At 42.4% G+C, this 72,089-nt stretch overlaps 1 protein-coding gene across 1 annotated transcript; it reads right to left on the bottom strand.

The window, feature by feature from the left end:
- Window positions 1-29,755: 29,755 nt before the first annotated feature.
- On the bottom strand, window positions 29,756-62,066 carry LOC124282064 (fibropellin-1-like). The gene is made up of 14 exons (XM_046718033.1): window positions 61,638-62,066; window positions 55,006-55,160; window positions 53,882-54,012; window positions 51,033-51,081; window positions 50,092-50,224; window positions 46,194-46,345; window positions 44,363-44,493; window positions 43,223-43,345; window positions 40,018-41,496; window positions 36,240-36,680; window positions 35,466-35,619; window positions 34,460-34,640; window positions 33,325-33,416; window positions 29,756-31,894 (listed from the first exon to the last, which is right to left on the bottom strand). The coding sequence occupies exons 1-14, from the start codon at window positions 61,677-61,679 to the stop codon at window positions 31,768-31,770; spliced, it is 3,390 nt and encodes a 1,129-aa protein (XP_046573989.1). The 5' UTR covers window positions 61,680-62,066; the 3' UTR covers window positions 29,756-31,767.
- Window positions 62,067-72,089: the final 10,023 nt, after the last annotated feature.

The following is a 72,089-nucleotide window of genomic DNA, read 5'->3' as shown; positions in this document are numbered from 1 at the left end:
GATGTTATAAGCATGAAAGATATATTTACACAAATTTCTTAAAAGTGTTTCATTATTTGTTGATAACAGGGACTTAAATTTATAGTAGTTTGGTTGTTTCTGATATACATATGGCAAGTATTTTAATCTAAGATTCCTTACATGGGTACTATGTGTACCCCTGGTGTACCCCTGCCGTGGTTTTGCTGGAATATGGCTAAATGCCGATCACTCACTCACTCCTGCGTATATGTTGAATGTTAACTACTCACCGGTGGTGGGTGGTCCGGGGGTGGTACGGGGCAAGGGTGTAGCACACTGGGCACCGGTCCAGTTCGGGGGGCACTCACACTGGAAGCCCACGGACGCCAAGTCTTCAAAACACGTTCCACCATTGAGACAGGGTTGGCTTGTACAACTTGCCGCACGATTCTCACAAAATCTGCCTGGGAGAGTAGTGTAAGATAATGATTATAATTATTATGTTGGTTTGTTTGCATATTGTTCAGCGCCGCACTCCGCAATATTCCAGTTTATGACGGTGACCAATAAATTATAGATTTGAGCGATACAAACCGGTGACCGATGAGCAGTGTCTAAAGGGGTGTGGGTACATGGACACCCATCAACCAAGTGAACAAGCTTGACCAGTGGCTTCATTAAGAAGCCCTGTTCGACAAACAAAGGCTGCTTCGTATTTGTTCAAACTCCTAATACCTTTGTAGGATCATATTTATAGAAATGACCTTTGTGTATTTTCAAATCATTGACCCCATATTAGTGTTGGGAATTGGTTGAAATCTCACAATTACCAACGAGCAAGCATCGAAATAAATTGGTTAGCGTAATATTTCAGATTTTCATGTTCAGATTGTTATGCAGATATGTATAAAGAAAAAAATGTGGTTTTCTGTTGTTTTTAGTTTCATTTAGAAATTGTGCAAATTTCACATCCAATGTAAAATGATGCAACTTACATTGCTCCATTCAAGTTATGACTAATGTACATGAACATAAACCTCCCACAGTATTCAAGAAATATTCAGTCATGACTCTTCAGTAAGAGAAGTGATTTTTCTAAGAATTAAACACGTTTTCAGGCCCTGACAACTTCTAAGATATGTTCAATCGTCAAGTGTTTCAAACACTAAACCAGTATTTCCAAAATTGTTTGTGGTCGATTATGAGAAAATGTGACCGATAGCTTGGTCGTTTGGTCACTGCGACCAATCTTCGATTATTTCAATTAATTGGAACACCACTACCCCACATTAGTTTTCATATGGTTCAATTATTTTACAATTGGGTTGCCTTATTCCTCTTTCGTGTGAACCAACATTCTGGTGTCAAACGCCATGATATTACTGGAATATGGCAAGTGGCGTAAAACTCTCTTTCGTATATTGTTCTCGTTCCTTTCCTTCAAGGACTGACTGACTGACTGAGTTTGGTTTTACGCCGCTTTTAGCAATATTCAAGCAACATAACGGTGGGGGACACCAGAAATGGGCTTCACACATTGTACCCATGTGGGGATTCGAACCCGGGTCTTCGGCGTGACGAGCCAACGCTTTAACCACTAGGCTACCCCACCGCCCCCTTTCTTTCAAGGAAGATTAGAAAGATCGTAATGTTGAGTTATCTAACAGGGTCGTCTCTGTGTTTATCGGGATTAGGCTTGGGATTGGGGTCAATGTGAGGTGAGATTAGATGAGGTTTAACGTCGTTTTCAAGATGCATGCACTTATATATGAATGCACGCGGGTGTGCGTTCGTGCTTGTGTGTGACTACTAATACCTCTTTCGAAGTGCTAGCCCACAGTTCAACGTGGCTACCCCACTCAGGCAAAGTCCCCGTTTTAGTAGGCAGGCAGAGTAACAACAATTACCATCTTTTAACGTCTTTAGGTTTGACTCAGCCGGGGATCGAACCTCACTATCTGGTCTGTGGTACATGCTTGTAATGGGATGTGATGCTGGTTTCAGTGACACGTGGTTGCTGGTAAAGGTTAAGTGTTTGTGGCTTACCTGAACTTCCTCTGAGGCAGTGGCATGTGAAGGTACCCAGCAAGTTGTTACAGCCGGCGCCGTGACGACAGACACCGAGGTCACACTCGTTGACGTCCTCGTTACAGTTTATGCCTCCCCAACCTGTCGCATGCAACTTTAGTATGAGATGATATGCACAGAATACACTGAGACCGTATACCAGAAAAGGGAATACTATTTTCGGACTGCATTCTGTATACGTTTGTAGTCTTTCATAGAGGTAGATTAAGGTAGACATCTGACAGACAGACAAGTACAATCTCGTTATGAACATTATTAGGTACACGGTAATTTGTCGGGTAGTATGGGGTGACTCGGTCCCATCCGTTACCAATCGCCCCTTTCCGTAATCTACAAGAAGAATCGGGAAATTCTGCTTTTCCCGGAATAACACATGTGGGTCACGAATCCGAATCCCATACTACCTGGCAAATGGCCTTGTAACGAATTTATTACCCTTTAGATATTTGAGGATCCAAATTCAAAATCCGTTTCTCTCTTAAATCTACCGTGATCTCATTGGTGACCAACTCGTGTTATTCCGGGACAAGCCGAATAGCGACTCGTGCCCCTCTGGAAGGATTTCATATTGGCGCATGAACATCAGAACTACTTTAAACAGGAACGATAACTCTATTCTTGTTTGATTCCAGTGGTACTTAATTCCACCGAAGTAATCACATAGTGTATCGCTGTTTATGTTTTTAAAGAGGAACCTTTTTGATACAACTAAAAGAAGGAGAAGAACCTATTTGTTACAGACTTATTCTGACGTAATTATTACCAGAGGTTCACCTAATACTTCCAAGTATATTTATAAATAGGGTTTGATAATCACAAATGGGATTTGTCTTATTAAATATGTAAATGAAATTTATAAAAGCTACATTAAATCCCAAAGCAGAAACTCAAAAATAACTTAATATTTTCTCAGACTGAACATTCGTGTAACCTTGCTGTCATACCCCAAGTTGAATTTTAAATGAATTCGCCGAAAAATATATGAATGACCCCCAAAAAATATTCCCAGATATGTGAAATATATGCCAAATGTTAAAGATTAAAGTTGATTAGTTACATGCAGATATATGTCTAATATTATTGTTTTGAAATTCGTAGCGATTTATAATTACATTTCCTAAAATTGCTGGAAGCGCACGTACAATCTCCATAGCAAGCCCGCAAGATCGTCAGAAACACCCTCAGTTGGACCCATGAGAGCCGTTATGTCAATAAACGCACGTGCGTGTATTTGAATCTCTCACCGTCAATCGCATGATTCATATAAAAAAACACCATAATAGGCAGCAAAATTCTGTTAGCTATGTTCTTTGTGCTTTCAATATGACGATATATATTTTGCATGATTTTTTAAACAATGACATAATGCCATAAACGATTTAAGTACGTGGGATTATTTTTACCAAAGCACCGCAGTCATTTACGCGCGTTCTGATTGGTTTGTCGTATTTTCGCACATACCAAGCATCGATAGTGGGACGAGTCATCTTGGACGTTACGGAAAGAGGCGAATGGTGACGAATGCCGTGATTTGGGACGCAAAGCGTTTCGCCATGATTGTTGGCGCAGACGAAGGTTATATATCTATGTTCGAAGGGGCATAACTTTTGTAGGCCTAAAACTATGTTTTTTTCAGACTTGGTATTTCATATAATACCACTGTTTAAGATATATCTCGAGTGTCAGTATATTTCCATTTCATCGATAAAAATAGCATATCCTCAAAATTAATTGCTAAGGAGGGCTGTTCGTGACAATAATAGTTAAATTCTCCAGAACAATTTGGATTTCAGTGTCAAAGTTTGCAAACTGTCAAAGTCGTCCACAGTACCTTTTGGAACAGGGTAGGATGGATTTATACCACCCGTGAAACTATAGAGTACGGTTTCATATGCACTGACTCTTAACCAATCAAAATATCTTCCCATTTATCTAAAGGGTATAGCGGAATTGAAAACTAATGAACATATAATACTCAATGAAACGCTGATCATAATCAAAACATCACACCAACTCTGTGAGTTTTTTGCAGAACACCTGGCTGTCCCTTTCTCTGCACTCATCCCTCGTAACAAAAAGTGAACTGTGTCAATATTTTAATGATAGTTTGTTAAAAAACTTTTTCATTTTTAGGACATAAATTCTGCAAAAAACTGTTTTAAATTAGTGACAAATATTAGGTTAATGTGTGTGTCCGGTTTTGCAGAATTTCTGTCTTAAGATCTATGCACAATTTCCAATGGTTTCAGTCAGCACACACTTCATACGTTATTTTACCTACCAAGATGTTGCCTAGATGAATGACCTATTGGTGTTGGAAATTAATGACATATATAAGGCTAATATGTATGTCCGGTTTTTGCAGAAATTCTATCTCAAGAACTGCACACAATTTCCAATGGTTTTATAGAGATAGAACGCGAATATTGATCTCTTCATTAGATTGCAGTAGAATATACCAATGAAGTCGATAGTACAGCAATATTGAACAGTTACTATTAGAACAGGTTGTTGCTGTTGTATCTGATTACCCAGTCTAAGTCGCAGCCACAGGCCCTCGTGTAATTGCGAGCATTAAAGATGTTAAGAAAAATATTTAAAAATTGAGATGAGGCCCGACTCGAAATGCTTTACAGTACAATACATTATGTCATTATGCATTGTACTATGTAGAATTTCGAGTCGGGGGTTATCTCAAAACTATATTTTATCAATCTTTAATCTTCGCAAAGACACGAGGGCCAGTGGTCGCAGCCAATTTGTAGCTAATCTGTGTTAGGTGGACTCCAACTGTGCTTTAGTTGTAGCTGACCAGTGTTAGTTAACCCATAACTTCAACCGTATGTTGGTTGCAGCTGACCACAGTAAGATGTGTGTCCGGCTAGATCAAACTGTTGCCAACCAGAGTAAGATGTGTTCCACCGCACCACAGCTGTAGACAACCAGTGTAAGATGTGTTCCACCGCACCACAGCTGTAGACAACCAGTGTAAATTGCCGTACCTGGACTGCAAACAAGCTGGCCTGTAGTCGGGTGGCAGACACGATTGTCCACTTGGTTGTCGTCGCGGCAGAACGTGGAGCAGTTGACGCCGTAGTAGTTGGGGGAACAGAAGATCGTCACAGCCAGGGACAAGCTGAAGTGTACAAAAGTGATGAATTAACGCAGGACCGAACTATTTAAACCCAACAACGAGGAAGAATGCTTGATTCAAGTCAAATTACATCTTTGCCACTACGGCTTTCAAAATTTGTCGAGACCAAGAGTATGTCCCGTAACTGTCAGACAGTTATGTTATGTAGGCGGTTTTACCCTATCACGGACAAAAGGGGGTTGGAAATCCCCTTGAATGTTTGGAAAAGCATTTGAATCCCATAAATACTTGAGTGAGTGAGTTGGGTTTTACGCCGCTTTTAGCAATATTCCAGCAATATCACAGCGGGGGACAGCAAAATTTGGGGTACTCTATGTGCCCATGTGGGGAATCGAACCCAGGTCTTCGGCGTGACGACTGAACGCTTTAACCACTAGGCTACCCCACCGCCCCCATAAATACATGAAATCCAGGGTCTAGATTAAGAAGTCAGTGGATGTTCAGACGAGGGTTTTTTCCAAGATTTGTCAGTTCCATATATGAAAATATCGAGTCTGGGCGAGACAATCTACTAATTGACATCATGTGTATCGATCTACGCTTGAAGGATACGACAATCATCAAACAAGTCAACAAGCCTGAACACACGAAATGAAATCACAACCACCTTCAGTTTTACTACACTTTTACACTGTACACTAACCCGGAACTAATAGCATTTCCTTTTGAATGGAACAGGCTCGTGGAAGCATGAAAGAAGATAATTCTCGTTGTTAATTACCTCCCCTTGTTTGTAAGATTTACAATGGTTGGTACAGCAGTTCTCTGGTTCTCAGACGGAGTGACAGTCATTCTACCAGATAGCTTCTCCTCACAGCGACGTGTTTCTGGAACTCCACAGCACTGCACATATGCGGTCACACTTATGGAACCCTACAAGGCACAGACAAAACAAATGGTTGGTGGTACTGACGGGGTCAGCTTGCGGGTTGGATATGGGTCAACTTGCGAAAAGCTATCTTAGCGCGAGGGTGATCGTAACTCCCATACTAACATAGGCTTACGATCATCGTAGCACTAAGGTAATCATAACTCCCATACTTTAACATAGACTTACGACAGTCATAGCGCTAAGGTGATCGTAACTCCCATACTTAACCATAGACTTACGACAGTTGTAGCGCTAAGGTGATCGTAACCCGTTGCGCTAAGGGGATCGGAATCCCCATACTTGAACATAGGCTTACGACAGTCGTAGCGCTAAGGTGATCGCAACTCCCATACTTTAACATAGCCTTACGACAGTCGTAGCGCTAAGGTGATCGTAACTCCCATACTTTAACATAGACTTACGACAGTCATAGCGCTAAGGTGATCGTAACTCCCATACTTTAACATAGACGCACTAACATTATCTGCCAAAGGGGTATTTGAGTCTTACCGGCCAAGTAGGGAAGTTGTATCGAAGAGGGTTGACCTGTGGGTTGGGCATGCCTCGGAGGTTGTTCCCAAAAATGACGATATCGCTGCTCTCTCCCGTGGGTGTGACCGTGCCTTGTGTGATCTGCAACATATCCGTCTCCTCCCGTCCCAGACTGCATCGCTCCGGTTGCCTGTAAAAGGTTAACCTCCCCGGTATAACGCGCTCTTACTCATGCATGGGACAGCACTCCAGATACTGCTTGTTATTACTCACAGTTGTGAGTGAGTGAGTGAGTGTAGTTTTATGCCACACTCAGCAATATTCCAGCTATATGGCGGCGGTCTGTAAATAATTGAATCTGGACCAGACAGTCTAGTGATCAACAGCATGAACATCGATCTAAGCAATTGGGATGCGATGACATGTGTCAACCAAGTCAGTGTGCCTGACCACCTGATCCCGTTAGTCTCCTCTTACGACGAACATGGGCTACTGAAGATCAATTCTTACCCGGATCTTCACGGGTCGCGGCAGGACAGGGAAGCGTTTTGTATATATGACATTGTTAATTCGAACATCAACGATATTTTATGGACAGACAGCTTCTTTATTGCAATGGATGCGACGTTTCGGTGAAGATACTTTCTTGCTTGATACCGGTGTTATCATCTACACCGAGTGTGTTATCATCTAGATCTGTTAGAATATAGAAGTTGTCAAACCATAAAAGATCATTCCTGTTCGTCATACCAGCTTCTAAATGCCACTCAAAGAACTGACTGACTGACTGAGTTTGGTTTTACGCCGCTTTTAGCAATATTCCAGCAACATCACGGCGGGGGACACCAGAAACGGGCTTCACACATTGTACCCATGTGGGGATTCGAACGCGGGTCTTCGGCGTGCCACTCAAAGTAGGTCATGTTCATGAAATACACCATGCCATTTTAGAAAGTGGTCAAATGTAACGTATGTTATATTTGGGATTACACTTTCTTAGTAAAGTACAGATTCTAGTACTTTTGGGGTTGAGTCCCATCCGGGATTCGAACCCACACCCTCAGAGTCAGGCACCTAATCGCCAGCACACAAAGTCAGACGGCTCAGCCACCGCGGCTAGTGGAAGCTTAGCGGTCTAGGCGTCTGACTTTGTGTGCTGGCACTGTGAGGGTGCGGGTTCGAATCCCGGATGGGACTCAACCAAAAAAGTACTAGAATCTGTACTTTACTAAGAAAGTGTAATCCCAAATATAACATACGTTACATAAGGTAATGTTCATTCGGTCGGTTTGAAAGTGCGCCGAAACTGCAAGTAGGGGACTAAAATTATTAAAATTATTCCAGTTTTCCGATAGAACGATAGTGTCGAGATTGAAACGTTAAATCGTGTTTACGTTTAGAAAAACCGCTTAAGGACTGGAAGCATGTACACGACTGGAGGCCAGCCTCTTGGGGAACCCGATTGATAGCCTTGGGAGAAAAGTCACGTCTAAACGTCATAAATTTAGTCCTTAGAATACACAGTTTGTTCCATTTGTAAATCCAGTCTTTACAGATTTTAATAGTGTAGTAACTGCTTTGTAAGCCCTGCTTCCGGCATATGTATCCAAAATACAGGGAGGTAAATCTGTTTACAAAATATAAATACGTGACAACATATCCCGTTACTCTAACAGATTCACGCAGAACATGGCATGACACCTTATTTTAACATATCTATGCAGAACATGACACGATACTCGAATATATCCATACAAAGCATGACACCTTATTTTAACATATCCATGGAGAACATGACAACATCACGCGTTACTCTATCATCCTTTTAGAACATGATATGACACCTTACTTTAACATATCTATGCAGAACACGACAACATGACACGTTACTCGAACACCTGACAGAACATGATATGACACCTTACTTTAACATATCTGGGCAGTACATGACAACATGACACGTTACTCTATCATCCTTACAGAACATGACACGTTACTCGAACACCTGACAGAATATGATATGACACCTTACTTTAACATATCTGGGCAGTACATGACAACATGACACGTTACTCTCTCATCCTTACAGAACATGATATGACACCTTACTTTAACATATCTGGGCAGTACATGACAACATGACACGTTACTCTCTCATCCTTACAGAACATGATATGACACCTTACTTTAACATACTCATGCAGAACATGACAACATGGCACGTTACTCTAACACCTGACAGAACATGATATAACACCTTACTTTAACATCCCGGCGCAGAACATGACAACATCACGCGTGACTCTCACATCCTTACAGAACATGACTCGTTACTCGAACACATCCTTACAGAACATGATATGACACCTTACTTTTACTCATGCAGAACATGACATGACACGTTACTCTGACATCCTGACAGAACATGACATGACACCTTACTGTAACATATCCATTCAGAGCATGACAACATGACACGTTACTATGCAGAGCATGACAACACGGCGTTTCACCCAAACATGACCGTGCAGAGGGTGACAACGTGGCACGTAACTCTAACATATCTATGCACAACATGACAACATGACACGTTACCCTATCATGTCCATGCACATCAGGATCCGGTATCTGGCGGGTGGCTGACAGGCTGGTGGGTCCTCCCAGGAGGGGGTGACGGGGGTGATAGGGGTCGTGGTGAAATTGGATGACGGGTTCTCCAAAGACTGTGTTGTTGCCATGGATACGGTGGTGGAACTAACTCCGGCATTTGGGTCCGCTATGTTTTGACCGGTGTACACTGCTTGAAACCGGTCAAACCGTATCTGCAGGATCCCCGTGGAACCAACTAACTGGAACATAAAATAATCTTTATAGATCAGATGGGATTCAAACTGGACATCGTTGATCGTCGAAAGTTCATAAACGGATAGAGCTAGTGGTTAAAGTGTTCGCTCGTCACGCCGAAGACCCGGGTTCGATTCCCCACATGGGTCGACTGCGTGAAGACCATTTCTGGTGTCCCTCGTAATATTGGTGGAATATTGCTAAAACGGCGTAAAACCAAACTTCCTCACTCACTGGAGCGTATTAAACATATCATCTATTGTATTATTACTCTTGGAATGAGTACACTGGAGAGTATTCTCATTCATGTTTCAGGAGGGGAACACAGCGATGAAGCTGTCCCCTTTATATATATAACAATGTACACATATTTCACCAGTTTACTTTAAAATGTATGCATAGTACTTAGTGTTACATTTCGTTTATAGTGCAAATTGTCATGACTGTATGTTTTGAGAGAGTGAGTTCAGTTTTACGCCGCTTTTAGTTATATTCACGCAACATCACCAGAAATTGGCTTTACACATTGTTTCCATGTGGGGAATCGAACCCGGGTTATCGGCGTGATGAGCGAACGCTTTAACCACAAGGCTATCCCACCGCTCCAGAATATTTTGAAATGATGATATAAACAAATGAAAATACAAAGTTATAGAAATCTCAAATTGTTGTTTTTTGTTTGTTTATTGTTAACGCGTCATTCAGCAATGTTCCAGCTATATGGTAATTGCTGTAAATAATCGAGTTTGGCCTATATAATCCAGTGACTGACATGATGAGCATCAATCTACGCAATTGAGATACGATGACATGTGTCAACCAAGTCAGCGAGCCTGACCACCCGATCCCGTTAGTCGTCTCCTACAAGCATGGGCTGGTGGAGACCAATTCTAAATCGGATCTTCAAGGATTCTCAAATTGTTGAGCTAAGTAAAGTGAAATTTTTCTGGGCATGTTATATAAATATTGCCTGCTAAAGCGATAAATAATTTAATTTCCAGACAATGTAAACAACGCAATTATAAACATGAATTATCATCCATGAAATGAGAAATCATTACTTACTGTTATTACATTGTACAAATATATCCAACATTTGAGAATCCGTCCGCCCTTGCACCCAAACATGGCGTTGATCACGTGACAACAACATCCCGGCATGCAGTGCGGGTTGAGCAGCACCCCTGCCGTCGGCCATATTTCGTTTCCAACTTTCTCACGTCATCCCATCAATCACCCAGGAGATCACGTGATTCTTCCGGTCCCGCCATGCCTTGGGCTTTATTACAGAACCCAAGTGCTTCCTTTCTCATTTCCTAGGGCATGTTTTATGTACAAATTTCGTATGCATGTAAACATATAATATGACGCGAGAACATGGTTGAAATGGTGACCCAGCAACAGGAAATGAAGCGACAAAATATACAATTCATTTTCGGCTTGTAGCGAATTAGCTTTTTCAAAACTAACCATATTTGGAGATATGTGAAGTGTAATTCAGTACACAATTATTAGGGACTGTAAAAAGCTTTGTAATAGCTGTGAAAAACGACGCCTTAAAAACATCGCTCACTTTCTCTCGGCAACTCTCTTGCTGGGTAGTGAGTCTTATTGCAGTGCTTCTTAGAGAGGAGCTTGTTCACTAAACGTTATCTTATAATATCTTGTCCACGATTGACTATTTTCTAACGAACGGATGGCGAAACACATTCGTTGCTTATACCCTGTTTCATGGTTCAATAAAATATTCCAGCTTTTTGACGGCGGCTGTAATTTATCATGGCTGGACCAGAGTGAGTGAGGGAGTGTGGTTTTACGCCGCTTGTAGCAATATTCCAGCAATAGAACGGCTGGGGACACCAGAAATGGTCTTCACGCAAATGTACCCATGTGGGGAATCGAACCCGGGCCTTCGACGTGACGAGCGGACGTTTTAACCACTGGGCTACCTCACCGCTCCTTAGGCTGGACCAGACAAATCGGTGATTGATATTAAGAACAACGACCCTCGCTGTAATACAATGACATGCAATCAGCCATTACATCGGGGGTAACAGTCAGATCCATGATTCGCCTCTTATGACCAGCATAATGGCCGGAAACTGGTTCTTACATACAGCTGACTGACTGACTGACTGAGTTTAGTTTTACGCCGCTTTTAGCAATATTCCAGCAATATCACGGCGGGGGACACCAGAAATGGGCTTAACACTCTTACATACAGGCTGATGCTGTGCATGACCGTGTTCCTACCCAGCTAATAAACACATGCTCTTGTCGTATACCGTGCCACTGCCCCCATGAAGATCCGGGTGGGAATTGGTCTTCAGCAACCCATGCTTGTCGTAACAGGCGACTAACGGGATCGGGTGGTCAGGCTCACTGACTTGGCTGTCATCGTATCCCAGTTGCGTAGATCGATGCTCATGTTGTTGATCACTGGATTGTCTGGTCCAGACTCGATTATTTACAGACCGCCGCCATATAGCTGGGATATTGCTGAGTGCGGCGTTAAACAACAAACAAACAATCAAGGTGGTTAAAAAGTCTTCTATGGAGACAATGGGTGCTGTCAAACTTAGAATCAGGGTCAGGTATCCGAGTTTTTACAGTGACGTTATAAATGTGCCAGTAACTGAACTGACATACAATAGATAATTTACAGACCGCCGTAATATAGCTGGAATACTGCTGAGTGCGAGTTAAACACCAGACAATCAAGCAATGCCACTGGCATCGTACAAGTGCTTAGCGTGATGAGTGAGTGAGTGAATATGGTTTTACGCCGCTTTTGTCAATATTTCAGCAATGTCAGAAGTGGACACCACAAATGGGCTTCACACATTGTACCCATGTGGGGAATCGAACCGGGTCTTCGGCGTGACGAGCGAACGCTTTAACCACTAGGCTACCCCACCGCCCCTAGCATGATGATAGAAAGGCTTTTGTTAATATATATTTCGTGGCAATAAGGTAGCACGCAAAACTGTTTACATCAGTTTCAGATTATAAAACTGGCAAGGTGTCCAGACTTTTGTGGGGGGTGTTTTAACCACATTTTTTCTTTTATGCACGATCATAATTACAAACATTAGGAAGAAAACAACCAGAAACACTAAAATATGAGTGATTATTTATTTCACCAGAAATCCTTACAGCTCTTATGTTTCTCTTTCTCTTGGCGTGAAGTATGAACCTCGTCCAAAACGTAGTAATGCCGTGTTTCGATTGGGCTTTTTTAATGTCCAGGGTGCCGTTGTACGTACTAGAGAGTGAGTTTAGTTTTACGCCGCTTATAGCAATATTCCAGCAACATCACAGCGTATTTCACAAGAAATGGACTTCACACTTAGCACCCATGAGGGGAGTCGAACCCGGGTCTTGGGCGTGACGAGCGAACGCTTTCACCACTAGGCAACCCCACCGCCCCTTTTGTTCTTGGAGCAATCAAGGGTTTGTAGGGTGCAGCAGCTGTTCGGCCGAGGTACAGTGGACTCTGTATAATCCGACACTCACTGGGACCGTGAAAAAAATTCAGATTACACAGAGTGTCGGATAATTCAATGTCTCCTTGCTTGAATACTTTTCAAACAGTACCATACATTGTAACTGGCTTATATCATGAAATTAATGGTTAACAGCTATTTTCTTGGTAAATAAAGGGGAAAACAAATTCTGTATTTACATGACTTTATTGTGCATGTACACCCAGCGGCAAAAGAAACGATACCATATTATTGAGGCTAATTAATGAAAGATGACAAAAGATAAACAGAAAATCAATGTTGTAAGTAGAAGACAAATAGGTGAAGAGCATGGAAAATCAAATTCATTAATCGAGGACAATAATTGTTTGAGATAATTGCAAAAAAACAAATAATATTCATATGTCCTGTATTCGATCACTCCAGTATGATGAGATAAGTCAATGTCAGTGACACAGGGACACTCCTGTGAGTCAATATCGAGTGTGGTCGCCACAGGCATCGATGCAGGCTCTAACACGACGTCGAACAGATGAGGTCAGACGTCTGATCACGTCAGGAGGTATCCTGTTCCACTCCTCCCTCAAAGCCTGGATGAGGGTTTGTCTGTTCACTGGGGCGACCTGTCTGGCACGAATCTGTCTCCCAAGATGGTCCCACAAATGCTCAATGAGTGAAAGGTCCGGAGAGCGTGATGGTCATGGCAGGACAACAACGTTGTTGGCGTTGAGAAAGCCTTGAACACGTTGACCTGTGTGGCATGGGGCGTTGTGCTGTTGAAATACGGTTCTTGGATTCTGTTGTAGGAAGGGTAGAACAACTGGCCGAAGGACTTGGTCGACATTACGCTGCCCATTCAAATTCCCATCGACAACGGGTAAGGACGAATCCCATCCGTTCTATGAAGATTATTTTATGTTCCAGTTAGCTGGCTCCAAGTAGATCCTGCAGATACGGTTTGACCGGTTTCAAGCAGTATACACCGGTCACAATATAGCGGACCCATATGTGGAGGTAGTTCTACCACCATACGAACGCTTTAACCACTAGGCTACCCAGCCGCCCCCGTTGTACTAAGAGCTCTTAACGCAAACGTATGAGTTCTTCTGTACATGAACATAGGCCAACGACAGTCGTGGCACTAAGGTTGATTTGTACGACCGCACTTAGTGTAGAAACATTAGTATCAGGAGACTCAAGCAGAAGAAAGATGGGGTGGGAAAGCTACCGATGCTCGTTGGGGGACCGACCGCCACCTCACATCTGTTGCCGGTCCAGGCGGTGTCACAGGAGCATCTGAAACCGGAAGTGGCAGCCGCGTCTGCGACACAGGTGCCGTTGTTCAAACACGGAACATTACGACAGGGCAGTAGATCAGCATTGCATAGATGCCCCGTCCATTCGGGACCGCAGATGCAACTGAAACCAGTAGAGGATTCTGCATCTGCGGCGCAGGTACCGTTATTCAGGCAAGGGTCACTACGGCAGGGTATCATATCAAATTGACACCTCTGACCTGTCCATTCAGGACCGCAGATGCAACTGAAACCGGTAGAGGATTCAGCATCTGTGGCGCAGGTACCGTTATTCAGGCAAGGGTCACTACGACAGGGCATCATATCAACTTGACACCTCTGACCTGTCCATTCAGGACCGCAGATGCAACTGAAACCGGTTGAGGATTCAGCATCTATGGCGCAGGTACCGTTATTTTGACAGGGATTGTCACGACAGGGCAGTATATCAATATCACACAGATGCCCTGTCGACTCGGGTTCACATGAGCATCTGAACTGACCTGGATTGAAGTAGTCAGGAATACAGTATCCATTCAGACAGGGGTTTTCCCAACACGGCATCAGATCAGTCTCACACCTCTCACCTTCATATCGACCACCACAGTCACACGAAATCCTACCGAACTTAAGAGAGCAATGTCCATAATGTAAGCACGGGGACCCATGGCAGGCGTCTAGAGCGATCTCACACCTGTCACCCGTTGAATGGCTGTCACACGTACAGGTGAATCCATTAGGTGAAGTGGTATCTAGGTTGCAACTGCTGCCGTTAAAACAAGGGGAACTGAGACACGGGTTGACGTCTTCGCATCTGTCCCCAACCATGTCGTCTCCACAACTGCACCGAAATCCAGCCTCAGTCCATTGTGACGTGTAGCAAGTGCCGTTGTTAAGACAGGGAGAACTGAAACAGGCACTGGCCTCTTCACACCTGTCCCCGGTCCAGATTTCGTCACAGCGGCACCTAAATCCAGCGTCCGTCCAGCTTGTGGTGTAGCAAGTACCGCTGTTAAGACAGGGGGAATTGAGACAGGGGCTGGCCTCTTCACACCTGTCCCCAATCCAGTCTTGCCCGCAACTGCACTCAAATCTATCTGTTCCCCATCTGCCGCTCTTGCAAGTACCGTTGTTGAGACATGGGGTACTTAGACATGGATTTGAAATCTGACATCGCGACCCTGTCCAGTCTGAACTGCACTTACAACTGATGTTTCCACCATACTCATCTTCTTTGCATGCACCACCGTTAAGGCATGGGGATCCAAGGCAAGGGTCCGGCGCATCTTCGCACCTGTTACCCGCCCAGCCACCAGAACATCGACAGGCATAATTGTTTGGTAACAGCCAGTTTATGATGCACTTTCCATCGTTTAGACAAGGTGAACTCAAACAGGGATCTTCCTTCCCACATGCATCGCTTTCCTTGCCCTTTCCACAGTTGCATTGTAACGACGAGTCGTAGCTTTCGACAGGGACGCAGGTGTTGTTCCTACAAGGGTAATTGGCGCAAGGGTTCATCTCTTCGCACGTTCTGCCCATCCACTGCGGACCACACGCGCATAAGAACTGCCCTGGTGTTCGGAGGTCCGGGATGCATTTTCCGCCGTTTAAACAAGGGGAACTTGTGCAGGGATTGATTTGGTCACAGGTCTGCCCGGACCAGCCTGGGGCACAGGCGCACAGAAAGTGATTTGGTGCCGTGCTGGGGATGCAGATGCCGTCGTTGTGACAGGGTGTGTTGTGGCAGTAGTCAACATCCTCACACGTAGCACCGGTCCATCCGTCTGGGCATGCGCACGTTGGCCTGCTAAGGTCACTAAGATTGGGGTAGCAAGTCCCGGCGTTCTTACATTGTAGGGAGCATAGTGGCCTTTGTATTGGTGCACCTACAACAGATATCATGAGCATTATACAGGTGCATCTATAACAGATATCATCGGCATTATACATTATGAATCTACAGTTTCCACGGATATCACAGTCCAAAAAGGGACTTTATCACAGAGTCTCTATTACAAAATAACGAAATAGTGACACAATTAATAAAAATACCAGTTAGAATAACGGTCTTGATTATTATCAAAGGGCGGCAAATCATTGTAGCGCTTAGGCTAATTTGGTCAATGTGTTCTCTTGCATTTGTTAGGGCGAGGGCGTAACAAGGTCACATCCTGGACATTCTTGGGTATTCCAATCCTTATTGTTGGTAATATGTGTTTTATAGAATAGTGAATTATCCCATGTTTCGTAACAGGATATTTTGGGCCCGTTTCTTTTCTGTTTGGTTTTTAGTTATTTGAGTTTTGGGATTCTTAATATTAATACGTTATGCATTTTTACAAGAATATTGAACATCATTTTTACAAGAACAGTAAATCATCATTTGGACAAGAATAGTAAACCATCCTTTTTACATGAATAGTAAACCATCCTTTCTACAAGAATAGTAACACCATCCTTTCTACATGAATAGTAAACCATCCTTTTTCACAAGAATAGTAAACCATCCATTATACAAGAATAGTACATCCTTTATACAGGAATAGTAAACTATCATTTTTACAAGAATAGTACATCATCCTTTTGACAAAAATAGTACATCCTTTTAAAATAATGATAACCACACTCAAAGAAGAAATATATCTGATAACTTTACTTTGTCTGGTCTTTAAATGAACGCAGTACCTACCTGTTAGAGGATCTACAGCTACAGAGCTTGGATCCCTGATGGGCGAGGTGGTTACTGTCACAGCTGATGTAGATGATGTAGAATCCTCCTCAAAGCAGTTGTCTCCCTTCCAACCTAAGTGGAATATGTTGTGTGTTTACGCTTGACATAACTGAGTGAGTGAGTGAGTTTAGTTTTACGCCGCTTTTAGCAATATTCCAGCAATATCCCGGCGGGGAACACCAGAAATGGGCTTCACACATGTTCCCCATGTGGGGATTCGAACCCGGGTCTTCAGTGGGACGAGCGGACGCTTTGACCACTAAGCTAGGCTACACCACCGCCCCCACCCACCAACTACTCCAACAAAATACATTCATTTGCCAAGTGTGAGAATTAAAATTAAACATACTACTTGTGTCCCGATTACGCGAAGTGACTTACCCTCCATACAAACAATGTCCCCCGTGAGTGGGTGACAGGTGTAGTGTCCGCTGATGTCGTCATCGTACGCCTTACAGTACGTCTCGCATGTTGACCGATACCAATCAGAGTCGCAATACGCCCGTATTTGTAGAACCAGTCTAAATATAAGACACGTTCGTCTGTATTTTCGTCTGAGTTTTCAAAAAGCCAAGTCTGTTAAAATTGTTTTAACTATTGTCTTATTTTGTTTTCATGGTACCATACACATGTAGAAATATTTAGGCAACTGCGTTGAAAAGGAACTCAATCAAGTAGTGAGAGAGTGTGAGTGTTTATGGTTTTACGACGCATTTAGCAATATTCCAGCAATATCGCGGCGGGGGACACAAGAAATAGGCTTCACACAATGTACCCATATGGGGAATCGAACCCGGGTCTTCGGCGTGACAAGCGGACGCATAAACCATAGGCTACCCCACCGCCCCACTTAATCAAGTAACCAGCAATATCGAAAGTATGAGAGTGTGTTTCAAATTCTCGGTCTTGGAATCCCAGAATCATTTAAAACAAAGGAACCTTACCTTTCCACATTGTCAGGTTGTTTACCTTACTCGTTACTTATGTGAGTCAGGAATATTAAAACCCGGTTTGTTCATATCACCTGTCCAGATTTGCCACTCAGCACAGTACCCGGGCTATAGCTGTGTGTTTGTGTGTTTGTTTGTTTGTTTGTTCTTTAACGCCGCACACAGCAATATTCAAGCTAATCCAGTCTAGACCAGACATTCCAGTGATTGACATCATGATCTACGCAATTTGAATAGGATGGCATGCGTCTATGCAAATGGGATAAGGCATTCAGCAATTTTCCAACCATGTGGCGGCGGTCTGTAAATAATCGAGTCTGGACCAGACAATCCAGTGATCAACAACATGAGCATCGATCTACGCAATTGGGATGCGATGACATGTGTCAACCAACTCAGCGAGCCTGACCACCCGATCCCGTTAGTCACCTCTTACGACAAGTATGGGTTGCTAAAGATCAATTCTAACCCGGATCTTGACGAATAAGTATAAACCTGACATTGTGGAAATACTGTTCGAAGTAGTGTAAAATCAAAACACCCACTTTTTCACATTCAAGAACGGGACAATGATTTGTATGGTAAACACAAAAAAACTATTTGTTTGTTTTGTTTGTTTTGTTTTGTTATTTGTTTGTTTTCTTTTGTCGTTCTGTTTTTGTTTTGTTTTTTTTTGTTGTTTTTTTTTTTTTCTTGTTATTGTTATTTTGTTCTGTTTTTTTTTTTCTTTGTTGTTTTCTTGGGTTCGGGGTTTTTGTGTGTTTTTTTGTTTGTTGTTTTGCTGTTGTTGTTTTGGTTTTGTTTTTTTGTTTGTTTTTGTGTGTGTGTGTTGCTTTTGTGTGTGTTTTTTGGGGGTATGGGGTTGGGGGGTGGGGGTGTTTTGTTTGTGTTTGTGGGGGTTTTGGGGGTTGGTTGTTGTTTTTGTTTGGGGTAAGGGTATACCGAGACGACGTTTACATATTATCTATCATAGAGGCAGAACTCACGTTGTCACATTTTGTAACACGTTGACCGCATACACTGCAGCTTCATCTGTCGGGAACACGTGCAGTGATGGCCATCGTATTTCAAAACTGTCCATGTGCTGCCCGGGGTAGATCCAGTCGAGTCGATCGTACACGTCTATGTTTATGTTCACCGACGTCTGGAACAGTAATGTAGAAGTTAGTGAGGATGACATGTATACGATATTGGATTTGTGTCATTCCGTTTTAGAATGAGCGAGTGAGTGAGTCACTCACACTGCACTAGTACATACAAGGCCCATATCACCATTGCATACATAAGAGACATCAGCATTTCATACACTGAGGATATTTTGACTGATAAATCCAGTTTTTGTTTTCTAGAACAATGTAATCTTCTCAGGAGCTGCCCTTCAAAATTAAGTGGTCAAATATAAATGGTGGAAAGGGGTTGCCCATAGTCAAATGTGTAAGAATTTACCCGTATTTCCATGTCTCATTTCTATCAGCATGTAATGAATAAACAATGCTGAGACAAAGGTTGCTCGCAGTACCAAACTGTTCTGTCAACTTCTCAGGATGTTTAAACTTAGCATAAATCTGTTTGTAATGATATCATGAAGTATGGCTCAAAACTAGAAATATAAGTAAATATCACTTTACATTAGTCACTGTATATTACCTGTATCTAGTATACAACAGCATACCAACAAATAAACTCTAGTCTACTTTCATGACAAACATAAACACCATGTTTAGGACCGCCTCCGTGGTGTAGTGGTTAGAGCATCCGCCCGGAGAGCGGAAGGTCGCGGGTTCGATCCCCGACCGCGTCATACCAAAAGACGTTAAAATATGGTACTTGTTGGTCCCTGCCTGGCGCTCGGCATTAATGGGTACAACAAGGACTGGTCGGCTCGCAGTCAGTATAATGTGTCTGAGTGGGGTATTCATGCTTCACTGCGGCATGGTATCTCAGTGGGCTAGCACTATAAAACCAGCTTCAGTCTGGGCTAGTACAAGCAGCCACACATACATACGCATGCACGTCGTCATATGAGCGAAATATTCTCAAGCACGACGTTAAACCCAATTTCACCTCACCTCACCTCACCTCACCATGTTTAGGACCACCTCACCTCACCTCACCATGTTTAGGACCACCTCACCTCACCATGTTTAGGACCACCTCACCTCACCTCACCATGTTTAGGACCACCTCACCTCACCATGTTTAGGACCACCTCACCTCACCTCACCATGTTTAGGACCACCTCACCTCACCACACCATGTTTAGTTACCTATTTGTTACTACTTACCGGCATAGCGTCGTACAGGAAGATCATTGGGTTAAGGGTCCAGCCAATATAGGGTCCAAAGTCAATGCGGTGGTACGATTGCCATTCAAGCCTTTCCTGAATGACACCTGTTAGTTTCTCGTCGACGGTAACAACATTCCTGACAAATATAATTAACAGTAGTGTTAAATGGGTTTGTTGGTGGAAAGAAAGTTTCGAGGAAAATGTGTTAGCGGTACTGCAAACAAGAAATAAATCGTTTATTCTTTGGCATATCATTTTAAGCCGGGTCTTTGGCGTGACGAGCGAACGCTTTAACCACTAGGCTACCCCACTAGGCTACCCCTACTTGGAGTAATCAAGGGTTTGTAGGGTGCAGCAGCTGTTCGGCCTAGGTGCATACGTTAAGGTCAAGGTGTGATATGATTGTCTTGGTCTTCGTGAAATGAGTGTTGACGGTGCGGGGAAAGTACGCTCTGGTCTGAATATGTATTCTTCTGAATGTGAAAAGGTTTGTTCTGTGAAAGGGGTCTGAGTTTGGAGAGTTTGGTTGGTTGAAAGAGCTGTTTGGTCTGAATGCAGACAATGTTGGATAGGATGAAGCTGTCCTGGTCTGAATGTGGACAGTTGGTCTCTGGTTAGAATGTGGACGGTTGGTTAGGTTCAAAGAGCTGTTTTGTCTGAATGCAGACAAAGTTGGATAGGATGAAGCTGTCCTGGTCTGAATGTGGACAGTTGGTCTCTGGTTTGAATGTGGATGGTTGGTTAGGTTCAAAGAGCTGTTTTGTCTGAATGCAGACAAAGTAGGATAGGATGAAGCTGTCCTGGTCTGAATGTGGACAGTTGGTCTCTGGTTTGAATGTGGATGGTTGGTTAGGTGGAACGGGGTGTTTGGTCTGAATGCAGACAAAGTTGGATATGATGAAGCTGTCCTGGTCTGAATGTGGACAATTGGTCTCTGGTTTGAATGTGGATGGTTGGTCAGGTGGAAAGAGGTGTTTGGTCTGAATGCAGACAAAGTTGGATATGATGAAGCTGTCCTGGTCTGAATGTGGACAATTGGTCTCTGGTTTGAATGTGGATGGTTGGCTAGGTTCAAAGAGGTGTTTGGTCTGAATGCAGACAAAGTTGGATATGATGAAGCTGTCCTGGTCTGAATGTGGACAATTGGTCTCTGGTTTGAATGTGGACGGTTGGTTAGGTGGAAAGAGCTGTTTGGTCTGAATGCAGATCTAGACAATGTTGGGTAGTTGGGATGAATGGCCAGGTGTTTTGCAAATAATGGAATCTGCTCCAGAATGACCAGTGTCTGGCAGCACAAACTCCGATCTACGAAATTGGGATTCGTAGACATGCATCAGCTGATCCCAAGTGTCGTCTCTTACGACAAGCATGACTGTTACACTTCCAATGCCAATTCAAATAAGCATATTAAGTTACGAAGTTATTACCTTAATTCAACCAAACTCGATCTGGATGCATTTACAGTGACCTTGTGATACATACCCGCTTGAGTTCAAGTACTCCACGTTCAGATGAAACTGAAGAAAGCTCATAAAACATTCTTGCCGGTGACAGCACTCTCCGTCAGAGCATCTCCCGTCCAAATGGTATTCATCAAACACGATTTCCAGTTTGCCAGAAGTTGATACAACCTGTGGGGATATGTAGAGATTATCACCCTAACGGCCTCAGTCAGATATGGACGGGGCAAGATATCAAAAGGGAGGGTCATAATATTTTATCACCTAATATTAACCAAGAAGTATCTATCATTTTTAAAAACCTTTTACAATCTACAAAAATATTTCACTCAAACACACAAAAACGCCTCGATCAAAATTTATTCAACATTAATTCAACAACTGAAGCATGTCATTTGCACACGTTCATTCATCGTCGGTGTCGCTGTCGATTACCGGGCGTCGTAACTAAATCTGACGTCATGGAACACATGACGTCATTTTATTGTGTTACGTTCCATGACGTCTCACACAAAATCCAGGGATCAGATATCGGTTATCTTCTTCGCTCGGAGTCCAGATATGGACCCAACGATTTCGCCAATATCCGGGTAGCAAAAAAATCATATACGGGGAAATTATTACTGTATGAAGTGATAGTAGGAAATATGCACATTTGTTAAAAAAAATACATGTTACATAATATGCATAATATACTCTCCCAAAACAGAAACGCATATAGGAAATTTCAACTGTATTTTTATGTTTATTTTGAAACATCTTGTAGGCTTTATGAGTCAATGAAATATAGCGAAATTGCACACTGGGAATGCAGACTTATCCGTCTTTGGCACCAACTCGAGGAAAATCAGTTTGAGTGTCAATATCTCGAGTGACCACCGTGGGCATCCAGAACTGCACGGCATCGCCTCGGCATCGAACGAATAAGTCTCAGAATCTCGTGTTGCCCAATCGCAGCCCACTCTGCCTGTAGTGCCTGTGGGAGTTGCTGAAGTGTCTGGGGCTTAGGGTTACGGCGTCGCACCCGTCTGTCCAGGGCATCCCACAGATGTTCGATCGGGTTAAAGTCCGGTGATCTTCAGGGCCAGGGGAGCACATTGATGTTGTGGTTCTGGAGGAAGTCTCTAGTGTGACGGGCTGTGTGGGGCCTGGCATTGTCCTGTTGAAACATCTCCCTTTGGCGAGCAATGATTGGAAGGAGGTGTGGGCGTAGGATTTCGTCACAGTACCGTTGAGCTGTCAGGTTGCCCTGGATCATCGCCAAATAACTTCTCCTACGGCAGGTGATCTCTCCCCACATCATAACACTTCCCCGGCCGAATCTGTCCGCCTGGGGAACGCAAGCGTCCGCGAAACGTTCACGTCGACGTCTGTACACCCGCATTCTTCCATCACGTCGTTCCAATAGAAATCGTGATTCATCACTGAACCAGATTCTACGCCAATTCGGTAGGTTCCAGGCCTGAACGTTGGTGCACCATTGAACTTGATGTCGACGATGTTGTTGTCGAAGCACAGGGTCAAAATAAGGTCTTCTGGCACGTAAACCAGCCTCTCTCAACCTGTTCCTGACGGTCTGTGCAGAAAGCCTCCTCACTCCGGGTATTTGTCGAGCGGTACTGGTCGCCGTAGCTGTTCGATGACGCAGGTGATGTACCCGGATGTAGCGATCCTGCGCCGCAGAGCCGTGAATGGTGCTTTGGTGAACATTCATGCTTCGGGCAACTGCACGTTGAGACTGGCCAGCTTCAAGCAAACCAATGGCGATATGACGGTTGGCTTCACTTAGACATGGCATTTTGCGTTCGTCAACAATATTCCAAATACAGTGAATAATCGACAGACAGCGATCAACCTTTTATACCCATCATTGAGACTATCTGATCCCCAACTATCACGTGCATTACATGTGAATTGTGTATTCTATGACACTACACGCCGAAATTAAAAATCATGCTGTTAATACGGGTATATTACGGATGGTGCGTTTTGTTGTGATGTTTCAAAACATAAACACCATAGGACTCATAAACAGAGCAAAACCTTTTGTAAAATGAATCACGTTTTAATTCATTGCTACATGAAATTGCTATTTTCATGATGCGTTTCTTTTTTGGGAGAGTATATATTCAAAGAGATGGACTAGTGTGTGACAATACAAGTGACAGTAATACCTAAGTGAGTGAGTATGGTTTTACGCCGCTTTTAGCAATATTCCACCAATATCACGTCGGGGGACACAAGAGAGGGGCTTCACACATTGTACTCATGTGGGGAATCGAACCCGGGTCTTCAGCGTGACGAGCTGGCGCTTTAACCGCTAGGCTATCCCACCGCCCCTCATACAGGATGCGGGTGAGAAACCAACTTGAGATAACTGGTATCAAAACGTATGTGTGAGCTTAAATTCTAGGTTCTGATTGGCTACTCCATGGTGATGACCTAAGGTCAGACTATGATGGACTACTTTCCTGATTGTAAAGCATTTATAAGCTACTTGTACCTCAGTCCAAGTCAATTTACGCCAGAATCCATTTTTTTATGGTTCTAGAGTGTAAATAAATGTTTTTAGGTCTTACGTAGTGTTCATTAACAATCATTGACTTGATTGTCCACAGATATGGGGAAAACGTGTGGAGGGTCACACTAGGTGTGGTTGTGAGTAGGCTGGGTGACGTCACAAATGGCCATTGTGTTAATGCACCACTGTGCTCGTGAGATAGCATTCGTATCCACTCGCCCCTCGAGTTGGTCACGATTGGTGAGATAGGGCAAACAAGAATCGATTCGATGCTAAAACGTTGCGAGTTTAGGTGAGTTAGGAACGGATTAGTGAAGTTCTGAAGTCAGATATCATTTATCTATTAGCTTGATGTTTCAACACGCTCCCGCTCTCAGGGTGCCTTGTGAACCAACGCTATGTAAGATAAATCGTATCAGGCAGACACCCGTGTAGCAATCTCTCTGGCACAGTAGGCAGTCACTTGTGCACGTTTCTGTAGAAACGGGTGATGTAGGACCAGTATGAATTCGAACCCGACAAGAACTGTCGAGTGAGTGAGTGTAGTTTTACGCCACACTCAGCAATATTCCAGTAAATGGCGGCGGTATGCAAATAATCGAGTCTGGAACTACCAGATGTGTTCTTGTTATCTTGACGTCACTGAGATGTCATGAACATATTAGGTGTTCGTATTATTGTTTGAAATAGTATATATATATAGTTGGTTGGTTTGTTTGCTTGTTTGTTGTTTACGCCGCACTCAGCAGTTTTCCAACCATGTGGCGGCGGTCTGTAAATAATCGAGTCTGGACCAGACAATCCAGTAATCAACAACATGAGCATCGATCTACGCAATTGGGATACGATGACATGTGTCAACCAAGTCAGCGAGGATGACCACCCGGCCCCGTTAGTCGCCTCTTACGACAAGCATGGATTCCTGAAAGATCTGTGTACGAAGCACAAGAACGAGAATAGAATGCACCGCTCGTTGGTGTGAGAGTACTCCCGCGTCCATTCAAGTAGGTGTAGAGCGCTCGGCTGACTAAATAAATAATGAAATCGTGTGTGCAGAATCGAAGTCGGGTAAACATACAAAGGTAAATATGTAATGAGGTCATGTGACTGTAAAATGGGGTTAGTAAGACTGATCAGTATGACTGATAATTAAATAAACATTTGGTGCAGATATGTTTGTAAAACGACAGTGTTTATCCGAGGAAGTTAGTTTCTCTTTGTCCCATTTTATAAAGAAAGGAATAATGGCATTATGTATCAACTAAATCTGCATATATTCAGAATTATCTATCCAATACAACGGAAAGAAGTATCACAATACCTACTATTTTCAGCTCCCATGTAGCCAGATATATTTATATCATTAATATGTCTATTTTTATGATTATTGTACCATTCGGGCCAATCATATATTGATTTCAGATATGCACGTGCTACGGTCACAGGCGAGCATCACGTGCAGTACGTGTTCCCGTCATCAAGCAAATATCAAGTGTTATTAAACTTTCTGACAGCTAGATAACTTGCAAAATCAATTGATTTCGTTATTGATAAGCAACTGTATAAAGATGGCACGTTATTAGTATGCAGAATGCTGGCATGTCACTGAGGTTATTGCAAGAGCAATTTACTCCCCAGGGAGTTGAGATTGATAATACGATGTGCCGTTGAGACTGACATCCAATGATCGAGGGGAAAAAAAGACCAGCGGCTTGAGCATGCACTAGTTGCCTGGATATGTGCGCTATATAAATATGATATAATCATAAATAAAAGAGCTATTGATTGTCATCCTTCGACTATCAGTCTATTGTCCAAAAACCATCAGCAAGCTTTAAGACGTTCAAGACCGGCAGCTTTCAGGGAGGATACTCCTAGGGAGGATACAACCCTTGCTAGAATCACTACAATCACGCCTTTGTCAGGCGGCATGTTAAAAACAGAGTAGCTTCCACATCGATGTGAGTCAAACAGAACGGTCAGAAATCGCCTAAAACTGGCCGGGTATAGAGCCAGACGACCTATCAGATGTCTGTTGTTAACCTAAGAGCACAAGGCAGCACGGCTGTCTTGGTGTCAAGCGCGACGTCACAGGAATGAGACGTCATGTGGAAGGGTTCGTTTATGATTGATGGGTCGTGTTTGGCAGAAGCACTGTATATGAATACCTTGGAGCAGGTGTCATTTGGCAGGTATTCATTGATCGTGTTGGGTTGCCTCTAACGTGACTGTAAACATTGTAAACATGACCTTGTGAAGATGAGACAAAATTTGAATGTACATTGTCATCATGGACGACAATGCCAGTGTACATCGTGCACATGCCGTTGGTGTTTTTTCTGTCAATATCTCAATCCAATAGATCATGTTTGGGACATTATGGGCCGTAGAATACGCCAGAGAGATCCTCTGGTACAAAGTCTGCTTTGGAACAAGCTCTTCATCAAGAAATGACCGCAAAACCCCAGCGTCAAATTCAACGTCTAAATTAGTCAACGAGAAGGAAGGTCAGGGAAGCCAGTTGTCATTTACACCACATACTCACATTGTACTCGGTTACTGACACTTATGTATGGAATCCTGGAAGGGAGATTGTCGCGTTGTCGACTAACGGAGGCGACTAACGGAATCGGGTGGTCAGGCTCGCTGGCTTGGTTGACACATGTCATCGTATCCCAATTGCATTGTCGCGATGTCGCGTTTTAGTCAATATTTAGGCTTTTTTACACATCTTAGATAGGGCGACAATGCAACGCGACATATTTTGACCTTGAAAATTGTCGCTATGTCGCATTGTCGCCCTTTGGAGGAATAGAAAAATATTATTCAAAACGCAACATGCGACATCGCGACAATGCGACAAATGAGCGAAATGTCGCGTTGTCGCATTGTCGCATTATCGCGCTTGGGTTAATTTTGCCTTATTTTGCTTGTATTTGAGAGGGCGACAACGCGACAATGTCCCTTCTGGGATTCCATACTTATGTCACTCCTTGAGGTTTGTATGTCACAATCATAGTTATGCCGACCATAGTTATCAGCACTACAAAATGAGTCATTTTTGTACATATTTGAATCTCTTAATAAAGTGCCGTTTTTAGTTCTTTTTGCGTTTGGGGTCAGTGTATCCAGCAAGTTCAATTGAAGTGAGGTTTGGGTAGTTCCTTTGCTACGGTTAATTGTAATATGTTGATACTTTGTAAAATATGGGATGTTGCGATACTTTTTCATGTGTATAGTTCGGATAATTAATGTTAATCTTTAAAGGTCGCACGATGTTGACATCGGAGTACTTTTGTTAATAGCACTGTTGATAGAATCAGGGATCATTAGCCCTGAAAATATTTCTCCCCTTGGTTCTGTTATGTCGAGTAAAACTATAGGATACATTATGAACATTTCCCTCAGATGGGAAAGGTACTATTATCAATTAACTACACACAGTCTTCCTGACTAACAAAACCTAGGCGTGGATTGCGTTAGTTGCACCATTGTTCCAGTGAAATAGGCGCTGTGGACGCCAAATATTTGTCTTCATTGTCACCATGTTTGGAATCGAACCCACGACTAAACAAGTGAACATATTACCCTTGGGTCATTTTACAACTCACCTGTTTGAACGTGTCATATGCAAATTCAGCTTTACTCAAGGTACATTTAACTGATAAAAACATAACGCAAATTAACGTAAAACATAAAGAACATCATAAATTGACGTTATTCCAAATAATACATAAAATGGTAACCAGGCATATACCGATGGATACCGTATATTCCATCTATCAGCATTAATTCAATTCAAATATTTCTATGTTTAACAGCATGTACATACCTGGATTTCTCTCAGTAGCACATACAGTACCACACCCAGCGTCAGGGCCAGTCTTGTCATCTTGCGTCGAGAAGGTTAATGCAGTAACAGCTGTCCCGACTCTATAATGTGTACTATGACAAGCTGGTTTTCCCAACTTGGACGTGGCCACAATTGCTTGTGACAGGATTGAAAAAAGGCATTGGCCAGGTCAATCTTTAAATAGAAATGTAAAAAGGAAACGTGACGATACGTTCTGATTCATTGTCGTATCGTCGTATCTGAGCATTCCCCTACTGACCTTGAGGCTGAATCACTATCAATACTGAAGGTTGTAATCCTTAATGTAAAGGTTGGCGACACGACTACTCACGCCGAAATGCATGAATAAACAAACTGATGAACTATGTCATGTCTTATTGATCTCCGTTGCCGACACGTTGTCTGATTGTGTAATACAAACTATACAAGCTGGAGATGCAGGTATTCAGGATACTAATTGTGTCCCACAGAATCCACTCTTGAAGCTTGGTTATCAGCACCTATAGCATGGTACCGTCCATGTGAATATATGTCGACGGTTACCTCAAGACCACTTTATTGGGATGTCTTGAACCGCTTCACAGGTATGTCAAGTACCACTTCATAGGTATGCCAAGAACCACTTCCCAGGGATGCTAAGAACCACTTCATAGGGATGCCAAGTACCACTTCATAGGCATGCCAAAACCCGCTTCATAGGGATGCCAAGAAAGACTTCATAGGTATACCAAGAACCACTTCATATGGATGCCAAGAGCCACTTCATAGGGATGCCAAGAACCACTTCATAGGGATGCCAAGAACCACTTCATAGGGATGCCAAGAGCCACTTCATAGGGATGCCAAGAACCACTTCATATGGATGCCAAGAGCCACTTCATAGGGATGCCAAGAGCCACTTCATAGGGATGCAAAGAACCACTTCATAGGGATACCAAGAACCACTTCATACAAATGCCGTGGCTAGTAAAAATCCAGTCGGGTCAGTACATCTCCACAGTCACTGGCCCGACTGGCAAGTAAATGTCCATGGGGTCATGTTTAAATATACCTTTCTCCGACCCGTTAAGTTATAATACATACACTCGTTTAGATCATAGCCTGATAAATGATGGTATTTTAACTCTTTGTAATCTTTTGCTTAGTTTCTACATTCAGATTTCGCGCTAATGAATTATTTTGTGGGCTAGTAACTTTCAGGCGTAGCTGGCCCGACTGGCAAGCAATATTTTGAAACTATTTCGCACACTGAATTGGTGTATGATGACCGGCATTAACCAAGTCAGTGAAGCTGACCACCCGATCCCGATCTCTTTGCTGAAGATCAATTCTAACCCAGATCTTTACGAGCTCAGAGGTAACAACCTCTACACATGAATCAGCATGAGCTTGTCACACCAAACGCCCGGGTTCGATTCCCCATGTGGGTACAATGTGTGGAGCCCATGTCTGGTGTCCCCAAACGTGATATTGCTGGAGTATTGCTAAAAGCGGCGTTAAATCCAGCTCACTCACTCACTTTACAAACGAATCAAACGTGGAAACGTTAGGACCATAATCGAAGAGCTTGGGATTCGAGTGAGTGAATTAGAATTTAACGTCACCTCGGCAATATTTCAGCCATATAGTGACCTTGGGATTCGAACCCCAGCCGGTGAAACTGGACACTGTAAAATAGCCAACAGGAACTTGGGGCACACCGACTGGAGATATGTAGAAATATTATATTAGGATTAAAGTAACAACAAACCAAAAAATATATATTTTTCATCTTTTATTTCCGTTTTGTTCATGTACATGAATATTTCATGTTAGCTGAGGACAGTTATATACAATAGTTTGACGATGATGTCTCCTGTAGATATCGTCTTATAGTTATACTTACATCCGTACAGGATCAAGATATCAAGGTAAACAAGCATGAACAACAAAGCAGAAATGTATAAAAAAATAAACTTAACATGACTGTACACGCATGAAAATTGGACAAGAACAAAATATTACAAATTACTAAGCTGAAACCACACTTTCGGTAGACGATACGTGTAATGTCGCCTACGATAGCCGCATTAGATCTATCTCCCCCGACTAACAATACCCCTGTGGAGAATGGAACCCGGGCCTCCAGTGTAACGATCGAACGCTTTGACCACTCGACTACCCCCACAGTCCCTGGGGAATTAAAGGTACTCTTTTCTGTTTAGTCTAAGAATACAATGCAGAGTAATAAGGGTCAAGGTCACTGATGTACTCATACATGGCGTTGAATGTCAATACATAAATTGTATCCAATACGGCGTCAGGGGGCCTACATGCATATCTTCAAGTTCCAGTTGTTAAACCACGCGAATAGCAAATCAAATGAACTGAAGTGTGAAATATATACATTTTTACTTCAACAATAAATGAAAGCATACAGTCGGATGACCTCGACATAGGGTCATGCATGTGACTATCACATGACAACATACAATGGCTATACCGTAACTGTTCAGTCTGATCACAACTACTTTGTCTCAAATTAGAGTTTACACATCATTTCTGTTGAGCACAGAATAGGTACATAGCCCATTCTTTCTTTTGTGTTGTGTATGTTATATACATGAAACAAACGAGTGATGGGATTCGAACCACGGACCTTCTCATCCGAAGCCGGACGCGTTGCCCACATAAGTGAGTGAGTTTAGTTTTACGCCGATTTTAGCAACGTTCCAGCAATATCACGATGGGGGACACCAGAAATGAGCTTCACACATTGTACCCATGTGGGGAATCGAACCCGGGTCTTCGGCGTGACGAGCGAACGCTTCAACCACCAGGCTACCCCGCCGCCCCTCCCACATGACAAAACAGGTCGACCTCGTCAACAAGCTGGATGTAAGGATGTCACGTCACTGAAATGACACGGCCTGTCAACAGAAGGCAAGCTTCGGTATAGTAGGGTACTGACACGTTGCTCAAATTCAGTTGGGGCGGTTGGGTAGCCCAGTGGTTAAAGCGTTCACTTTTCACGCCGAACCCGGGTTCGATTCTCCACATTGGTACAACGTGTGAAGCCCAGTTCTTGGGTCTCCCGCCGCATTATTGCTGGAATATTGCTAAAAGCGTCGTAAACTTAAACTCACAGTGCCATATTAGTTCGTAACTACCATAGTTCGTGATACGCATTTCGACTGGAATAAACAGCAAGCACCAGGGACGCCAAAATCGGTCGGGTATAGGTGTGTTCGACTGGTTCCACTGTTGGTTCGCGTATGAATATAAGCGCCTTTTTCCAACAGACTGTGGCCACAATAATGTCAATATGTACACAATCCTGACGCTGGTAAACATACATAGCGATATTAATTAATAAATTTGTACAAACACTCCTGCTAATGATGATACTGGAAAGCCCAGAATATATTCAGACTTCACGTAATCCGTGATCTTTCGAGGCCAGTTGGTGATTACCAATGAAAGCTTTGTATCTACCAAAGAGAAATGGACCAAAGCCTGTTGACAGAAACCATGTCAAAATAGGTACAGGTGTATGACTTGTGGCACAGAGTGATGACAATCTGTCGATTGTCTGGTCTAGATTATTTACAGACTGTTCTCATATAGCTTATATATTACTAGTTTGCCCTTTATACAAAACAACATAATAGTGTCTTTATCTGAACATTTACATGTAATCCTTTTTTAAAATAGTACACAAAAACTCATGGCAGGTCTCTGGTTCGTTTGCTGGTTGCTGATAGGTTGTCGGCGAGCTCTACCGTTCCAGACCTAGTCTACAGACGAGGCTCTGTCTGCCACGGTAATGGTATGGGGCTGCATGTAAAGCTGGTTCTCGAAGTGCTGGAACGCATCGGAGTCCCCGTTCAACGTCGCCGTCTTGCTGTGCCGACATCGCCTGATAGTTAACATACAAATAGTGTAGAGTGAAACTTCGGTTGTCAGGACCCTGTCTATTTCGGCAGCTACTATCAGGAACGTTTTAATTCAGACACAGCACACATTCAGATCTTACCGCTACAGCTAAACAAGGCTCGGAGGACATCCAATTACAGGTCACGTGACAAGCATTTCGGAACCGACCAATGAAATGAATATTAAGAAGTCAACATTAGCCAATAACAGAGCCGCTTTCTCGACCTCGACCGCACCCGTTCTATTGGCATCCATTTCAGATTACGCGTCAAATGCTTTGACAAAGTTTACGATTCAACTTTTGAAAATTGAACAAAAGTACATTCTGAAAGTCTAACAGATTGTCGATATTGTATGGCAGCACTTTGGCGGATCCAGAGGGGGTGTTCAGGGCGTTCGAAACCACACGCACGCACACACGCGCGCGCGCGCACACACACACACACACCTTTCGAAAATGACTTAAGAACACATTGAAGATTTTTTTGCGCTGGCGGAGCCAATGGGGGTTCAGGGGCTTCGAACCCCCTGGAACACACACACACACACACGCGCGCGCACACACACACACACACACACACATACACTTTCAAATTTCCTGGATCCGCCCATGCTTCCGACCTTTCGTGACCAACTCGTGATATTCAAGGACAAGCCGAATAGGTTACGGAAAGGGGCAATTGGTGACGAATGTACTTCCCAACGAGTTACTGAAAGTCTCTTCTGTTTGGAATGCTACCCAATTTAAGGGGATACTTAAACGATGAGCCACAAGGTTCGTAAGTGTTGCTCGGATTACCTCGTGTTAACATTTTCGGGTTGCATGCATGAGAGTAAAACATTCCGAATGTCATTTTCCCCGATCTAAAGCAACGCACTCGTTAGTCGGATCTGAAGTGACCCGTTATATTGTATTTCTTCCGATGTTTGTTTAGTGGTTGAGAGAATTAAGATGTAATTTTATTGAGATTTATATTACAATACAGTGATTCTCAAATCTTCACTCAACCACTTGCAGACTTGGTTCAAACAGCAATAAGATTCCTGGCAGCAATTGAACAGTAAAAAAGAAAATTATCGGGATGAAATCTCTTGGAACGGTATCTTCAAGATTTACAGTTGTTCTCACTGTAGCTAAAAGTTGGCGGAATGTGGCACTGAACAAATCACGTGACGTCAATCAATAATAATGGCGGGGAGTAGATGGATGGATAACTGTTTGACGCTTGAGGATACCTTCTTAACCAAACGACTTTGATTCAAGCATGCCTCTGTTTATCAAGCAGTGAATGGGTACCCGGTAGGACCGTAAACATTCTGGCGTCTCATGTGTCAGCCAGGTTTGTATGTATGACGAAAATACTGATAGCCTAGAGTTTTTGTGTCTCACATTTGTAACTAAAAAGTTCTCACCTTCGATATTTAACAAAGACGACAACTGCAGTGATGATCAAACCCACTGCCGTCCCAATAACGATCACAACGATGACTGGCATCCCTAGAACCTGAGGACAAGGGAATTAGAACTGTCATTAACATATTCATATTGCATGACAGCTTAAAATTAAAAATAACAGTGTAAATTTACGTGTTTATATCTTTTAGAGAAATCGTTTACGAAGGAAAGGACGTTACCACAACGTTCAGTGAAAGATTTCTTTCTGAACATATTACATAGTTATTCATGATAAGTGAGTGAGTGAGTATGGGTTTACGCCGCTTTTAGCAATATTCCAGCAATATAACGGCGGGGGACACCAGAAACGGGCTTCATAGAGTGTACCCATGTGGGAATCAAACCCGGGCCTTCAGGCTAAGTTTAACCATTAAGCTACCCCACCGCCCCTATTCATGTTGAAAATATACACTACTGAGTGTATGTTGGTTACACCGCTATCAGCAACATCCCAGCTTTATCGCAGCTGCTTTTACTGAGTTTGGGCCAGGCAAACCACTGACCGAAAACATGAGCAACGAACCCATAGGGCAACGTTGCCACGCAATGAGCCAGGCAACAAAGCCTGACTACCTTATGCGATTGAATCAAAATAAACTGACGTAAAAAAAAGAAAGTACACACCTGGAGTGTTGTGATTTTGACTGGCAACTTCGCAATTCGGCACAATATCTGTGGTGTTTGGGCAGCATATTAGGAAAGTCTTTGACTTATATATCACTGTAAAAACTCTTTTCAAAATATTTACGTCGCTTTTTGGAAAGCACTCCAAAAGCACCAGGTGTGTACTTTCTTTTTTTACGTCAGTTTACAACGTGTGACGCATTTGGGATCTTACTGTTTTAACAGGGTAAGATGGGTAGTCTATTGGTTTAAGCATTCACTTTTAAGGCCGATGGTCATATTTCGAGTCCAAATCTGAGTACAGTGTGATATTGCCATAAGGGCGAGCGGTAAATCCAACTAACTCTCGAACTCTTGAAAGCACATCAGGTATTAATAGGCTGGGATGGGGGTCGGTTGGGCTGAAACGCTCTATTGTTTACTGAATATTAACGTCACACTGAAACGTTGAAGTTGCATGCATCTGACCTGATCGCCGCTTTGAGCTGATGAAGTTGACATCGGAAATCTGGAGCCGAGATACATCTTGTGGGAAAAACCATCAAAGAGGTTTTCAATGGGTATTTTCTGACAAATCGCCTGCATCTGGGACGTGTCTAGTAACTGACCATCAACAGTGATGACCGGCGTGACCTCAGTGACCAGACCTCTGAACAATGCAACATTAGAAGGTGACTGAGAAACTGGGCTAGGTTTCTCATGATAAAACACGTTATAGGGCAGAGGTTTGGGGGATCAGATTAAATATTTCAGTTTTACCATCGTGGAACTAACTCTCTTGTTTTATTCAATGATTCTTTGGTAACTTAGACATGCCATCATCAATTAACCAATATTTTAAACAGATAAATACCCTGGACACATTCTCCACCAAAGCTACATTTCGTAAGATTGTTTGTTTGTTGTTTAACGCCGCACTCAGCAATATTCCAGCAAAATGGAGGCGGTCTGTAAACAGTCTCAACAAGGCAATCTAGTGATCAACGTCATGAGCATCGATCTACGCAATTGGGCTACGATGATATGTGTCAACCAAGTCAGCGAGCCTGACCACCCGATCCCGTTAGTCGCCTCTTACGACAAGTATGGGTTGCAAAAGACTAACCCGGATCTTCAGGGGTACGTTTCGTTAGAGACATCACAACTTTCATCGCTTCTATCGCGGTAACCTAGAGCAGGACGCGTCTCGCTTGTGATAGTATTTTGAATGGACGGTTTTAACCTCGAAGGAAGTTATGGGTGAAGGGCAAGTACCACGTAATACCCTTGAACATTGAGGATGGTAACACATTTGTATTTCTGCACAGATTGTAAACGTATCTACCACGTCAGTTAGTTTAGAATATATAGGCCATCGGTCGCTCAGTTGTTGAAATTTGTTTAAATACATTGACGCACTTTTAAATGAACCTTTAAATATAATGCATTTTCAATTTCATAAATGAACATGTGTAATAAATCAAAATTCTCTTACCCTTTTCCGTCTTTGAAATACACAAACTGACAACTGACGCTGAAATTGCCAGTCAGATCAGCGTAGTTTCTGAGCATATGCGTCAGCTTTTCGTGAAAAAGGTCCTCTTCTTTCGTTCCCAATTTCCCCTCGAGATAAAGTGGGAAACAAGAATCTGAAAATATAATGAGTAAATTTTCGAAGGTCTTCGCAAGACAGATCACCAAACGTTAAGATGGTCGTAACTCCCATACTTTAACATAGACTTACGACAGTCGTAGCGCTAAGATCATCGTAACTCCCATACTTTAACATAGACCTACGACAGTCGTAGCGCTAAGAACATCGTAACTCCCATACTTTAACATATACTTACGACAGTCGTAGCGCTAAGAACATCGTAACTCCCTAACTGTAACATAGACTTACGACAATTATTACAGGTCATCATGATCCAGATGAATGCGACGTAAAACAATATTCACCTACAAAATCTCGTTTCAAAAGCAGGCCTGGCACCAGGGCCGTGTCAAGTTTAGATCACTGCACTGCCTCTGTACACTTTTGGTAATCTGTTTTTACTGTTATGGTCGAGATAAAAAGCAACAAATTGTCAGTCATATCACAACATGTGTCATAATAGTTCGCTCGTCACGCCGAAGACCAGGGTTCGATTCCCCACGTGTGATTCCCATTTTTCTACTCATTCCCTCACTCACTCATGTATTGATTAAAAACAAATACTAAAACAAACACAAGCACCTACTCACAAGCATAAGCTTCGTGTCTACTCACCAGGTGGCGCTGTCGTCTCTTCTGACGTAGAGACACTTCCGGTCCAGACAGTGCTCGTGGCCAAACTCTCAGTCCAGCTACTGGCCAGCGTAGGCCAGATCATAGAGGTGGTCTCCGAGGTAGTGTATACAGTTTGCTTAATCTTGAAGGTAGGCATATTGGCCGTCATACCGATGTCAGTGCTTGGCTCTAACCCCGGGGTGGGTTTGAGACTGCCTCCAAAGTCCATACTCCAATCAACGGCGTTGGTGAAAGCTCTAGATGACGTTACAGTGGAGGCTGTGAAAGACGCTGTAGAGGAGCCTGTGTCGCCGTCTACAAGCCCAGATGTGGAGACACTGAAGGTGGCACTGAAGGAAGATGTCGCTGTTATACCCTGTGTGGAGAATTGAGGGTTTTCGGGCACCGAGGAAACGGGAACAAGAATTTCGCAACGTGCCCCTGCAAAGAAGGAAGGATACAAGTGAGAGAGTGAGTTGTGCCTTACCACCAGATCCCGTAGAATAATAAATATACTTTCAGTCAAGACCATTCTGGTCCAAAACGTCCCCATCTTAACCAATGACTCTTCACCAATTCTACAATATTTGCCTATAGGAATTTAGGATTTATGTCACGCCAAGTGATGCTCTTCCCGTTTGAAATCCTACATCAACGTATGAAGTATGTTAGGCAAGTTATATTTTTATTTTAGGTACGTAACCTGGACGTATTCACTTGTAGCATCATTGATACAGATGCACATATTTTGTTGGTACCCCACGTAATCTACAAGGTGTTAGAGAAAAGGAGAAGCAGCAGATGATGTAAAGATTCATACATGTCGCTGGATAAAATGTACACCGGCTGTAGTGTGAGAGAGGTTACACAAGATGTAGGATAAGAAGCATTCATGTTGTGGTTTAAAAGAAGCCATACTTTTCATACGTTAAGAAGATGTATGCAGGCAGTAGGTCACAGTTGAGAGAAGATATACAGGCAATAGGTTAAGAAGATGCATTCAAGTTGTGGTTTAAAAGAATCCATACCGTTCACAGGTTAAGAAGATGTATACAGGCAGAAGGTTGAAAGACGTTATACAGGTCGTTTGTTAAGAAGATGCATTCAAGTTGTGGTTTAAAAGAATCCATACCATTCACAGGTTAAAAGATGTATACAGACAATAGGTCGAAAGACGTTATAGAAGAAGATGCATTCAAGTTGTGGTTTAAAAGAATCCATACCGTTCACAGGTTAAGAAGGTGTATACAGGCAGAAGGTTGAAAGACGTTATACAGGTCGTATGTTAAGAAGATGCATTCAAGTTGTGGTTTAAAAGGAATCCATACCGTTCACAGGTTAAGAAGGTGTATACAGGCAGAAGGTTGAAAGACGTTATACAGGTTATACAGGTTCAAGTTGTGTTAAGAAATGCATTCAAGTTGTGGTTTAAAAGAATCCATACCGTTCACAGGTTAAGAAGGTGTATACAGGCAGAAGGTTGAAAGACGTTATACAGGTCGTTTGTTAAGAAGATGCATTCAAGTTGTGGTTTAAAAGAATCCATACCGTTCACAGGTTAAGAAGGTGTATACAGGCAGAAGGTTGAAAGACGTTATACAGGTCGTAGGTTAAGAAGATGCATTCAAGTTGTGGTTTAAAGGAATCCATACCGTTCACAGGTTAAGAAGGTGTATACAGGCAGAAGGTTGAAAGACGTTATACAGGTCGTAGGTTAAGAAGAATGCATTCAAGTTGTGGTTTAAAGGAATCCATACCGTTCACAGGTTAAGAAGGTGTATACAGGCAGAAGGTTGAAAGACGTTATACAGGTCGTTTGTTAAGAAGATGCATTCAAGTTGTGGTTTAAAAGAATCCATACCGTTCACAGGTTAAGAAGGTGTATACAGGCAGAAGGTTGAAAGACGTTATACAGGTAATTTGTTAAGAAGATGCATATTCAAGTTGTGGTTTAAAAGAATCCATACCAAGTTCACAGGTTAAGAAGGTGTATACAGGCAGAAGGTTGAAAGACGTTATACAGGTCGTTTGTTAAGAAGATGCATTCAAGTTGTGGTTTAAAAGAATCCATACCGTTCACAGGTTAAGAAGGTGTATACAGGCAGAAGGTTGAAAGACGTTATACAGGTCGTTTGTTAAGAAGATGCATTCAAGTTGTGGTTTAAAAGAATCCATACCGTTCAAGGTTAAGAAGATGAAAGACGTTATCGTCAAGAAGATGCATGTGGTTTAAAGGAATCCATACCGTTCACAGGTTAAGAAGGTGTATACAGGCAGAAGGTTGAAAGACGTTATACAGGTCGTAGGTTAAGAAGATGCATTCAAGTTGTGGTTTAAAAGAATCCATACCGTTCACAGGTTAAGAAGGTGTATACAGGCAGAAGGTTGAAAGACGTTATACAGGTCGTTTGTTAAGAAGATGCATTCAAGTTGTGGTTTAAAAGAATCCATACCGTTCACAGGTTAAGAAGTGTGGCAGAAGGTTGAAAGACGTTAGGTCGTAGGTTAAGAAGATGCATTCAAGTTGTGGTTTAAAAGAAGGTTAAGAAGGTGTTGAAAGACGTTATACAGGTAATTTGTTAAGAAAAATGTTAAGAAGATATTCAAGTTGTGGTTTAAAAGAATCCATACCGTTCACAGGTTAAGAAGGTGTATACAGGCAGAAGGTTGAAATACGTTATACAGGTAATTTGTTAAGAAGATGCATTCAAGTTGTGGTTTAAAAGAATCCATACCGTTCACAGGTTAAGAAGGTGTATACAGGCAGAAGGTTGAAAGACGTTATACAGGTCGTACGGTTAAGAAGATGCATTCAAGTTGTGGTTTAAAGGAATCCATACCGTTCACAGGTTAAGAAGGTGTATACAGGCAGAAGGTTGAAAGACGTTATACAGGTCGTAGGTTAAGAAAATGCATTCAAGTTGTGGTTTAAAAGAATCCATACCGTTCACAGGTTAAGAAGGTGTATACAGGCAGAAGGTTGAAAGACGTTATACAGGTAATTTGTTAAGAAGATGCATTCAAGTTGTGGTTTAAAAGAATCCATACCGTTCACAGGTTAAGAAGGTGTATACAGGCAGAAGGTTGAAAGACGTTATACAGGTCGTAGGTTAAGAAGATGCATTCAAGTTGTGGTTTAAAAGATTCCATACCGTTCACAGGTTAAGATGGTGTATACAGACAATAGGTTGAAAGACGTTATACAGGTCGTAGGTTAAGAAGATGCATTCAAGTTGTGGTTTAAAAGATTCCATACCGTTCACAGGTTAAGATGGTGTATACAGACAATAGGTTGAAAGACGTTATACAGGTCGTTTGTTAAGAAGATGCATTCAAGTTGTGGTTTAAAAGAATCCATACCGTTCACAGGTTAAGAAGGTGTATACAGACAGAAGTTTGAAAGACGTTATACAGGTCGTATGATAAGAAGATGCATTCATGTGGTTTAAAAGAATCCATACCGTTCATAGCTGGGTAAGAAGATACATACAGACAGAAGTTTGATAGAAGTCATACAGGTCGCTGGATTAGAAATATGCATACTGGCAGAGGTAGAGGGACCCACCACCGAATGTCTCTCTGTAATGTTAGGACTGTTAGAGGCAGAATGTTTTGCACGACTCGATTTAAGATACTGTAGACTCAAGGATGAACCATAGCTTCGAGCGTGTTTGTGGGTAACAAACGACACGTTTCTTTTAGATGGATCTATTTCCATTTGCATTGTTCCTCGCGGTAGTGTCAATGAATTTGTTTAAGACAACTGGCTGAAGCTTACCTTTATAAAACTCTCCACACGTGCAGTGAAAGGATCCTTCCTTATCCATACATGTCCCGTTGTTGAGACAAGGACTCGAGGAACATTCATTGATGTCGAACTGGCAAAAGTTTCCCGAGTAGCCCTCCATACATCTACACGTCACGCTATCCACCAAATCAACGCATGTACCGTTGTTCAGACAAGGGGAAGATGCACATTCGTTGATCTGGACTTGGCATGTGGGTCCTGTGAACCCTCGGACACAGCTGCACGTGAACGTTGGTCCGACATCGGTACACGTAGCGCCGTTCCAACATGGCCGACTCACGCACGGGTCCTCTGTTTCGCATAGCTTACCAGCATAACCAGACGGGCAGAGACACGTAAAATCAGTGATATCCGTGCGACACATTCCGCCGTTATGACATGGGTTCCTGTTACATGGGTCGGATCTATTTTCGCAGTATTCGCCTTCGTATCCATCGGGACATTTGCACGAGAACGCATTCAAGCCATCAGAACACGTTCCGCCATTTTCACAAGGAGCAGAGGCACACTCATCTACATTAAGCTCGCAGTTGTTGCCAAGAAATCCTGATGCGCATGTGCAACGATATCCGTTAATGTCGTCCACGCAGGTAGCGTTGTTGGTGCATGGATTACTTAAACACTCGTTGATGTTCACCTCACAATACCGTCCAGTAAAACCCGTCGCGCATGCGCAACGGTAGCTGTTAATGTCGTCCATGCACCTACCGTTGTTGCCGCAGGGATTGATAGCACAGTCATCGATATTCTCCTCACAGAATTTGCCAGTGAATCCTGCTGCGCATGTGCAAATGTAGCCGTTGACGTTGTCCACGCAGGTGGCGTTGTTAGTGCATGGATTACTTAAACACTCGTTGATGTTCACCTCACATGACCGTCCGGTAAAACCTGTCACGCATGCGCAACGATAGCTATTAACGTCGTCCATGCAGGTGCCGTTGTTGACGCACGGGTTGATAGCACAGTCATCGATATTCTCCTCACAGAGTTTCCCAGAGAATCCTGCAGCGCATGTGCAAATGTAGCCGTTGACGTTGTCCACGCAGGTAGCGTTGTTGGCGCATGGATTACTTAAACACTCGTTGATATTCAACTCACAAAACCGTCCAGTATATCCTGATGCGCATGCGCAACGATAGTCGTTCACGTCGTCCACGCAGGTAGAGTTGTTGATGCAAGAATTGCTCAAACAGTCGTCAATGTTGACCTCGCACAAGCGCCCTGTGAAGCCATTCAGACACAAACACTCGTAGGCTCCCGGATAGTCTACACATGTTCCTCGATGATGACACGGGTGGCTCGTGCACTCGTCCCTGTCCACAGCACACCGTGGCCCCTCCCACCCGACCGGACAGTTACACGTGTAACCCCTGCCGGTGTCCTCACAGAGTCCACCGTTGCTGCAAGGGTTGGACAGACATGGGTTGATTCTTGTCTCACATCGTTCACCTAGAGAACAGGGATATACCGCGCGCTATAGTGAGGAGGGTGACAGGGTTCAAATGTGGCATGTCCTTGTGAACGGTATGAATGTCAAAACTTCAATCTGATTAGGGAACGGAAACACGAGGTCATGGTAAGCACTACAAATTTGAAATTGCTCAACACTCTGATGTCTATCAACGCAATGAACTTCAGAAAATAATTAAGGTGGATACCTTTAAATATTTTAATTGATTTATGTTGATGGATGCGCCCGGAACAAACTATACTGCTGCGAGGAAATATAATATTATCAACACAGTAAACAAAATGAATTAGCTGACTTTAAAACACAACGAATTTGTTGGTCTATATGTAGAAATCAAACAAACAATCTCAAATTAACTGAAAAACGTAGTGAGTGAGTGAATGAGTTTAGTTTTACGCCGCACTCAGCAATATTCCAGCTATATGGCTGCGGCCTGTAAATAATCGAGTCTGGACCAGACAATCCAGTGATCAACAGCATGGGCATCGATCTACGCAATTGGGAACCGATGACATGTGTCAACCAAGTCAACAGCGGCGTTAAACAACAAACAAATACTTGTTGCAATCACTTTCAAATTCCAACTGACTGCCCTCGTCACTACTAGCCCCTTTCCATAACCTGCAAGAAAACTCCTCCCCTTAAAATATCATGAAAGTCATATGACCAATCCGAATGCGCGCATGACTTCAAGTTCTTCGGTCAAACAATCCTTCAGAAATAATGTTTTGATGCAAACATTTGTACCTGAAAATATACTTAATGTACCATATTACACTAAAAGACATTATTATATTCAACCATACTGTATTATCTGCAACATAAACAATATATGCAGATATATAGTATACGTTGAAAATAGTCCCAAGTGCTGAGAATTCCCCTTTGTGTGGGCCCAACCTGTCGCAGAAAAATGTCCACGAGAGGGGAACGAGTCGCTAATTTGTTTATTCCGGAACACCAGTTCTTCATGCTGCCTCGTTACTTACTTCGTTGGTACTGTCTTGATCTACCTCTCCTAAAAATCAGGGCCGGTCGGGTAGCCCAGTGGTTAAACCGTTCGCTCGTCACGTCGAACTCCCGAGTTCGGTTCCCAACATGGGTACAATGTGTGAGGCCCATTTCTGGTGTCCCCCTGCCAGGATATTGCTGGAATATTGCTAAAAGCGTTGTAAAACTTAACTTATTCACTCACTCACTTAAAAATCAGCCTGAGTGAAAGAGTGAGTGAGTATGGTTTTACGGGTTTTCTTAGCAATATTCCACAGCGGGGGACGCCAGAAATGGGTTTCACACATTGTACCCATGTGTACCCGGGTCTTTGGCGTGACAAACGGACGCTTCATTCATTAGGCTACCCCACCGCCCCTTTAAGTGAAAGACCGGTTTATGTTCCAACACGAAAATGACCACAGTGAAGAGTCGAATCCTTTAGACGTGCTAGTACAGCCGAGGATCGGGAGTTCGATTCCCACATCCACCATGATTATCTATCTACTTTTACTGGTACTTATTCAAAACCTACTTCATACCGGGTGTTCGAAATACTGTCTAAAGCGGTGTTGAACTACATTCATTTACTCACTCACTCATTAAACAGAAGGTACTGAAGATGATGATGATTTGGAGATTTTACGTGCGCTTTCCGCCATAATGCGTATTACGCACACAGGATGTACTGAATAATTTCATTATACTACTTACCCGTGAACCCATATGCGCACGCACATACATATCCTCGGTGTTTGTCAATACACGTGGCTCCGTTTTGACACGGGCTGCTGACACAGTCATCCACGTTCATCTCACAGTTCATGCCGTGCCAGCCTGAAGGGGAAAATATCATCATACACATATGTAACTGTTAACGTATTGTCCAGATATGTCTATCATGTTGATAATTGATACAATGCTAACACTATTACGTTTTATATCATGTCCGCCATTAAGCCTAGTAGGTAATGTGTTAAATCGTTATGCCTAAAGCCTGAGGTCGATTCGCCACTTGGCGCTCAGCAACATACCGGTCTAATACACACATACACTAACTAATGCGCATCGCTATGTACCTGCACCTCACCTCACCTCACCTCACCTCACCTCACCTCAACCTCAACCCAACCCAACCTCACCAAACTCACTTCACCTCACCTCACCTCACAGTACTTCACCCCACACCTCCTCAACCCGACCAAACCAACTTCACCTCACCTCACCTCACCCACCCTACCTCACTTCACCTCAGTTCACCTTAAACAAACCCACCTCACCCAACCTCTCCTCACCTCACTCCACTCCAACCCAACCAAACTCACCTCACATCACCTCACCTCACCTCACCTCACCTCACCTCACCTCACTCCACTCCAACCCAACCAAACTCACCTCACCTCACCTCACCTCGCCCAACCTCTCCTCACCTCACTCCACTCCAACCAAACCAAACTCACCTCACCTCGGCCCGACCCGACCCAACCCACCTAACCTCAACTCACCTCACCTCACCGCACTTCACCCAAACTCACCTCAACCAGACCCGACCCAACCCACCTCACCTCACCTCACCTCACCTCTCCACACCTCACTCTACTCCAACCCAACCAAACTCACCTCACATCACCCCAACTCACCTCAAATCACCTCACCTCACCTCACCGCACTTCGACCCACCTCACCTCAACCCGACCCAACCAAACCCAACCCACCTAACCTCACCACACCTCGCCGCACTTCACCCCATCCCACCTCACCGCACCGCACCGCACCACACCGCACCTCAACGCACCTCACTTCAACGCACCTCACTACAAACGTATTCTACTAAAACAGAGTTAACGGCGGTACCTGGTGTGCAGATCTTGGCTCCTGTATACGGGTGGCAGGTGTACCGCCCCTTAGTACTCGCTGAGCAGAACACTGCACACTGTTTGCCGTAGTAGTTGGGATCACAGTAAGATCGGAGCTCAACAAGCAGACTGAAACAGAGGTCAAGCCAATATGGGGTTCAATAATCCTTTGTTGCAGCAAATGAACAATGAACGTAGAGAAAATTCATATTACAGGTAGTCAATCGCATAGTCCCGAGATTTGTCGTCAGAGAACCGTCCATAAAATTATAGGACAATGGATGATTTCATATCTTCAGCCTCATATCTCCTGAACGACCAACCGGCATCGAGAATCGCAAAAATGCAAATACCGGTAAGATGTCATTTAACACGTGCTTTCTACCCTCGTCGGTAACACAGAAAACCCAACAATACTTTCGCGCCTCGACCCATGAGTCAGAAGGGCATGCCCTGTTTTCATTAATAGGACGCTGTCGCTATGCCGGTGCCAAAATTCCTTCAGAACATATCGGGTGTCCCCAAAACAGTGAACCGGTTTTTGACAAGTATTTTCTCAGCGAATTCTTTTTAAAAAATTAACAGAGTAACCCTAGGGTATGATCAACAAGTCTACAAAATACCTAAGAGATTGGTCGCAAATTATGCGAGTATTGTCAAATTCAAAACAGCATGTCAAAAAATGCAATGCCATATGTGACTCTCTAAAGGAGAAAGTTTACCGAGGAGTGAGAGACAAATTGACCGAGCAGGCGTTAAAGGACTGGATAATTATGTCACTGGAGGAGATATCGGTGGAAGAAATACATAAAAGCATTTCTGCTTGGAAGAAACGGCTTCGTTTAGTTGTGGAGGAAGATGGAGGCCACATTGAGCTTAGACTGAAATAAGTGAGTTTTCCCATATGGCATTGCATTTTTCACATGCTGTTTTGAATTTGACAATACTCGCATAACTTGCGACCAATCTCTTAGGTATTTTGTAGACTTGTTGATCATACCCTAGGGTTACTCTGTGATTTTTTTTGATAAATTCGGTTTATCTTTCGCTGAGAAAATATTTGTCAAAAACCGGTTCACTTTTTTGGGGACACCCGATATATACAGTTTCAGGTTGGTGCCATCGTGGATTTACTGGCATTATTCCACAAACACGTGCTTTGGAGATGCATTAAACAATCATTGTTTGAGGTTTCTCTACAAACGCAGCATACATAACGGAAAACACGAGCACGAATCATGGCATTCACAACAGTCATGCAGAAACTGCGTGTTTCTAAGAATCGTCAGCTTAGCATTTCTGCTGGTCGAAGCAAGAGCCATATTATTATCTCTAATGACGATTATGGGTGGCCTTCATAGATTTTCACTGCCCCGCGTTAAACCAAACTCAGTGAATGAGTGAGTATGGCTGAAAGCCGAAAAGCGCAATATTGCAGCAATATCACGGCGGGAGACACCAGAAATGGGTTTCACACGTTGCACCAAGGTGGGATTCGAATCCGGGTCTTCGGTGTGACGAGCGTACGTTTACACCACAAAGCTATCCCGACGCCCCGCCCCGTAAAAAGTTCGCTTCATAACGTTCATTGTGATTTGGCTACATCCTGGTTCTTTCTATTGGTTCCAGTTAAAAGTTAGACATTTTAACCTTGAATGACTTGCGAGACAAAAGACAAAGACATCATACAATCATTCCCCGATTCACTAGAAACGATATCATCGATATCAACAGGGTTACCGTGCAGTTATTTAGTATGAATCGTGCCCACCACTGTACAGAATGTTGTCTATGAAATGTATGAAAATATGAATATGAAATATACATACGAGCTTCTCCTCCGGATCAGCAATCGAACCGGCAAGGAACCAGCCTCGGTATGACTTGGGGTCAAGGTCGTGTCTTTAGCCAGTAAGTCAACGAAGTCGTGTGCGTTGCTGCTATCCACGTCCCATATTCCAACCTTGATTCGTAGCTTGGGCTGATAGAAACAGAGAGTTTTGCTTTTAAAAATCATTTAGGGACTGAATGCAAAACTCACCAAAAAAAACCTCGCATAACCAAGATTTTGTCGAAGTAAGTAACACGGAGGTACAGTACATCTGAACATCTTAGTGATGACACATCTTTAACAGGACAATAGTGGACACATCTGAACACCTGAGTGATGACACATCTATAACAGGACAATAGTGGACACATCTGAACACCTGAGTGATGACGTATCTATAACAGGACAATAGTGGACACATCTGAACACCTGATGATGACGCAACTATAACAGGACAATAGTGGACACATCTGAACACCTGAGTGATGACACATCTATAACAGGACAATAGTGGACACATCTGAACACCTGAGTGATGACACATCTACAACAGGCCAATAGTGGACACATCTGAAAACCTGGGTGATGACACATGTTCAACAGGACAATAGTGGACACATCTGAACACCTGAGTGATGACACATGTTTAACAGGACAATAGTGGACACATCTGAACACCTAAGTGATGACACATGTTTAACAGGACAATAGTGGACACATCTGAACACCTGAGTGATGACACATGTTTAACAGGACAATAGTGGACACATCTGAACACTTGAGTGATGACACATCTACAACAGGACAGTAGTGGACACGTCTGAACACCTGAGTCATGACACATCTACAACAGGACAATAGTGGACACGTCTGAACAACTCAGTCATGACACATCTACATCAGGACAATAGTGGACACGTCTGAACGTCCTAGTGATGACACATCTATAACAGGACAATAGTGGACACATCTGAACACTTGAGTGATGACACATCTACAACAGGACAATAGTGGACACGTCTGAACGTCTTAGTGATGACACATCTACAACAGGACAATAGTGGACACATCTGAACGTCTTAGTGATGACACATCTACAACAGGACAATAGTGGACACATCTGAACACCTGAGTGATGACGCATCTATAACAGGACAACAGTGGACACATCTGAACACCTGAGTGATGACACATCTATAACAGGCCAATAGTGGACACATCTGAACACCTGAGTGATGACGCATCTATAACAGGACAATAGTGGACACACCTGAACACCTGAGTCATGACACATCTATTACAGGACAATAGTGGACACATCTAAACACCTGAGTCATGACACATCTATAACAGAACAATAGTGGACTCGTCTGAACACCTGAGTCATGACACATCTATAACAGGACAATAGTTTACACATCTGAACACCTGAGTCATGACGCAACTATAACAGGACAATAGTGGACACATCTGAACATCTGAGTCATGACACATCTATAACAGGACAATAGTGGACACATCTGAACACCTGAGTCATGACACATCTATAACAGGACAATAGTGGACACATCTGAACACCTGAGTCATGACACATCTATAACAGGACAATAGTGGACACATCTTAACTGAGTCATGACACATCTATAACAGGACAATAGTGGACACATCTGAACACCTGAGTCATGACATATCTATAACAGGACAATAGTGGACACATCTGAACACCTGAGTCATGACGCAACTATAACAGGACAATAGTGGACACATCTGAACACCTGAGTCATGACACATCTATAACAGGACAATAGTGGACACATCTGAACACCTGAGTCATGACACATCTATAACAGGACAATAGTGGACACATCTGAACACCTGAGTCATGACATATCTATAACAGGACAATAGTGGACACATCTGAACACCTGAGTCATGACGCAACTATAACAGGACAATAGTGGACACATCTGAACACCTGAGTCATGACACATCTATAACAGGACAATAGTGGACACATCTGAACACCTGAGTCATGACACATCTATAACAGGACAATAGTGGACACATCTTAACATCTGAGTCATGACGCAACTATAACAGGATAATAGGGGACACATCTGAACACCTGAGTCATGACACATCTATAACAGGACAATAGTGGACACATCTGAACACCTGAGTCATGACACATCTATAACAGGACAATAGTGGACACATCTGAACACCTGAGTCATGACACATCTATAACAGGACAATAGTGGACACATCTTAACATCTGAGTCATGACGCAACTATAACAGGACAATAGTGGACACATCTGAACACCTGAGTCATGACACATCTATAACAGGACAATAGTGGACACATCTGAACACCTAATCATGAGTTATTACCTACAAACTGGCCAATAAGAGACATATCTGAACACCCGAGTAAATGTCGAGGTCAAGGTCATAATAACCCAATACCTCGTGAGTCCACTAGAAACGTCAAGTACTGTCTGACGTATCCAGCTCACAGACGAAATGAGAGAACATGTCACACTTTGAGGAATGTTGATTCACTCGGCCTGAAGTACTTGTGCAAACTGTAGCAACGTCTGGGTACAGGATGATGCTGTCCTCGGAGACAATCTATTCTGACCACACGTGTTTTTTTCGCGCTCAAACCTGGCGACTCATAGGGCCTCGAGAGGACCATGCTGTACCGAACGGATGCGGTGTATGGCGTGTTCAAAGTTGAAAGCAAGGCTCATAACTGGAAGAGCGTCATCACAAAACAAACGGAAACATGAGTCTCATTAACCTATTCAGACAATGACCTATTTTTCAGCTGATCCGAATTTTCTCTTGTGAAAGTGAAAAGAAACACCACAAACAACTATGGTTACACTGAATTCCAATGTCTTGTTTCATAAAAAAATAGTTATTTACAAATGAATTTGATTTTAAAATTTAATAACATCGTATTTCTATATTTTATGGCGAGGTATAGGCAGCATGACCTTAACTATGACGTCTGAGACTGTCCCTTTTTGATGAGGTCCTAAAATGATTCACAATTCTTCTGGCTCACTGGTTACACCTGTGATGTGTTCTTTAATGATTATTCGGTGTAGTTAAGTAACGCACAATGCGATTGATATAATATCAAGTCCGTACCAGATCGCAAAACTTTTCTAGCGGCAGAGCCTCGTTTTGAAATTTCCACGATTTCCAGATTTCCGTTTGTCAGTACGCAGTACGACAGAGCACGCTGTACGACGTGTATGCAAGGATTAGAAGGAGCTTAGTGTTGCAATATACAAATCCTTAGATGTATCAAATAATACTGATTAATGTTTATGTGTCCAGTTGAATGAAGTGGTCTCAATATTCTGGACTGGTTATTGTACTAAGTTGCGCTATAGGACGGAACCCAGTCAGCAGTAAACGAGACTTATATAATAAATGTTTTGCCTTGCACAAGACTGTACACAAACCTTTCACTTGAACCAGGTTTGCTCTACCAGTGTGAGAGATCATCGCCCACATTATTTTCCCTCCACCGCCTCTGCCATCCTCCCGTAAAGTGAGTGACTGACTTGAGTTTTACGCCGCTTTGAGCAATATTCGATCAATATCACGGTGGGGGACACCAGAAACGGGCTTCACACACAGTACCCAGGTGGGAATCGAACCCGGGTATTCGGCGTGACAAGCGAATGCTTTAACCACTAGGCTACCCCACCGCCGCCCTCCCGTAAAGAGTTCGCTTCATTACGTTCATTGTGACTTGGCTACATCCTGGCTCTTCCTATTATTTCGAGTTAAAAGATGGACATTTTAACCTTGCATGACTTGCGAGACAAAAGACAAAAACATCATAAAATCATTTTTCTTCCTTGTGTTTCTTACCGGAAATGACGTAATGCGAAACACAATGGGGTTCCGGACACCCCCGATATCTGTCCGGAATGTGATCCGATCCTGATCTCTGACCTCGCCGGTCACCGCCCGCCCATATTGGCATTGTGAAAGATCCATGGACCTACAAGAACAGTTAATGCAATTATACAACAGGGGAGTGACATGGAGGTTAAAGGAAAAAAAGAATACAATATTTAGTTCTTGAATGGATACTCCATGAAGAATGGAGGTAGAGGGAAGGCAGAGGGAAGGTAGAGAGAGGGCAGGGGAAGGTAGAGAGAGGCAGAGGGAAGGTAGAGAGGAAGGCAGGGGAAGGTAGAGAGAAGGCAGAGGGAAGGTAGAGAGAAGGCAGGGGAAGGTAGAGAGAAGGTAGAGGGAGAAGGTAGAGAAGGCGTACAGAGTGGAGGCGGAGGGAAGGTAGAAGGAAGGCGGGGGAAGGGTGAGAGAGAGGGCAGAGGGAGGGTGGTGGGAGAGGCAGAGGGAAGGTGAGAGGAGACGGAGGTGGAGAGAGGGAGAGGCAGAGAGGTGGGCAGAGGAAGGCAGGGGAAGGTGGGGGAGAGGTGGAAGAAGGGCGGATGGAAGGTAGAGAGAAAGGGCAGGGGAAGGTATAGAGAAGGTAGAGGGAAGGTAGAGAGGCAGAGGGAAGGTGAAGATAGAAGGCAGAGGAACGCCAATGAATGCGAGGAAGGCACAACGGTCGGCAAGAAGGCAGAAGCAATGCTGAACGGACGCCGATTATTTGCATGTGAAAGGTACAGAGAGAGGCAGAGGGAGGCAGAGAGGACGCTAATACGCTCAAAGAACCCCACACTGAAATGTCAAAAATTGGCAGCTTAGGTCGTACAAAGAAAAGGCACAAAGGGACGCGCCCGAGCAGTTTACAGGACAACAGTGGACACATCTGAACGTCTTAGTGATGACACACCTACAATAACAGGCCAATAGTGGACACATCTGAACACCTGAGTGATGATGCACCTATAACAGGGACAATGAAGTGGACACATCTTGAACACCTGAGTGATGACACATCTTTCCAACAGGACAATAGTGGACACATCTGAACACCTGAGTCATGACACATCTATAACAGGACAATAGGGATGGACGCCGTCTGAACACCTGAGTCATGACACATCTTTAACAGGACAATAGTGGACACATCTGAACACCTGAGCTGATGACACATCTATAACAGGACAATAGTGGGACACATCCGAACACTCTTGTTTGATGACACATCTATAATAGGACAATAGTGGACACATCTGAACACCTGAGTTTCCGACGCATCTATAACAGGACAATAGTGGGATACATCTGAACACCCGGTCAGTCATGGACAACAGTGAACCATCTGAACAACAGGACAACTATAGTGGACACATCTGAACACATCTGACACTTGAGTGATGACACATCTACAACAGGACAATAGTGGACACATCTGAACATCTGAGTGATGACACATCTATAACAGGACAATAGTGGACACATCTGAACACCTGAGTGATGACACATCTACAACAGGGACAATAGTGGACACATCTGAACACCTGTCTGAGTGATGACATTATCTATAACAGGACAATAGTGGACACATCTGAACACCTGAGTGATGACACATCTATAACAGGACAATAGTGGACACATCTGAACACCTGAGTGATGACACATCTATAACAGGACAATAGTGGACACATCTGAACACCTGAGTGATGACACATCTATAACAGGACAATAGTGGACACATCTGACACACCTGAGTGATGACACATCTATAACAGGACAATAGTGGACACATCTGAACACCTGAGTCATGACACATCTATAACAGGACAATAGTGGACACATCTGAACACCTGAGTGATGACACATCTATAACAGGACAATAGTGGACACATCTGAACACCTGAGTCATGACACATCTATAACAGGACAATAGTGGACACATCTGAACACCTGAGTCATGACACATCTATAACAGGACAATAGTGGACACATCTGAACACCTGAGTCATGACACATGTTTAACAGGACAATAGTGGACACATCTGAACACCTGAGTCATGACACATCTATAACAGGACAATAGTGGACACGTCTGAACACCTGAGTCATGACACATCTATAACAGGACAATAGTGGACACATCTGAACATCTGAGTCATGACGCAACTATAACAGGACAATAGTGGACACATCTGAACACCTGAGTCATGACACATCTATAACAGGACAATAGTGGACACATCTGAACACCTAATCATGAGTTATTACCTACAAACTGGCCAATAAGAGACATATCTGAACACCCGAGTAAATGTCGAGGTCAAGGTCATAATAACCCAATACCTCGTGAGTCCACTAGAAACGTCAAGTACTGTCTGACGTATCCAGCTCACAGACGAAATGAGAGAACATGTCACACTTTGAGGAATGTTGATTCACTCGGCCTGAAGTACTTGTGCAAACTGTAGCAACGTCTGGGTACAGGATGATGCTGTCCTCGGAGACAATCTATTCTGACCACACGTGTTTTTTTCGCGCTCAAACCTGGCGACTCATAGGGCCTCGAGAGGACCATGCTGTCCCCGAACGGATGCGGTGTATGGCGTGTTCAAAGTTGAAAGCAAGGCTCATAACTGGAAGAGCGTCATCACAAAACAAACGGAAACATGAGTCTCATTAACCTATTCAGACAATGACCTATTTTTCAGCTGATCCGAATTTTCTCGTGTGAAAGTGAAAAGAAACACCACAAACAACTACGGTTACACTGAATTCCAATGTCTTGTTTCATAAAAAAATAGTTATTTACAAATGAATTTGATTTTAAAATTTAATAACATCGTATTTCTATATTTTATGGCGAGGTATAGGCAGCATGACCTTAACTATGACGTCTGAGACTGTCCCTGTTTGATGAGGTCCTAAAATGATTCACAATTCTTCTGGCTCACTGGTTACACCTGTGATGTGTTCTTTGTGATTATTCGGTGTAGTTAAGTAACGCACAATGCGATTGATATAATATCAAGTCCGTACCAGATCGCAAAACTTTTCTAGCGGCAGAGCCTCGTTTTGAAATTTCCACGATTTCCAGATTTCCGTTTGTCAGTACGCAGTACGACAGAGCACGCTGTACGACGTGTATGCAAGGATTAGAAGGAGCTTAGTGTTGCAATATACAAATCCTTAGATGTATCAAATAATACTGATTAATGTTTATGTGTCCAGTTGAATGAAGTGGTCTCAATATTCTGGACTGGTTATTGTACTAAGTTGCGCTATAGGACGGAACCCAGTCAGCAGTAAACGAGACTAAATGTTTTGCCTTGCACAAGACTGTACACAAACCTTTCACTTGAACCAGGTTTGCTCTACCAGTGTGAGAGATCATCGCCCACATTATTTTCCCTCCACCGCCTCTGCCATCCTCCCGTAAAGTGAGTGACTGACTTGAGTTTTACGCCGCTTTGAGCAATATTCTATCAATATCACGGTGGGGGACACCAGAAACGGGCTTCACACACAGTACCCAGGTGGGAATCGATCCCCGGGTCTTCGGCGTGACAAGCGAATGCTTTAACCACTAGGCTACCCCACCGCCGCCCTCCCATAAAGAGTTCGCTTCATTACGTTCATTGTGACTTGGCTACATCCTGGCTCTTCCTATTATTTCGAGTTAAAAGATGGACATTTTAACCTTGCATGACTTGCGAGACAAAAGACAAAAACATCATAAAAATCATTTTTTCTTCCTTGTGTTTCTTACCGGAAATGACGTAATGCGAAACACAATGGGGTTCCGACACCCCGATATCTGTCCGGAATGTGATCCGATCCTGATCTCTGACCTCGCCGGTCACCGCCCGCCCATATTGGCATTGTGAAAGATCCATGGACCTACAAGAACAGTTAATGCAATTATACAACAGGGGAGTGACATGGAGGTTAAAGGAAAAAAAGAATACAATATTTAGTTCTTGAATGGATACTCCATGAAGAATGGAGGTAGAGGGAAGGCAGAGGGAAGGTAGAGGGAAGGCAGGGGGAAGGTAGAGAGAAGGCAGAGGGAAGGTAGAGAGGAGGCAGGGGGAAGGTAGAGAGAAGGCAGAGGGAAGGTAGAGAGAAGGCAGGGGAAGGTAGAGAGAAGGTAGAGGGAAGGTAGAGAGAAGGTAGAGTGAAGGCAGAGGGAAGGTAGAAGGAAGGCGGGGGAAGGTAGAGAGAAGGCAGAGGGAAGGTAGAGGGAAGGCAGAGGGAAGGTAGAGAGAAGGTAGAGAGAAGGCAGAGGGAAGGTAGAGAGAAGGCAGAGGGAAGGCAGAGGGAAGGTAGAGGGAAGGTAGAGAGAAGGCAGATGGAAGGTAGAGAAAGGGTAGAGGGAAGGTATAGAGAAGGTAGAGGGAAGGTAGAGAGAAGGCAGAGGGAAGGTAGATAGAAGGCAGAGGGAACGCCAATGAATGCACGAGGAAGGCACACAGACGGTCGGCAAGAAGGCAGAAGCAATGCTGAACGGACGCCGTTATTTGCATGTGAAGGTACAGAGAAGGCAGAGGGGAGGCAGAGAGGACGCCTAATACGCTCAAAGAACCCCACTGAAATGTCAAAAATTGGCAGCTTAGGTCGTACAAGAAAGGCACAAGGGACGCCCGAGCAGTTACACTGAAAAATAGGTTTGGCGACCGTCGTGCGTCCTGGTACTTTTTAGAACGCAGAGAGAAGGCAGAGCGGTCGACGTCCTGTGCAAAGGGGGCCTTAGGGCGTTTAAATCTAAAATAATCAAATGCTTATTGATTACCACCTATTCCAGTTAAACTACAGTTATGTATAATATTGCACGATAGGAAGCATCACGTGTCAGCAATTTCTACCTTGACAATTCTGATGACCCACACTTACCCGTATACAGAGTTCAGACATATGGTGAACTGGTGATCACACGCGGAATGCTTCAAGAAGCTGAACCCGTCGCAGTAGTTGCCGTTACTCCCCCTGCCCCCGGGGTTGTTGAAGGACAGGAGTCGGAGGGACAATCTCCCCGATCCACATACCATCTGGCGGAGAAAGAATAATTCAAAATTTGCCAAAGAATCTGTTTTGCATCATGTATTTTGATAGATCTTGAAACATGATCTCCTAGCAGACAAGAACAATACACAGACTTGTTCTATTGCAGTAGAAAAACAATTGTCCTGTATAAGATCCAACTCTCTGAAATACATTTTAGTCCTCGATATCGCTACACAAAGATCTGTGGACATATTTCACTCCACTCATCATACGTCACATTTCCAGATAAAGAAAAATACCTGATCCATTTTTGTTAAAACGTTTTATGAAGGCGTTAATCAGGAAATGACGTCATCACTTGGTTCTTTGTCTCATTTATGAATACTTTGATTGGTCGCTTGTCCAAAGTCTGACAATGGTTTCCACTGTTGTATATTTTAAAGGAGTTATAAGATCGGGTCTGTTCGCAGGCCAGTTTCCAATTAAATTTGGTTCAATGGTGTCAAAACCTACTTCGGCTGCGAGCCCATCACGATCAGGGTTAGAATTGGTCTTCAACAACCCATGCTTATAATAGGCGACTAACGGGATCGGGTGGTCAGGCTCGCTGACTTGGTTGACACATATCGTCATATCTTAATTGCGCATATCGATGCTCATGATGTTGATCACTGGATTGTCTGGTTATTTACAGATGGCCTCCATATAGCTGGAATATTACGGTGTTATACAGAATCAGGATCTGGATAAATCTAAGAGTCGAATACTATGGTAGCATCACTTTTTGCAGTGCACTTTATAAACATATCTGTAACTAAAACTGACGCACAAAAGAAAGTACATACAGTCGAACCCCAATGTCTCGAACTCTGTTGAGACGAATTCTCGGTTCGTGCCGATTTCATTATTTTTATCATTATTTTTACCCTGGTGTCTCGAACTAGATGTGTCGAATTCTTGGTTGTTTCGAACTCATTTTAGGATCCCCAAAAGCCCAAATTGGTATAACAATGGCGCATGCTGTTGTAGCCTGTAGCCTGTCATGAATAAAATGCGTTCCTATTTCGTTTGGGTGAATTGACTGATAAATGTAATAGTGCTGTCAACCAAATGGGATCGTTTGTACGTTTGTCAAGTTACACGTATTCTTATCTTTTTGTATGCATATTTTGTCATTAATTTACATTTTATATATTTTGATTTAATGATCAGTACTGCCGTAAACTTTTAATGCAAAGATGTATTGTTCGTATGTATGGCCTACTTTAGAAAACCAATGTTGTAAGTACTTTAGTCGTGTTGGTACTTTCTGTGCTGACGGATGTGTCGAACACTCGGATAAGTCGAACTTATCCCTTGGTCCCGACGAGTTCGACACAACGGGGTTTGGCTGTACCTCTTTGGTGGATTATTTTCCAAAACAAACCATCTATTCAAATATCTTGAAATGTTTGTGAATGTAATTTACAAGTCACAGGTATTGTGTGTTCAGGTACTGATCAGAACGTCGCCTCGTGGGCCTTTTACTGTAACAGGACAATCAGTATTGTCATTATGTCTTCAGAACATGTGACTACCATTATGATAAGTTATAATCTTGTTTCTCTCAAATAAATTTAATTTAGCCGACCGAAAGAGGACCGGGCTATGCCCTACCTCATCAACACCTACTGTGAACATTTGGATTCCGCGAGAATACCCTTTCAGGCAAAGCTTTGCAATATGAGTAGCTACATCCTAAGTACCACTGACTATTTTTAGCATTTCACTGAAACACCATATCTCTACACCAGCGGTGTTTCGCTGAAACACCATATCTCTACACCAGCGGTGTTTCGCTGAAACACCATATCTCTACACCAGCGGTGTTTCGAATTTCGAATTCGGAGAAGCCAATCATGAAAAGATCACATTCGTTACAAAGACATCCTATGTTTACTAAAATTGCCAATAATCTTTGTTAAACGTCTACAATATCCCCTCAGACGCGACAAGCACACTGCCTAAGACATATGTCACACTCAACTTTAGTTCCTTGAAGGAAACTCATTCTTGAAGATCCCGGATAGAATAAGCCTTCGGAAACCAATACACGTCTTAAGAGGCGTCTAACGGGATTGGCCAATCAGGTCCGGTGACCTGGTTCACACGTCACAATCATCTGATTGTCTGGCCCGGTTTCGAATAATTACAGATCGTTGAATATTGCTTAATTACGGTGTCAAAGAACAAAGAATAGAATCCATAAATTAATACATTTTACACAAAGATCTCAAGGTCATCTTTTCTAAAACATTATAGTGGTTTTAATCTGTTAAGGATGTTGAAAAGTATATTCTTGAAATGTTTCCCGAAAAGGACCTGCTTTTGAGGGTATATTTTAAGTTTCCCTGTGCATCTCATAAATTGAAAGTTCAGCTAGATAGATTTAATTGTTATGATAACCCTAATGCATTGTTATGTACTAAAAGTATCCTGGGCTGTATTGAAGGCGAATTTCACTTAAAGTTTTATTTATTTGCCCTTACTATTAAGTCAAGCAGACAACAATTTGTACCTGAATATTTTATAAGAATCCGTCTGCTTCAAACATGTATCAACTGCTAGCATCCACTGACACAAAACTTATTAAATCTTTGTCGTTGTATTTGAAAAGAAACTTGCCAATTTGATATCGTTGTGAAGGATATACCGACATGTGCAAATGTGTGCAGTACTTATAAGTCATTTTGAAAAAGACATAGCTGAAATAAGTCTATATGCCATGAAGCAATGTCGTCAACACGAAGGGAATGCTTGCCTGATCGCTTGTACGCTAACGAGTGTAAATGTCAACTGATGTCCTCTTCGGTGCCGAAATACATTTATCAGGATAAAAAGTCATTATTTTATCTCTTGAAATCAGTTCAGACGATAACATTAAGTAAATTTTATGCCACCTGTCATCATTGGGCTCCTGATTCACAATAATGCGTGCAACATGGCAATGAAATTTCATTCTTAACTGGTAAAGTTCAACACATTTCACAAGTGTAATTAGAAAGTATCAACCAGGGCTCCCCAGTCAATAACTGTCAACTCTTCGGGGACAGTTCGATAACCGCAAGTGACTTTCCTCCGTGTTTGTTTGGTTGTTGTTTTACGCCGCACTCAGCAATATTCCAGCTATATGACGGCGGCATGTAAATTATCGTGTCTGGACCAGACAATCCAGTGATCAACATCATGAACATCGATCTACGCAAATGGGATGCGATGACATATGTCAATCAAGTCAGCGAGCCTGACCACCCGATCCCATTAGTAAACTCAAGATTACGACAAGCATGGGTTGCTGAAGATCAATTTTACCCCGGATCTTCACGGGGTTTTCCTACATGACTCCATAAGGGATCCTTCACAAGGACTCTAAGAAATATTTTAAAATAAATGAAAAACATTTTTTGTAACAAAATTAAAAAGACCATTGCTGACTTAGCCTCACCTCATCTCACTATATCGTTTAAAGACAAAATGCCTCTTGACACTAGTGTTTGTAGGGCTGTAACGATGAATTGCAATAGTTGAGCCTCAGATAGCAATTAATCGATGGTAGAAACCAAAAACTATCGATGTATCGATAGTATGTGTGACTATCGATAGTTTATTAACTGACTTCCAATGATATATCTGCAGCACAAAATACAGGATGTTTGGGTGCAGATTGGCAGCTTCATTGAGTTTATGTTTTAACTGTTTACTTCATCTGGGTTTCTTGTTTCTTGTCAGTTATTAAAAGAGACTGAAACTACTTGTTTGTATTTCATATAAATTATACATTCATTTGGGAAATGAGAAGATTCACAGAGACAAAAAACTATTGCAATAGTATTGCAATAGTATGTTGCAGTAGACTACCGCTATCGCAATAGTTGTTTCCCCCTCAATAGTCACCCCCACGTGTTTTACTTTTCATTCACATTCCTTTCGCATAAATCAGAAACGAAATCAAATATCCTCTATCTGGTAATTCAGTTAAATTCATAATTCATGGAATCCCACTGACCCCAATTCTCTAAATTCACGTGTACAGCCGAAAGGAAAACTTGACATTTGTGTGGGAATATCCCAACACTTGACCTCGATGTAAGCCGCATGATCGTGCACGAGGTCAAAGGTTAAGGGTCACTTTCATTGTGGAACTTGTTGAAGGATGACAAGCCACAGAGTGACCATCACTCTCCTTGGAACACAAGCATCCACTCGGCTTACTGGAAGTGGCAAATTCATTCTGGATGTAAGCTCCACGTGTCCGGATAAAGGACATGTTGAAGACCCTTAATTAACTATGTACAGCCTCACAAGTTTGCAGTCAATGTCAAGGTCCATTTGCTCACTATTGTACATACACACTGCATCCTCATCCTTCGAGTGAGTGTAGTTTTACGCCGCCTTTTGCAATATTCCAGCAATATCACGGAGTGGGGGGACACCGCAAATGGGCTTCACAGATTGTACCCATGAAGGGAATCGAACCCGGGTCTTCGGCGTGACGAGCGAAAGCTTTAACCACTAGGCTACCCCCACAGCCCCGATCGGTAGATGATATAGTAAATGTTGCGTGTCGTTCACCACTTTAATATGATATGACGACATTTGTCACACTCTTGATCCGTAATGCACATGGTCTTGGGAGACTAGGTTGATTAGTAACTTAAAGAATTGTAGCAGTGAGTGAGTATTGTTTTATGCCGCCTTTAGCAATATTCCAGCAATACCACGACTGGAGACACCAGAAATGGGCTTCAAACATTGTACCCATGTGGGGAATCGAACCCGGGACTTCGGCGTGACGAGCGAACGCTTTAACCATTTGGCTACCCACACCGCCCCGACTTTACTTTAACGTTTCATCACGTTGGTGCAACATATTTTGCATGGTAGTGGTTCACGGACCGGAACACATTGGGAAACAGGACGAAACATTCTGATCGTATTACCAGGACATGGTTATGTCGGCCTGTGGTAAACACTATAGGTGGCTAGTCATCACTTCCCTATGGAATCCTAGAAGGGACATCAGGGGCGGATACAGGATTTTCGTTTGGTGGGGGGTGCACCCCAATCCTCGGAACCCTGGGCATAAAACATGTAGTACATTTGGAACACTCTTGGGGGGGTGCGCACTCCCGCACCCCCTCCTCTGGATCCGCGCATGGACATTCTCGCGTTGTTGCGCGTACTAACACATCTGCACATCTTAGGCGGTGCGACAACTCGACAGCGCGACATCTTTTGACCTTGACAATTGTCGCATTGTAGCCCTTTGGATGAATAAATAATGTTATTCAAACGTGACAAATGGTCAAAATGTAGCGTTGCCGCGTTGTCGCACGTACGACAATCTCCCTTCTAGGATTCCATACTTCTATGACATTTTACCGAAAATCATAAACTGTCCCAGAAAAAATGCTTTAATTTACAGTTTCCTTCACAACAGATAGATGGTTACTGCCACAATATATACAGTGTTAACATATGTGTTTGGGGGCATTTTTAATATTTAGACTCGCATTATAATGGTTGGTTTCTTGGTTGCTTAACGCCACCCTCAGCAATATTCCCGCTATATGGCGACGGTCTGTAAATAATCGAGTCTGTACCAGACAATCCAGTGATCAGCAGCACGAGCAGCGAGTCTGACCACACGATCCCGTTTGTCGCCGTTTACAACAAGCATGGGGCATAACCTGGAGATGTTTGTTACAAGGTTCCACTCCCTAATTCACTATAACGTCCCATGCAGTGTTCGGGACGATGGGGTAGCCTAGTGGTTCCGGCGTTCGCTCGTCACGCCGAAGACCCGGGTTCGATTCCCCACATGGGTGCAATGTGTGAAGCCCATTTCTGGTGTCCCCCGCCGTGATATTGCTGGAATATCGCGAAATGCGGTGTAAAACTACACTCACTCATCACCCATGCAGTGTTCAGACACTGTACTCACGAAAAGAACTTCAGTCTAGCATCCTGGCATTTTTCATTCATATAGCACATCAACATTCCTATAGCACGCTGACATTACGTTGTAACATGACGTTACTGCTAAGGCGTTATAAAGTGAGTTATCGCTTCCAAACTTTCTCTGACCTGATAAAGTAGTAAGAATGTCAAGTGTTCCTCAAGTTGACATCCATATTTTTTTGGGGTCTTACTCGTCCTATTATTCCTTGTGAAGACTTCTGAAGTGCTTACATTGTGTGTTTAGTAACCGAAGTGAAATAACTAACTTAATCTTTAGGATAACTAAACGTATTCATATGTCAAGTATTAAACAGCATTTGTTCGGTCGCTTGACCGACCTCCTCCAACACTGCAGGTCACAAGCCACCAAACTATCATTGTATGGTCAGTCATATCAACCAATTATCAACTGTCCTTCGCTGTTTCAAAAACGTTTCTTTTCAATTTACTCATAATAACTGCCTTTTCTTTATCTACATTTAAGGTAAGTAAACTTACATTCAAGTCAAAAGCCCACTTACCGTAAATCCAATAATGAAGACAAGGAGCTCTTCTCGTACCATTGCTGTTGGAGTTGAAATATTCTTACAACACTGAACACAGTGAAAATCCTCCCAGGAAATATACAGTTCAAGGTCGGGAGCGTTTTCAACCAGACAGTAGACGTGTTTACTGTTTTCCTCCTTCGTCCTACTATATACACCAAAGAGTACATTCAGAAACGCCCAATCATATCAAAGCATCCAGGAGCATGTTTCTAAAGCTGATATTTCCATAAGAGGCGCGTACATTTATCACCGTTGTCTGGAGTATCCTTGGATCCGGTGTAAGATAATGAATGACAATGTTAGACAACGTCTCGGCTATTAAACCCCCTCAGTGGGATGGTTGCAGTGATGTGAAGTAGATAGGAAGTAAATTAGCGGCAAGTGGTGATTTGTCCTACACGAGCGTTGATAGATGAACAATGTGAGTGTAGAGGTTAGTCGTCTGGATGATGTACGGACTGCGTGTGACGGCTGGCGGTGACAGATGTAGACCCTTCTGTTCCGTAGCTGTATAAACAATAAACAACATAATTGTGCTTTGTTTCTACTTGGGAAACGTTTGGGGGGACTGTTAATTGCTTATGTAATGTACTGTAGAATATACACCATAATTGTGCTGTTTCTACTTGGGAAACGTTTGGGAGACTGTTAGTTGCTTATGTAATGTACTGTAGAATATACACCATAATTGTGCTGTTTCTACTTGGGAAACGTTGGGGAGACTGTTAGTTGCTTATGTAATGTACTGTAGAATATACACCATAATTGTGCTGTTTCTACTTGGGAAACGTTGGGGAGAGTGTTAGTTGCTTATGTAATGTACTGTAGAATATACACCATAATTGTGCTGTTTCGACTTGGGAAACGTTGGGGAGTTTCTTGTAACCAGTTTGTTGTTTATGTATTGTATGTTAGATTGTGGACAATAATTGTGCTTTGTTTCTTCTTGGCAAACGTAGGGGGCTTAATTGTTGCTTATGAAATGTACGGTAAAATTTACACCGTAACTGTGCTGTGTTTCTCCTTGGCAAACGTTTGAGGTCATTCATTATTTTTGGTCATTTAATGTAAGGTAAAATATACACCATAATTGAGTAATTGTGCTTTGCTTCCACTTGGCAAATGTTTGGTGTGATTGTTTACTGATCATTTAATGAAAGATATATACACCATAATAGTGCTTTGTTTCGATTTGTCAAACGTAGGGGCTTATTTGTTTCTTGTGAAATGTACGATAAAATAAACACCATAATTGTGCTTTGTTTATTGCTCATGTCTTATATGGTAAAATATCTTCTGTAATTGTGCTCAAAGCCATTAAACTGTTGGCTTGCATTGTTTAGCCTCCATCTTTGTTGTCTCATTAGGTTTGTTGTTCTTACATGTGCATGTACATACATGTATATATGCCCTCTGCTTCATACCATTCATTCACCTGAGACCCGTGAAGATCCGGGGTAGAATAGGTCTTCAGCCACCCATGCTTGCCACAAAAGGCGACTATGCTTGTCGTAAAAGGCGACAAACGGGATCGGGTGGTCAGGCTCGCTGACATGGTTGACACATGTCATCGGTTCCCCATTGCGCAGATCGATGCTCATGCTGTTGATCACTGGATTGTCTGGTCCAGACTCGATTATTTACAGACAGCAGCCATATAGCTGGAATATTGCTGAGTGCGGTGTAAAACTAAACTCACTCACGCACTCATTCACCTGATGAAGGAGTAAGGATACTCCGAAGCGTTGTGTTCCTCATGATAAAGAAGTTGACATCCATAAAAACTCTCTTCCTTATGTGTATCACATCTAAATGTCATTAAAAGACCTGAATTGTGCTTTGTTTCTATTTGGCAAACGTTTGTGGGATTATTTCTTGCTCGTGTAATGTCCGGTAAAACATGGACCGCCTCCGTGGTGTAGTGGTTAGAGCGTCCGCCCGGAGAGCGGAAGGACGCGGGTTCGATCCCCGACCGCGTCATACCAAAAGACGTTAAAATATGGTACTTGTTGGTCCCTGCCTGGCGCTCGGCATTAATGGGTACAACAAGGACTGGTCGGCTCGGAGTCAGTATAATGTGTCTGAGTGGGGTATTCATGCTTCACTGCGGCATGGTATCTCAGTGGGCTAGCTCTATAAAACCAGCTTAAGTCTGGGATAGTACAAGCAGCCGCACATACACATACACACGTATGCACGTCGTCATATGAGCGAAATATTCTCAAGCACGACGTTAAACCCAATTTCACCTCACCTCACCTCGGGTAAAACATCGCCATAATATTGTTTTGTTTCGACTTGGCAAACGTTCGGAGGCATTGTTTGTTGTTCATGTAATGTCCGGTAAAATATGCACCATCATTGTTCTTTGTTTCAACCGGGCACACGTTGTCCGATGATTATTTGCTGCTCATGTAGAGTACGGTAAAACATAAAGCTCATATCATATTTCAAAATATGGACAAACAATTTATGGTCCCTAACATTTTTCGCTTAGTATATCTCCAGCATGCATCATTTTAGATACAAAGCTTGTCAAATGGTATGATAAAATAAGATAAGGAATTTACAGTCAACTAAATCACGACAGAGAACTATACATACGATTCACTCATGATATATATCACAGTGCATTTGATTTATGATTTATGCAATAGTCGATAGGCAGGTAATTAATTCAGTGATCTGTTCATGTAAAGCTGATTGATTGACAGTAATCGATATGAAAGATTAGCGGAACCCGTTTGTTCTCGTTTTCGGAACAGGCAGCGTTTGATCTGATGTTAAGGTTATTTATAGTCAGAGAACAATACATGGCTATTGTTACTTAGTATCTTATGTGCATTGTTCATTATTGGTTCTTTAGGGTGCATGCAGAGGCAAGGCCGAGTAATTATTTTGCAATATTTAAAATTTCCATTATTCAATTTTGGTTTTGGACGAGTCGATTTCTGAGCTAGTAGGGGAATTGAAAAGTTAGTATCATCTGTGTGAAGGTCTTGTAAAAGGAAAGAATTGATTTGATTTGCTTTCTAGAAGTTGGTGAGTTAGTAAGGAAGGATACGTCTTATTTGATAACAGCTTCTTGTATACTGCAGAGAGCGACGTTTCGGTGTAGATTCTTACACCATTATCAAGATAAAGTGTACGAATCCCCAACAACCGCACGTACGCCCCACATGTAGCTATGTAGATTAAACTGTCTTGGCGTGACGGGTAGGTGGGGTAGTCTAGGGGTTAACGCGTTCGCTCGTCACACCGAAGACCCGGGTTCGATTCCTAATATGGGTACAATATGTGAAGCCCATTTCTGGTGTCCCCCCGCCGTGAATATTGCTGGAATATTGCAAAAGGCGGCGTAAAACTAAACTCACTAACTCCTTAGTCTAGTGGACATAGCGCCTCCCCAGAGAACGAATGGTCGGCGGTTCGAACCCCGGTCATGTAGTACCAAGATATGGTCTTCAGTGACCCATGCTTGTCGTAAGAGGCGACTAACGGGATCGGATGGTCAGCTCGCAGACTTAACTGGGACATGTCATCGTATCCGACTGCGTACACGTAGATCGACACTCATGCTGTTGATTTCTGGATTGTCTGGTCCGGACTCGATTATTTACAGACCGCCGCCATATAGCTGGAATATTGCTGAGTGCGTCATTAAACAACCAACCAACCAACTACAATATGTGAAGCCCATTTCTGGTGTCCCCTGCTGTGATATTGCTGGAATATTGCTAAAAGCGGCCTAAATCCAAGCTCACTCACGCACTCTAACATGTACCTGGCTGGTAATGCTGATATCCACGCCATGTTGTTTATCCCTGTAATATATGACCACTGTGTAGAGACAGGCCACTGCGATGATAAATCTCGCACTTTTCACATGCTGAATAAGTACAATGAGTGTAGTGTTTGAACGCACCTGTCATTCATCACCACGTATAGGAACTCGGCATTAGTCATTGTTTGTCTGTTGTAGCATGTTTACAGGCTATGTAATGTCACCTCAATTAATAGGAAATGTACACAGTGGATATAACAGATGTGACTATTAGAGGTTGGTGGGCATGTTTTAAACATCGAATGTGCCTATATATGAACGATTTTGTAATTTATGTATGAATGGATGTATAGAAGATGAATACCATTTTCTGTTAATATGTAAAGTTTATTCCATTTTAAGACAAAAGTATATTCCTGAAAATGTCTGGAAATATCCCTCTATTTATAAATTTAACATGTTATTAAGTAGTGACAAAGTGAATATCCTAATTAACTTAGCAAAATTTGTAAAAGAAGCTTTAACGTAAAGAAGTGCTTAAAAGGTGTATCCAACCATTTTGTCACTTGCATTATTATTTTGTGAGTTTTTGTACTTGGGCCTATGGTCTTTATACGGAATAAAAAAAGTTATACGATACACGATGTTTTTTCTGTCACCCATACAATATAGGTGTACTGTGATTATTAAATCCCGAGGACAGAGGTATAACACACGATCCTTTACTAGAACCAGCATAGGCAGATGCTTTGCCAACACTATCACCCCATAGCCCTACCGCTCAACACATCCGCACATACACATACAAACACGCACGCACGCATACACACTACCACCATGTCATAATCAGTACCATGAAGTTAGAAGCATACTTTCCATATACTTTTTATGACCGAATTGTTTTATTATCAACAAAAACAATAATCATTTGAGAAATATTTGGCGAACAAACGCAGCATGGTTCCCGAATTGTGTGCATTCATGTGGAATGCTTTTGTTTCTATATTTATTTTTGAGGGTTCTCCGTCTATACTTACCACAGTAGGTTTTAAATCCGGTTACTGTTAACAGGATATATACAATGTCGACTTTTGAAATCATTATAGTGTGTAATCTCGCTATGTTTCGTGTGTATCGGGTATTATATTGTTAGAATTAAAAATCTTAGACTACGTGCCACACATAGTTTATATTTGTTTTGAATAAGTACGATTTTCTGTTCTCTTTTCTTAATTACATTGGTACGCCTATGAAACAGCCCAAAATGCATCAAACACTGGAAAAATGTAGTAGGTGTAGGTGATGATTAGCCGAGGTCACACGAAGAAGGAAAGGAACATGTATGAAGGAAAAAAAATTTTTAAGCGAACATGACCTCATGCAAATAAATAGTTTGATGAGGCTACAGCATGTAGTGTCAGGAATATTTGTAAAATTTCCTGTGTTTTGTTTACTAACAATGGAAAGTTTAAAAAAATAGGAAATCCTACTTTATAAAATTTTTTAGGAAATCCTAGTTTATAAATATATGACTAAATATGAAAGCTTTGAGTGATATCTATTTAAGGTATTATCATCATAAGTGTAATCAACTTTATAACAATTGATTTCAAGAATATATGGAAAATTAAAAAAATAGGAAATCCAACTTTTTATAAAAAATAAACTTTCTCCCAAATGCTCTGCCTCTTATTTGTCCACAATCATAATACATATAGTTGATTTCTAACAAGTTATGGTCATGACATAGTAATTCATAAGCAGATAGTAACATATGTATATCATAATAAAGGTTGACAGTTTTCATTCAACTCAACAGGTTATTACGGCAACCATCAACTCCGCTGGTCTGCATCCCAGATCTAAAGAAGAGGTAGAGAAAAAGTTGAAGAACATAAAGAGTCAATCAAAACAGAAGTATTCTGAATTCAGCAGAATGACTAGAGGAACAGGCAAGTACTTTTCTTCAGCTCATATATCCTGTATATGAGTCACGGGTATTAAATGATATCTATCAGTCTTCTGTCAATTGTCTTAACAAATAAGTTATTACTGATGGATCAATAATCAGTAACAATCGTCCCTGTGTTTTTGTTGTTGTATTTCTTGTATGAAGGGTAATATTTAAAAAATGTTATCCTGAATGGAATAGTGATTGTCCTATTCCCTATTCCAATGAACATATATATATGAAGTTAGTTTAAATAAAAGAAATCAAATTAATGATTGTGATTAAATTTTAATGCAGGAGGTGGACCAGCACCAACACCAATCAGCCCAGTGACCGATGCTGTCATTGACATTTTAGGCCAGGACAATGTGGCACTGACAGGTGTGCCTGGGTCAGTCGACTCAACAATGCTGCCGGTACTTGACTTGGTACCAACCGATGACAGGTAAATATGAATGATATGAGGTACCTTTTGGTTAGAATATCATCACCTCACTTGTGCATAAATGTGTTCATACATACATGTATTTTTGGTATGCTTTAACTGCACTGTCTGTTATGATAAATATATGTAATGAACAACTGTTATTGTTTTTTTATATCTAATTGTAATAACACAAAACAACAGGCTTGTTAAAATTGAAAGAACATTTATATGAAAATTACATGCACATTTCTATCATTTTATTTTTAGACATATTTATGAAGCCATGTGTGACCCCCATCCACAGCCAGAAGGAGCCGGAATGGGTCCTGAGGAGCCAGCAGTCCATCCAGATGCTCCAAGATGCCACACAGTGGAAGCTCTGTTAAAACAGAAATTGCAGCTGGAAATAGAATGCCTCACATTGAAAAAGGAATACCTAAAACATAAAATCATGAAACTGAATTAGCTTAAAGTGCCATAAATGTACTTGCTGAAAATCAGAAATATTTACATATTTGGGTATTAGGTGTATCATTCTCTGTCTAATATAAGGATAAAACAGATTCTGTTAGAAAAACTATTGTGGGGCCTTTAGCCAAACAGAAATTAAATTGTCAATAGTACACATGAAGATAAGGGAATATACAATATTACAAATAAATAAAGCTATCGTGTAGAATGTATTAATAGTATGAGTGATAAAACTTAATTTTGTTTTGGAGAGGATTGTCTGTATTAAATGTAATAAGGGAAAAAATACCAGCGCCTTGAGCATGCACTAGTGCGTGGATATGTGCGCTATATAAATATCCTATAATAATAATAATAACATAATCTACCATTTATAGTTCTAACTCTGACACTATGATAGAAGATCCTAAAATCATCTTACATGGAAAGTTTGTATTGGCGAAGTGCTCTCTGTATCTCAGTGCAGCCACTGGTGGAGTGATTCCCGGTAGACCTCCATTCTGCCCATCTGTGAGTAGTAATGGAATGTTTCTGTCCTTGCATATGTTGTGAATAGGGCTTCAACGAGTCCATTTTCTTGGACTCGAGTACTCGAGGGGTGAGACTCGACTCGGACCCGAGTACTCGAAATTCATACCTTTCAAGCAAACAATAGCGTAACTTGCATGACATGTGTTCCGATCACACAAGTGAACACTTACTTCATTCCGACTTCATATCGTTATGTGACTAACATTTCCCATTGGTCAGAATCAGTATTTGGATGTTTACTTGACACTTGTTGTTTTCATCGTACTTCTTGTACTGCCAGGGGCGGTGGGGTAGCCTAATGGTTAAAGCGTCCGCTCGACACGCTGAAGACCCGGGTTCGATTCCCCACATGGGTGCAATGTGTGAAGCCCATTTCTGGTGTCCCCCGCCGTGATATTGCTGGAATATTGCTAAAAGCGGCGTAAAACCAAACTCAGTCACTCACTCTTGTACTGCCTGCAAAACGCAGTGATATACCGCACAGGCGGCATTTGGTTATTTTTCTCTTTTCTCTATCCAGATCAAGATACGCCCATACATTTGATTTTTTTTTATCTTTCTCCATGTCTATCAATTGTCAAGATAGTTACCTTATCATTTTAAGAAGTGAAATTTCAAACGATGTATAATATTTACTCTCATCTGCAGAGAATTGTAACAACTAATACCATACAGCCACACCTTATGAGGAGTAAACTATATATATTTAATATAGGTCTTAATAAAAACATTATCAGATGGGTACATAGAACTCAGTATGTCAGTGTAAATGGCTATCAATCTTCTTTTCTCTCAACCTCTACTGCAGAACCAAATGGCTGTGTTCCTTCATCCGTACTCTTCGTTTTGTATACTAATGACTGTTACTTGTCAATATATGACGTGCTTACTGTGAAATTCGCAGATGACGCCACTGTTACTGGCCTATTTTCCGATTCTGAACATAATTATTGTCAAGGCATTGACAAAACAGTAATGACAGTTTTTTATCAAACCTTTATTCAAAGTGTGTTGACCTACAATTTTCTATGTTGGTATGGGAGTCTGTCTCATTGCAACAAAAACAAGCTTTTCAAAATTGTTAATACTGCTTGCAAAATTTCTGGGGTGTCTTTTAAGTATATTCCCTTTATCTATGAGCGCCAGATTGTCACAAAGGCAACTAAAATTAGATTTGATAGTTGACATATTTGATCTCACCATTTTGAACTACTTCCTTCTGGACGCTGCTGTCGATTACCTTCCCTCAAAACAGAGTTCGACAGTCTTTCATACCATCAAGTATTCGTGAATGCAACAAATATTTTGAATCACCATCACGTGATTACAACTAGAATTATTCAGCCTCTTTACCTATGTGGTTAATTGAATTATATCATGTCAGTTTTATTGTGTAAATAGCATTCGTTTTCTGCATGTAATTATTGTGTTTATTTTTGTGAACTGTGTATATATTCATTTTGAGACAGTTGGATGTATAAGAATTTCCTCCGGGATAATCAAGTTACATCTTATCTTAATATTAGACGTTAACGGCCGCTCATGCTTAGCACATGGCAGACAGTCTGTCAACGTCAATAATTCGAGTTGTCTCCCCTTTTCGAGTCCTCGAGTCCTTGAAAATGGACTCGAGTCCAGCTAAACCCGACTCGTCCTCGAGTACTCGAGTACCCGTGGAAGCCCTAGTTGTGAAGGACAGCACATGCTATGATCACCTGAAATATGGAATAATTAGTGATAAATGGAAAATAATAAATTTAGATACAAAAGTCAGTATAGACATGGCCATGCAGTATACATTTTGAGATGATGAACTACTGTATTGCCTTTTACATATTTTCAATAGCATCAGTAAATAGAAATTCATGACAACCCATATCATATTCGTGATAAATAGTAATATATATATGTATATAGTTTCATATTTTCAGTGATTCATACATCTTGCAAAATTGTAATTTATTAATCATATTGCCATTTAGCTTTGTTACCTTGTCAATTTATTTGTATTATTTATGTGGCAAGTAAACAGTGCTAAAGAAATAACTGTTGTTGATTATATTTTTCTTACCTTGCAAGCCTTCTCAGGTTTTAACCTGATTTCCCCATGAAGAACAACAGGAAATCTGCGCTTGAATTGGCCAATGGCCCTTTCAACACTGCTCCTTGTTCTTTATGCGATCTGGGTTATGAAATAAAATATCATAAACCTCCAGCACAGTAAAAACTGTTTGTGTTGTCATTGAAAACTGTCACTTATTCAGTAAATAACTCGGAAAAAACCCTAATAATACAGTAACACTTACATAGATTATTTAGGTGGTTTATGATGTTTTAAGAAAATAATTTCTAGTCATATTCAGCATACTCATAAAATGTCTACAACCCGATTACAGAATTCGTATTTTATGAAAACTATATTTTGCTTCGGTTATCCAGACTAAATGTAATAACGTTTGTGATCTATAATGTGTAATGAGTACGATTGCTCAATGTTTATTCGAGGTAAATACAAGGGACACCACTCTATGTTGCTGATCACAATCGGCAACTTCACACGGAAGTTTACATACCTGTTGTAGTTTGTTTGTGGTCCTGCCAATGGCCTTAGGAAAGGGGTTAGTAGCCACTTCTTACAGGGGTAACCGCTGTCACCGAGAAGGTGGCATCCGATGGGGACAACATTACGGTCGAACAACTGGTAGATCCAAGCCACCGAGCGACAAAGTCAATTATCCTGTCTTCGCTATCGAAAGCGATCTGTGTAGTGATGCCGGTTTACAAATTCATTTTCATTTACTGTTGGGGCTTGAATCTGAACGTGCGTTCCGTCGATCACCCCCACAACTCCGGGAAAGTTTGCAACCTGATAAAAGTTGGTGTGGTGACGCCTGATGTCACGAAGTTGTAGGGGGAAGCGAACGAACTGTTTAACAATCCTGTCAGATGACAAACTTCGTATGCAGTCATTCACAGCTCTGGAAATGGTTGGCTGGCTGACACCTTGATCGTCCGCATTGCACAATTGAAATTTTCCGGTGGCAAAGTACCTCAATGTGATGAGCGTCTTTTTGTGAGGCATCCAGTGCGTGGTTACAGGCGGTTGTGGGCTCAACGTCTGGCGCTATTAGACTGCCGACGAATCTAATGCCATTCCCATCTAGACGGTATCGCCGAATAAATTCTTCATCGCTGTATTCAACGAGACTGTGTTCTTTGGTGAAATGAACGACGCCTCAGCGCTACGGCAGCCATATTGTT

Source organism: Haliotis rubra, unplaced genomic scaffold (genome assembly GCF_003918875.1).
Source record: "Haliotis rubra isolate DU_JTF1 unplaced genomic scaffold, ASM391887v1 Scf292, whole genome shotgun sequence".
Taxonomy (NCBI): Eukaryota; Metazoa; Mollusca; class Gastropoda; order Lepetellida; family Haliotidae; genus Haliotis; species Haliotis rubra.
The sequence above is the reverse complement of the archived record's forward strand: the minus strand, read 5'-3'. Positions and strand labels throughout refer to the sequence as shown.

Excerpts from the sequence above, each read along its gene's own strand:
- LOC124282064 (XM_046718033.1), bottom strand. The coding sequence starts at position 61,679 with ATGGTACGAGAAGAGCTCCTTGTCTTCATTATTGGATTTACG. Across the intron at positions 33,417-34,459 it reads CAGCTCAAAGCGGCGATCAG|GTTCTAGGGATGCCAGTCAT; the intron begins GTCAGATGCATG and ends CCTTGTCCTCAG. Across the intron at positions 31,895-33,324 it reads GTCTTTGTTAAATATCGAAG|GCGATGTCGGCACAGCAAGA; the intron begins GTGAGAACTTTT and ends GTTAACTATCAG.